Raw genomic sequence first — 72,089 nt, 5'->3', positions numbered from 1 at the left:
ACAAAACAGCAGTCCACAGAATGGGAAAAGATACTCACTAACCCCACATCTGACAGAGGGCTGATCTCCTAACTTTAAAAGGAACTCAAGAAGCTATTCTCTAAAATACCAAATAATCTAATTCAAAAGTGCAATACAGAACTAAATGAGAATTCTCAATAGAGATGTCTAAAATGGCTGAGAGCCACATAAGAAAGTGCTCAACATCCTTAGCCATCAGGGAAATGCTAATCAAATCAACTCTGAGATATCATCTTACTCCTGTAGAATGGCTGAAATCAAGAACACCAATGACAATTTAAACTGGAGAGGCTGTGGAGAAAGGGGCACACTCCTCCACTGCTCATGGGAGTGCTATACTCTGTACAGCCACTTTGGAAATCAGTAAGTAGATTCCTCAGGAAAATGGGAATCAGTCTACCACAAGATCCAACAATTCCACTCTTAGGCATATACGCAAAAGATGCACATTCATACAATAAAGACATCTGTTCAATTATGTTCATAGCAGCATTATTTGTATTAGCCAGAACCTGGAAGCAACCTAGATGCCCCTCAACTGAAGAGTAGATAGAGAATATGTAGTACATTTACACAGTGGAGGGCTACTCAATGAAAAAAACCTATGGAATACTGAAATTTGCAGGCAAATGGATAGCACTAGAAGAAACTATCCTGAGTGAGGTAACCCAGTCACAAAAAGACAAATATGGTATGTACTCACTCACATACGGATTTTAGACTTGAAGCAGGGGATTGCCAACCTACAATTGTCCTGCCAGAGAGTCTGGGAAACAGGGAGGACCCTAAAAGAGTTATGCATGGTCCTCAGGAGAAGGGGAATGGGACAGGATCTCCCCAGAGGATTGGGACCATGGGGGAGGGGAGAGAAAGCTGGGACAAGGAGAGAGGGAGAAGAGGAGTGTAGAGAAGGACATGGAGGTGCTGGAAGGTTGAGTTGGGGGAAGAATAGAGGAGAGCAGGATGAAAGATACCATATCAAAGGGAGTCATTATAGGTTTGAGGAGAGATCTGGAACTAGTGAGATTCACAGAGATCTACAAGGATGGCACCTACTGGCAATCTAAGCAATAGTGGAGAGACTGCCTTAAATGCTCTTCCCTGTGAATGAGACTGATGACTACCTTATATGCCATCTTAAAGCCTTCATCTAGTAGCTGATGGAAGCAGAGGCAGACACCCATGACTAAATACTGAACTGAACTCCTGTAACCTAGTTTCAGAGAGGGAGGAATGATGAGCAAAAGGGTTCAAGACCAGAATGGTGAAACCCACAGAATTTGCTGACCTGAACAAAGGGGAGCTCATGGTCCCCAAACTGATGGCTGAGAGGCTAACATGGGACTGATCCAGACCCTCTGAACATGGATTTCAGTGAGGTGGCCTCAGTAATGTATGGCACCTCATGTAGTAGATCAGTAGCTATCCCTGGCATTTTAATGGACTTTAGGGTGTCCATTCCATATGGAGGGATGCTTTCTCAGTCTGGACATGAGGGGTAGGATCTAGGCCCTGCCAAGAATGATATGACAGACTTTGTAGATTCCCCATGAAGGGTGTCACCCTCCTTGGGGAGCAGATGGGGGATGGTGTTTGGGGTTGAGGGTTGATGGGGGGTGGGGATGAGGGGAAGGAGAGGGTGCTGTGACTAGATTTATGTTGAGGTGTTTGATCCATTTGGACAGAAGTTTTGCTCATAGTGATAGATATGGATCTATCTGCAGTCTTCTACATGTCAGCATCTAGTTATGTCATAACCATTTGTTGAAGAAGCTTTCTTTTTTCCATTGTATAATTTTAGCTTCTTTGTCAAAAATCAGGTGTTCCTAAGTGTGTGGATTTTATCATGGTTTTTAATATGATTCCATTGGTCTATTGTCTGTTTTTGTAAATACCAATTTGTTTTCATTACGATAGCTATATAGTAGAGCCTGGAGTCAGGGATGGTGATGCCTCTGAAAGCCTGTACTCCACAAAATTGGAAAAGTGAAAGGAAATGAACTATTTTCTGGATAAATGTCACTTACCCAAATTAAATATAAAACAGATAAGCCATTTGAATAGATGTCTAACCCCTAAAGAAATAGAGGTAGCCATCAAAATTCTCCCCCATCCCCCTCAAAATCAACAACTCATGGCCAGATGGTTTCAGTAAAGAATTCTATCAGAAATTCAAAGAAGAGTTATAACTGCTAGTCCTCAAATTGTACCATACAATAGAGCAGATTTGTCATTGCCAAACTCTCTTTTTAAATATTTTTCTAATTTAAATTAGTAACAAGCTTGCTTCACATGTCAATCCCAGCTACCTCACCCTCCCCTCCTTCCCTGCCCCTGCCAACCCCCAATCCCTATCCAATCCCCACCCTGCTGCCTAGGGAGGGTAAGGGCCTCCATGGGGATCTTTAAAGTCTGTCATATCATCTGGGGCAGGACCTAGGCCCTCTCCCATGTGTTCATGCTGAGAGAGCATCCTTTGATGTGGAATAGTCTCACAAAACTTATTTGTATGTCATGGACAAATATCGATCTACTATCCAAGGCCCAATAGATTGTCGAGGTTTCCTCAATGACACCCTGCCCAACACTTCTTGGTTTCATGAAGTCCCATTCATTAATTGTTGATCTCAGTGTCTGTGTCTTTGGTGTTATGTTCAGGAAGTAGTTTCCTGTACTAATTCATTAAAGGGTACCTCCCACTTTCTCTACTAAAGAGGCTCAATATGACTGAATTTGTTTTGAGGTCTTCGATGCCATTTGGTCTTAAGTTTTGTGCATGGTGACAGACATGATTCTATCTGCAGTCTTCTAATTAGCACCATCCAGTTATGCCAGCACCATTTTTGAAGAATCTTTCTTTTTTCCATTGTGTACTTATAGCTTCTTTGTCAAAAATCAGGTGTTCTTATGTTTGTGCGTTAATATCAGGGTGTTCAGTTAGATTCCATTAGTCTACCTGTCTTTTTGTGCCAATATCAAACTGTTTTCAGGATTATAGCTCTATAATAGAGCTTGAAGTCAGGTATAGTGATGCCTCCAAATGTTCCTTTTTTGTACAGGGTTGTTTTTAGCTATTCAGGGTCTTTTGATTTTCCATATAAAGTTGTTAATTGTTCTTTTAAGGTCTGTGAAGAAATGTGATGGTATTTTGAGGGGATTGCATTGAATCTGTAGATTGATTTTCTCAAGATTGCCATTTTAACTATATTGATAGTACATATCCAAGAGCATGGGAGATCTTTCCATTTTCTGGCTTCTTCTTTAATGTCTTTCTTAAAAGACTCAAAGTTTTTGTGATACAAGGTCTTTCACTTGTTTGGTTAGCATTTCCCCAAGGTATTTCATGTTGTTCACAGAACAGGTGAGGCAAGCTTGGGTCTGTTTCCAGTCTACTTTCTGGTGCCCTGTGTGCAACCACCTGAGGCCTAGAGACTATGCACTGTGGTTCCCATCCCAACAGGAGCCAATCCCCCCAGAGACTGCCAGCATCCTATTCCCTTTCTCTGCCCATGGAAATAGGTAAGCCTGGGCCTATTTCCAGGCTGATATTTGGTGCCCTGTGAAGAACCACCTGAGAGCTAGAGACTGCACACTGCAGATCCCATCCCAAAGGTATCCAGCTTGCTCAGAGACTGCCAGTTTCCTAGTCCCTTTTTCCACCCACAGGACAGGCAAGGTAATCTCGGGAATGTTTCAGGCCAGGCTTCTGGTACCTTGCTGGGAAGCAGCTGAGGCCTGGGGACTGCACACTGCGAATCCCTTCTCGATGGGGTCCAGCCCACCATGAGGCTACCAAACTATTTACGAGGCTACAATTACCTTTATGCCCAAACCAAAGAAAGAAATAAGAAATAGAACTACAGACCAGTCTCCTTCATGAATATTGATGCAAAAATACTCAATAAAATTCTAGAAAATCAAATGCAAGAACACATCAGAGAAATCATCCACCAGGGACAAGTAGGCTTAATCCCAGGGATACAGGGATAGTTCAACATGTGAAAATCCATCCATGTAATCTACCATATAAACAAACTGAGAAACAAATATCACATGGTCATCTCACTACATGCTGAAAAAGCCTTTGTCAAAATCCAGCACCCTTCATGATAAAGGTACTGGAGAGAGCAGGGATAACGGGAGCATACCTAAACATAATAAAAGCAATATACAGCAATCCAATAGCCAACATCAAACTAAATGGAGAGAATCTCTAAAATCAGGAATGAGATAAGGCTGTCCCCTCTCTCCTTACCTCTTCAATATTGTACTTCAAATTATAGCTAGAGCAATAAGAAAACAAAAGGAGATCAAGGGGATACAAATTGGAAAAGAGGAAGTCAAACTCTCACTATTTGCAAATGATATGATAGTTTATGTAAGTGACCTGAAAACTCTACCAGGGAACTCCTACAGCTGATAAGCCCTTCCCATAAAGTGGCAAGACATAAGACAAACTGAAAAAATCAGTAGCCCTCCTATATGTAGAAGATAAATGGGCTGATCATGTTTTACAGTAGTTACAAACAACATAAAATACCTTGGATAACTCTAAGCAAATAAGTGAAAGACCTGTATGACAAGGACATTAAGTCCTTAATGAAAGAAATTAGATATAAGAAAATGGGATGATCTCCCATGCTCTTAGATAGGTAGGATCAACATAATAAAATGCATATCTTATCAAAAACAATCTACTGATTCAATGCAGCCACCATCAAAATGCTAGCATAATTCTTCACAGACCTTTAAAGAAAAATACTCAACTTCATATGCAAAATATAAAACCCAGGAGAGCCAAAACAATCTTTCACAATAAGAAGATTATTAAAAGTATTTGTTCTGTTAGTTTTGCATCCTAACTCAAGATTCCCCTCACTCTTCTCTTCTCTGTTACCCCCCACCTGCCCTCTTCTACCTCTCACCCCTTCCACTCTTTCTCTACTGTTTCTCTTTAGATGCAGGCAGGAATTGCATAGATATAACCCATCCATAGTATATCAAGCTGCATTGTGACAGGCATACCCTCCTTAACCAAGGTTGAATGAGACTATCTGGCAGGAGGAATGGGTCCCAAAATCAGGCAACAGAGTCAGACACAACCCCCACTCTCACTACTAGGATTCCCACATGAAGTCTTGTTCTTTCTCATATAGGCCCCATGGTTATAGGCCCAGTCTCTGTGAGCCTCATGAGTCCAGGTTAGTTGGTTCTCTGTGTTTTCTTGTGGTGCTCTTGACAGCAATGGGTCCTACAATCTTGGAAGATTTTTAATAACTCCACTTCTGATAGAGGTCTAATATCTAACAAGAAAATATAATAGCCTAAAAAAACTAGATCTCAACCAACAAAACAATCTGATTATACATTGATGTACAGATATGAAAAGAGAATTCCCAGTAGAGGAATCTATAATGATCAAGAAAAACTTGAACAAATGTTCAACATCCTTAGCCATCTGGGAAATAAAATATGATTTACCTTGAAAGTCCTCTTGTACCTGTCATAATAGCTAAGATCAATAGCACATGCAACATCTCAGGCTGGTGAGGATATAGAAAATGGGGAGCACTACTCCAATGCTAGTGGGACCTCAAACTTGTAAAGCAACTACAGAAATCAATATGGTGGTTCCTCAGAAAATTGGGAATCAATGCTTGTGAGTTCTCCTTGTTTGTGAGGGTGAGGGAGAGATAATGGGCTGAGCAGCCCTGCAGATACTAGAACCAGAACCAGGGTTATGAGTTGGTCCACCCCAACATCTACCCCATCTTTGATCTGTGTGAACATATTTAATTTTCATTCCTGTATATTCATATCTGAAGGATCTCCACAACTGAGGACAACAATAGAATATCTAAGAGGAGTCTCAGTAAGGGCCCAGCATTGATAGTGTAGCAGAAATCTGTGGTAATCTATAGTTTGTACCTTAACATATAAAGCTTGCTTGAAGATCAGAGGGTATACATAGAGGCCAGGCAGTGGAGGAACTACCTGTAGCCTCTCTGCAGTAAAATCCACAGGTGTTAGCTATCTTTGGATATTCCCCCATGCAGATGGCTAGATCTTTGACTTTTTTTCCCAGTGGGTTGTGTACTTTCCCTGGATCCCCTTCTCTAGCTATAGCCAAACTGTGTAGCTGCCTTGAAATCTGCTTGGGCTTCTACTGTTCTATGAAGCAGTAGTCAGATTCATACTTCACTAGCATATGAATTGCCATCATTAGCATATTTTTGAGACAATTGGGAAATCTTAAAGGGAGGAATTATTTAAAGAGAGAGGTTTTACCCACCTTAAATAGTGTAAAACATAATTATGATGGAAGGGGTTAGGTCTCTGTATGATTACACAATGCATTATTTAATATGGAACAATTAAATGAAGGAATAATCCACTTACCTGGGATTGACATAATGTTGGTTACAATTTTGACAACTCTTACTATTGATTTCATAATTCTTGGTTTATCTCTAAAAAATGGGTTATTGCGAGTGTTAAGATACAAATTTTAGAAAAAAATTAAAACAGATCATAGAGATATTCAGACAGACATAGACAGAGGAATTTAATTTTAGAGTTACATTCAGGTTAGAGAGGAACAACCTAACGTTTTGTAACAACCAACATTAATTTGTCCAGTAACCTTGTAGAAGTTGCCAAATGATAGATAGCCCCAAGGGTGCATAGGACCTGAATGGACTCCTGGAGAAATATTAGAATTAAAGATATTCAAGGAAGTAATATCAAGTAATACCAAGTTATATACCATGCATTCACCTGTTGTGAAGCAGATGTTAAACTTATGGCCAACTTGAAGTAGAATTAACCCTTTCAATTGTAGGAGCCCGAGGGGTTGAGAATGTCAGGAGAACACAGTCAATCAAGTAGGACTCATAAGCATCCCAGAGACCAAAGTGGCAATCACGGAGCCTGCATGGGTCTGAGCTAAGTTCTCTACATATATGTTATACTTATATAGTTATGATTTTGGTGTTTTGTGGCACGTGTAACAGTGGGAGTGAGGGATGTCTCTTACTTTCTCCCTGTTCTTGGGACTGCTTTCCTCCTATTGGATTGCCTCACCCAAGCTTGATATGAGGGTATGTGCATAGTGTTATTGTATCTTGCTATTCCATGTTCTGCTGATATCCCTGTGAGGCCTGCTCATTTTTGAAGGGAAACTGAAGAGAACTGTATCTGGGGAGAGGAGGAGGGTGCTGAGAGAATTGGAGTTGGGGAAACTGTGGTCGGGATGTATTGAAAACAAAAAAATAAATAAAAAATTAAAAAAGAAAAAAAGAAATAGAATTAACCCTCAAAACTGGAGAGACTAGTTTATGGCAGTCTTGGAGCCTTATGCTCAATTACAATGGAGGCTCTGATGGAAAGATGAAACTGAGATCACTGAACAATGAAGTAGGGCTGGAGGTATGGAAATCTCCCAACTCCCACTTCTTGGAGAAGGAGATTATTATAATATACAAAGGTAGTTTCTATATGATGATCATTTTAACTCTGCAGCAACTTTGGATGCTTGGGAAGGAATTTAAGAAGAAGGAAAAAAACTGAGTCATTTACTAAAGTTGTATAGGGCTCAAGAGAAACCTTTATTATTTCTTATAAAATTGACTTCAGCAGTAAATAGAATGATACAAAATTAAAAAGATAGACAAATAATAATTGAATTTCTGACTTTTGAAAGTGCTGATGTACAATGAAAAAAGTGTAATTAATCTATTAAACGCAAGATCAAACCTTTGGAGGAATGAATCCAAGATACAATCAATATCAAATCTCATAACCATGCTTATGCTTGGATATGAGAGGTGATTTCCAGATATTTGAAGAAAAATCAAGATGTGAAATGTTTCAATTGCAGTAGACAAAGTCACCTCAAAAGGGATTATGTACAGGATGTTCCTAGAAACAATTTTTTTTCTAAGCGTAGTCCATGCAGAGTGGCCTTACTTTCTGGATGGTGTAGAAAGTGTGGCAAAGGCAGACATTGAACTAATGAATGTAGATCAACAAGAGACAGTCAAGGCAACACTTTGCCATTTCAAAATGCCTTGAGAGGCCTCTCACAGGCCCCCTTGTCAACTCAGGTTCAGTCATTTCCTGTCATCATGGAGGAAATGCTTTCCTAGAGTAATTAAAGAAACTAATGCCTGTTGTAAGAAGTCATGCTGCTCTGGATGACAGAACAGTTTTAGAATATAATACCAAAATTTCAGAAGAAACTACAAATCAAAATTATGGAAGATTTGACTTGAATAAGAAATATCTCTGGATTAGAAGATGTGATAGTTCATCAAACAGCATGACCACTCAATCTAAATTAACATATAAAACAAATGCTTTTAATTTGTTCAGATATAACTTGTCAAAAGTGAAAAATTCCAGAAGTTACGTTTGGGGAGAACTTTTTGTCTCAGGTCTAACTAAGAAATCTGATGACCACTGAACAAATGAGATATCTGAAGAAAAAGGGTAAATTATCCAGAAAAAATTCTCAAGAAAAAGAGTAAATTGGCCTATTAGTATACCACATCTCCATCTGGATAAAAATTAATAACTCTTCCCAAATGTTTGTTTCTGCTATTCTATATAAACACATACTACAAATGGTCTTTTTATAATCCCACTCCAATTAAAAACTAAAGTTGGCTTAGGAATTGTAGTTTGGTTCTCTCCTTCTTTAAACCAAAGCATGCTTGCTAAAGTAAAATAGAACATTTCTGTCTCATGTCAGTAGAGCCACTGGATATAGAACAGAAGAAAAACAAAAATTAAGGTACTGTTGAATTGACACGATTCTCATAATCCTTTGGTTTTATTTTTATTTTTTAAAGCTATTGTAATGTATAAATATTATCTCAAATTTATAAGATATATATATATATATATATATTGTCATGATATTAATGGTCATATAAAGTATTAACTGATTCTATAAAAAGGTTTCATTTGGCATCCTGTACATAATTTTGGGTTTTAGTCTCTATGAAGTAACTAGGAATTAAGTTATTGTACTCTGGATGTACATAACACACATTGATACTTTAACCTCTTCAAGATCGGCTACATATGATATTTAAAATGTTAAATTTTCTGCAATGAACCATTTGTTGTACCAAGTCGTGAAGAACCCCAAAGGTCACGAGGGAGAGAGACCCACCAAACTGCAAAAGCAAGGTTTATTGTTCATCCAACAATGACAGGGACCTTGTCTAGCTGGCTAATGCAGCAGTCACCAGAGGAAGCAAAGTTCCCTGTCTAATGCTAGGTTTTAAAGACAAAAGCCACAGGATCACATCAGTAAGTACAGGTTGGTTTCTGATTAGTTAACATTTGGGAAAAATTAGGGGAATTTCTCAAAGTTATGTTTTTGTATGAAATACCTGTGTACCAATTATTCTTATTGGTCAGTGCTGAGAACGAACATTCTGTGGTTTCTATGGCTTCATATTGTTATTTGTAGGTGGCCTGTTGTACATAGATACCAATAATTTTCAGAACTATATCATGGACACTACAGAGGAGTTTTCGATCTCCCCAGGGGTTTCTTTTGTGGCCAAACGTGGCCCAGGAACCAAGTATCTAGGAGGCTAGGGGGTTCTGGAATTACTTTGTGCTCAGTTTTGGCTCTAGGCTCTGGGAGGCTAGGGGATCTGGAGATTCTTTGTCTTATGTTCTGAGTCAGAGGCCCTACATATATTTTCTGTAGCCTGTCATGGCTGCTAAAGCAGGGGGTTGAGTGTGAAAGTGAGGGTCTGGTCCCTTCACCATTACCATGACTAATGTCTCCAAAAGGAGGATGGGGCCCCACTACAACAAATCCACCAGTAGTGTAACTTCACTAAGGTAAAATACACCACCTGAAGATTGGCTGTGGACAATTTTGATGTGCTGTTTGAGATGATCCAGGCTCACAGATTACTGTAGCCAGGACTTGAGAAAAGCACCACACCTTTTCCTTATGCAGAGAATGGAAAACAAATGATATAGCTACCTCTCTCAGGACTAGACAATTAACCCAAATATTTCTTTCCAGAATCCTCCAAAGATGCTATCACCCCATGATGCACACATTCCCAAGAATTGTGGTGGGTAGTTGTTGGTTGTTCAATGTTTTACAGATATTTGTTTTCATTTAGTATAGCTAGTCAGAAATTGTTATATGCTATGGTGAGGAAAACAGCTTAACAATGGAGATTAGATTCAGAATTCTTGTTCTGAAAAAAATGGGGGATATTGATATGATAGGATATGAAAGTAAATTATTTCAAACTACTCTGAAAAGAAATCAGTAGGATACAGAAATAGAATAAAAGGTAGATTATTAAATCTACTTACAAACAAAAAACTACTAGATTTACATATTTTTCATTGATATGGGTTTTTGTGTATTGATACAAATTTAAGATTATTTTTGTTACAATATTCTTTATATCCATTTCTAATATTATTAAATTGTACCTATGCAATTCATTTAACAATATAATGTAAATTTTAGCCCTTGCAAATTACTATTGCCAACAATTTAGGATAATAAAGACATCCAGGTTAGTAGTTAGTCATATTGCAATCGAGTTTATAGTCATGTTAGGTATCTTTTCAAAGTCTAACATATATATTTTAGGTAGACAGGTAGTCATCAAACACTTCAGAGATCTTCAGAAAATGGCATTTAAGATGTTTTAATAATATAGGTACTTTTTAAAAATGACTATGAAACATATTTACTCCTGATATGCACCAATCTACTTCAGTGAAGATGACAGTCATCAAAGAAACTCCACATGAAGTTTACTTTGTGACAAAAGTAAGCCACAGGGCATGAAAGTACTCTTGTGTCAACTGCTGACAATAGTCTGTCCAAATTAGAGAAGGAAGACACAAAAGAAAGGGACTGCTGGACTTTGTCAAGACAAGGTAGGACAGCTTTGCAGAGTATGCTGCTTCATAGAAAAGTCTGTCAGATATGGTAGACTTATAGGTTTATTTATCAATAACTTAACTTTGTAGAATAACCTTGGGTGACTCTTTAGACAATCAGCTGTTTTTGTCATTTCTCACAGTTTTTTGAAGTTGCTTTGTTTGACTTCATGATTACTCAGTATTATTTCCATTTCTACTCTCTGAGGGTGTTGAAGACTAGATAATTATAGTTTTCATTGTTAACAGTTTTAGAAAAGAAATTTCCTAAGAATTGTAATGTGTGTAAGGTTGAAAGACATAAAAAGATAGTTTTGGTAATGGGAATTAGAATAGAAAGTAAGGTAGGTATAACCTTTTGGTCTCCACAAAATATGATAGATAATGGCAAATTTTTCTGAATTTGTCAAATGTTTATGGATTAGCTTTAGTGATGTATTTATTGCCTGTATATAATGTATATAGTTACTGTACTTATTGTATACATTTTTTCGTATATTAGAAGTGACTTTCTATTTGTTTTAGACAAACATAGTGTAATGTGATGATATTTCGTCTGTGCCCTAAAAAATAAAGCTTGCCTGAAGATCAGTGTCATGATAGCACTTCTCACCAGCCTGGTCCCAGTGCTGCATTATCCCTAAATAACCCACAGAGACTCTATTAGTTATTATAACTAATGCTGTTGGCCAATGACTAGGGCTTCTTATTGGCTATCTCTGTCTTAGTTTCTAACCCATTTCTATCAATCTGAGTATATCCATGTGGTCTTAGCTTACCAGAGAAAGGGTCTGGATTCCTAACTCCTTTCATTCTACATTTTGATTCCTGTCTGTCTATACTTCTGCCTTGTCTCCTAGTCCCACCTATCATCCTGCTTCATTGGATACAGTGCTTTATTCATCAGCCAATAAGAGAAACATATTTACAGAGTGACATCTCCCATCATTTCCTTTTTTCTGTCTAAATAAAAATAAAGGTCTTAACTTTAACATAGTCAAATTATATATAACAAAACAGTTATCAAGTAAGAATTATAGTTATAATATTTATACTATTAACATTTATTAAGATTTAAAGAAAATATTTCATCATCTATCCTATCTTTGAGTCTAAAGTCTCATATGTAACTTATCTTTAATCCTAACTAAGGAAAATCATAATCATAACTATCTGTCTTCAACTCCATCAAAGACCACAGGAGGATAATATTTACACTCTAGAATTTACAGAGAAAACCCGATACCTAGTCAGTCACCTGAAGTTCTTTTGCAATGTTCCATCTTTGGCCCACAGGCCATAATGTGTTTGGTAGACTCCCCAGTAAAGTAGGAAACTTTAAACAGTCTTCCTGTGTTGGCAGTTTATTAGTCACTTTTCTCTGTATCTTATAGGATGACTAGCAGACTCTTTCTATGAAACAAAACCCCTGTAGCAATGTCCATCTTGTGTCAGCAGTCACTTTCCCATGGGTCCTGCATGACCATTTTATACAGCATAAAGCTGAACAGTCCAGGCAAGAACATTTTCTTGCCCAAATGGCTAGTCTTACTATATTAGAAGGAAACCCCATAACGAGTTTCTATTCTTTTTTCTAAAATCCCCTTTTTAAAGATCTTGTCAGGGTTTTATGTGGAAGTTTATAAAACTACATTAAGGTGCCATTTTGTTTTGATAACTCTTCCTGCCAACTAGGGACCAATTTATAATAACAAAATGGCACCTTAAAGTGGTTTTATAAACTTCCACATAAAACCAAATAATACACAGAGACTCTATTAGCTATAATAGAGCTTCTTGTTGGCTATCTTTGTCTTAGTTTCTAACCCATTTCTATCAATCTGAGTATTTCCACATGGTCTTATCTTATCAGAGAAAGGGTGTGGACCTCTTACTCCTTTCATCTTATGTCTTGATTCCTCTCTGCCTATAACGCCCAAAATCTTCCTTGTCTCCTAGTCCCACCTATCATCCTGCTTCATTGGCCACAGTGCTTTATTCATCAAACAATAAGATAAATATATTTACAGAATGACATCTTTCATCAGATCAGAATATTGAACTAGCTACCAGTTAGATATGGAGGCCAGGAAGAGGTGGCATACACCTTTGATCTCAGCGCTTGTGATCTCATGCCTTTCATCCAAGTACTTGGGAGGCACACTCCTTTATGACAAGAACTAGGTAAGTGGAGATAGGAATATAAGGATGGTAGACACAGTAACTCTTGCCCATACACTCTTAGGACTTCTAGAGACAGGAGATAAGCCCTTTTCACTCTAAGGATTTTGTAGAGGTAAGAACTTTGGTGGCTCCTTTGTCTCTTTGTTATTCAAGCATTTATCCCTATATCTTACTCCAGCTTTTTATTATGAAAACCAATTAGATTTACCAGAGGCCTCAAACTAGAACAACTCTGCAATGAACACTTGGAAGTAAATATATATGCTTAAAGGTTTTACTTGCATGATTCACTGGGTTACACAGTGACTTCCATGGTGAGATATTTCCTTTAATTTTTCTTTTCTATTTTTGTTATGAATTTTATTATATTACGTGGTTGCAAGGGGAAAGGGCAGATTTGAAGAGATGGAGAAAGGAATGTGATCAAGATACATGATGTGAAAGACACAAAGAATGGATAAAGAGAGTTTTTTTAAAGGAAAACCACAAAGGAAAAAAGAAAATAATCACTTATACCACTTTTGGGGAAAATACCAAAAGGGCACTGCATCCTACCACAAAGATCCTTGCTCAGCTATGTTCATTATGGATTTATTCACAATAACTATTAACTGGAAATAATCTAAATGTCCCTCAACTTAAGAATGGATAAAAAATGCTGTATGTTTACACAAAGGAGTATTACTGGAGGTTATAAACGACATCATGGCATTTTCATGCAAATGGATGAAACTAGAAAAAAATTCTTAGTGAGGTAATTCAGATCCTGAAGGACACATATGCTATGTATTCACTTATATGTGGATATTAGCTGTTAAGTAAATGACAATCAAGATACAAATCGCAGACCCAAAGAGGTTAGGTAAAGAGGAGGCTCATAAAGACAAAGCATAGATATCCCTGGGAAGGGGAAATAGAACAGATCATAAAGGCATAAGGGTGGGAGGGGACAGGAGTGGAACTGATAGGTAGGGTGAGAAATGTAAGGTAAGAATGCAAAAATATGCAGCTGGAATTAGAGAAGTGGTATGGAAACCTAATGTTTTGGAAACTTGTTTGGCTTTATGAGGATTACCCTAGTGAAGATTCCTAGCAATGGACAATATTGAGTCTGAAGAACAAATTCACAAAACACCAATTTGAGGTCACCAGATCAGGCCTACACCTGAGCTGCATGCAGGACTCCATCCTCAGTCTTTCCTGCCTGAATCCCTGCCCGGCTAGCTCAGTTGGTAGAGCATGAGACTCTTAATCTCAGGGTAATGAGTTAATGCCCCACATCAGACACCAATTGTAAGATGAGAAATAAAGACCCAGAGACAGATATTGGGGTTCAAGCTTCGAAATAAGTATCAGAGAATCAAAGCATCCAAGCCAGTAGATCTTACCTCTCCCTACCTGAAATGGCAATCCTGTCTCCAGAAATCCTCAGAGGCAAAAGGCTTTCAGATCCTGACTCTCCCTTGTTATATTATTTTCTCTGCCCAGCCATATCACTCCTTCCTCAACCTCCCTAGTGCTGGGATTAAAGGCATGCGATCCCAGGTACTGAGATCACCTTTGTGTAAGCTGTTTCTTTTAGGACTGGATCAATTTTGTTTAGTCAGTGTGTCCTTGAATGAATATCTGTCTTCCTCTTAATGCTGAATTCTTGGATTAAAGGTGTGTACCTGGATTCTAGTGCTAAATAGTATGGCTACTTTGATATTTTGATCTCCAGTGGCTTTAATAAATCATAAACAATATATCACCATAATAGACACAAAGCATATCCATGAGAAGGGGAAATAGAACAGATTATACAGGTACACTAAGAGTTGGAGGGGACAGAAGTGGGACTGATAAGGTAGGGGGGAGGGATATAGTGTAACAGTGCAGAAATATGCAGCTGCAATTTGGGAGATAGTATGGAAACTTAATGCTTTGGAAACTTCCTGGATTCTATGAGGATTACCACAGTGAAGATTTGTAGTTATTGAGGATATGGAGTCTAAACTGGCCAGTTCATCAACTATGCAAGGCTTTCAGTGGTGTGACTATGATATAGTAGGTTTAATTGTTGGCTGAGGAAGTACCCTGGAATTCTTTAAAAAAATCAAGACTATTGGTAGGACAGAATGTAACCCTCTGAAAACTGACAGTGGGGCCTCATTGTCATGGACAAATTTCACTTAGCTTATTTAAACAGAGAGAGGTTAATATGGTACATACTAGGAGATTTTGCACCTATATTTTAGTGTCTTTCGAGTGATAAGGTAATCTTCTGTCTATGGAAAGAGAAACCTGAACTTCAATCCAGCCATGAAACCCTCCACTTATAATATGTCCGGCTTGCAGGAATTGCTGTGGCATTTGTGGCACAGAACATGTAAGAGAGACCTACAAATTTCTTATGTAACTTGTGGCCCACTCCACAAGCAAATGTTGGACATTACTTGAATGGCCAGAAGACTGGACAGACCAGAGACATAGGGTAGAACCAAACACAAGTGAGCCTATGAAAATCATTGAGATGACACCCAATGATATTCTGCTATACTCATAGATTTATGCCTTGTCAAGTCATCATCAGAAAGGCTTTCTCCAGCACCAGTTAGGCACAGATGCAGACATCCATAGCCACACATTATATGGAGAGACTCTAATTTGGAGGATTTCATTTGGTTCATCTCCTCAGAGATTAGGAAATCTGCAGAAGAGATGGGAAAAATACAGGAATTACTGAAGATGGAGGATATCAAGATAACATGGCCCACTGAACAAACTAAGCCAGTCACATAATGTCTCACAGAGACTGAAACACCAAGTACAGGGCCTGTATGGGTCTGTACCAGATATTCTGTATACATGTCAGGTTTTTTCTTGATGATTTTGTGGGATTCCTAACATTGGGAGCAGTTGTAACTTTGGCTTTTGCCTGCTCTTGAGCTACTTTTCCTCCTATTGATTTTCTTTGTCCATCCTCATTATGAGACTTCTCCTTGTCTTATTGTTTTGTCTTGTAAAGCTGTCATCTTTAGGAGCCCTGCACTTTTCTGAAAAGAAAACATAGGGGCATAAATCTGCAGGAGACTGGATGTTGTAGGGAACTAGGAGATGTAGAGGGAAGTAAGACTGTTGCTAGGATATATTGTATGAAGGATGAATATGTTTTGAATAAAAACAAATAAAAAGATACTGTATTTCCTATGAGTTTATTTTGTATGTGAATTGTTCATTCTTCCTTTTATTTTAGAATCCTTTATTTCTTGTATATATCTAATGTTTTCATTATTATATGCATGGAATGTTCATTTTATAGTTCTATTTGGCATTTTACATGCCTCTTGGATTTTATGGTGTATTAGTTATATTATAGTTTCAATTGCTCTGAAGATACACCATGACCATGGGATCTCTTGTAAAGGAAAATATTTAATTGAATGGATTAGATTTTCATTGGTTTACTACATTATAATGGTGGGACATGGTACTGGAGAAGGGCTGAGAGTGGAGAAGAGGCTACATCTTGATCTGCAGACAGCAGAAACTGAACTCAGGAACTAGGCATGGCTTGAGCATGAAAGCCCACCTCCATAATGATATACTTCCACTAACAAGGCCATTCCTACTCTAACACAGCCACACCTCCTAATGGTAACACTCTTTATGACCACTTCCATAATGATATACTTCTGCTAACAAGGCCATTCCTACTCTAACACAGCCACACCTCCTAATAGTAACACAGTAACACTCTTTATGACCTTATGGCAGTCAACTAAATTCTTACTAGCACAGATTGACATCACTTTCATTATCTTAAGGACATTTCCTTTTGTGATTTTGTTGATAATATTCTCTGTGTCTTTGACATAGGTCTCCTCTCTTTCCTCTATACCCATTAATTGTATGCTTGAAATTTTTGTTTTTACCCAGTGTTTCTACAAGCTCCTTTCTGGGTTTAAAATTTAATTTTGATTTGACATTTAATTTGATTGTGTGATACAATTATGCATTAATTCAAAATCAACACTTGGTATTTTCTCTTTGATTTGATCACACCTATTGATGAGGATTTTCTGTGAATTTCTTAATTCTATAATTTTTCATTTTGTTTTATTTCACTTTGACCTTTTCCCAGATATTATGTATCTTTATTAAATTCTGGTGGTGTTTTTTTAATTTTTAATTTTAATTTTAAATAGCTTGTTTTACATGTCAATCCCAGTTCCCTCTTCCTCCCCTCCTCCCACACCCCCCCACCATCACCCCCATCCTCCCACCCTATTGCCAATTCCTTCCACATAGGGGATATCTGGAGTCTGTCATTTCACTCAGGGTAGGGCCCAGGCACTCCCCTAAGAGTCCAGGCATAGAGAGCATCCCTCTTTGTGTTATGGATACAAGATGTCTATTAGTATTCGAGGGATAAACACTGATGCACTGCTCAGGATCCCATAGCTTGCCCAGGCCTCCTTGCTTTTTATCTTGAATTACTTTCATTATTTTTTCAATAAGTTTTGATTTCATTGTCTTCATTTTTTAATTTTTTGAGATTTTTGATTATGCTTATTTCTATCTTGACATTATTCTATTATGTTGCATAATCACCTTTCAAATACGTATCACCATTAGTGTTAATTTTCTATGGATACTTATTGTTTTGGTTGTCCTCATTTATGTTTTCATGATGGTACCTAGGAAATTAGATTTGGTAGTGAGGGTTTTCTTTGTATCAAAATCTTGTATATGTTGTGTTGAATTTGTGTTTGAAGCTGTTTCATGTTACTGCTAGTTAAACTTATTGAACAGGTGTCTGCTGCTTAAGAACCTGTGCTTGAGATATTATGTGTTTATGGTCTAAAGGAGTTTCATAAGGATGCCCTTTTATTTTCAAGCCTAGTGAGGTTTCTAAGTCAAAATGCAGACATTTGGTAAATTTGGCTTTCACTGTAATTGGTTTTATAAGTGTGGAATCTTATGGTGAAGTGGGCCATGAAGTGGTATCAAACAGTACATATGGGATGCATAGTTTTCGGGAAAATATGGTCATGTTTATATATGAATTTAAGAGTCTGTGCCTTTCCCTGAGCCGAAGTGGTCTTGTAGTTAAGACTATGAATATACTTGGTGTCTACCTAAAGAGAAAAGTGGGGAGCTATTGATTGTGTAGGACTGTTGGAGTTTATTTGGTAGGAGACATGAATCCCTGGTTAGGTATGGGTAAATATCACTCCAGCAGGGGTACATATGTTTAGTTATATGGGTTATGGCTCCCTATATGATGGGGATTTGACTGGCCAAACATATAGAGATAAGAACACAAGGAAGACTGAGTAGTCACTGTGAAAGATAAGAACAGAAGCTACTTGGGTTTGAACACAATAGTGTCATATAAACAAATTTGTCTCAATAAATAATGAAATATGTATTGTGGAAATTACATGAAGGAAATGGTTTTACATTGCTAAACTATTGTAGCTTGGAAGCTAAGTTATCATTTACTTTGCTTTGGTCATGTGATCCAGTTATATAACCTGAGGGAAAAGATCATCAGTATGATGACATATAATTGACAATGAGGGATATAATCGTGAAGAGGAAATCCAGGGCTAGTGGTATAAAATATGTTGTGTCTCTTTATTCTGTCTTCCTTTCCTCATAGTTCAACTAATAAATAAACTTTTAAATACTCAAATGTTTGGAAAGAAATGACAAATGATAATTGCAACCGAATTACACAGCATATGTTTTGATTTAATGCAATGAGAAAAAAGACATAACTTATGAGGACCCATTGATTTTCTTCAACAGCTATATTATAAATAGAATAATTTTTATAAAACTTAGTCAACATGTGCCCAATGTAGTCCAGTGGCAACAATGGCATAATATTAAGAAAAATATCTTCTTAGTAGAGAAATCCACAGTAATTCTTAAATTGATGATTGGTTCATGTTGATATGAGCTTAAGCATGGATGTGCTTGCTTTCTTTCACAACTTGAAAGTATAGACAGTGCTGGTTGGGAAGCCATGTGACAGGATCTTGATGCAACTTGTCTCATAACATCTGTGGCCAGGAAACAAAAATAGATTGTGCTGCTTGTCTCATGTTTTCTTTTTAATTCAACCAGTCCAGGAACAACACGAATGAAGTGCTGCCACCTCCACTATTTAATCCAATATAACTCACCAATGTAGACAGTGCCTGATATAAATTATCAGAGTTTTGTTATCATATTGACTCTAAATCACATCACAACCTTGGTTTTTGCAATAAAGTTCTATGTGGATTTGTAAACATATTCACTACTATTTTATTCACTGGTTTTCACTAGATCCTAAATCACAAATGTCTTACACACACACTGAAATTTTAGCTACGCTAGTAGCTACCAATCCTCTTTCCAGTTTGTTTGCAATACCTTCACTCAAGTCATAAATACAACTTTTCCAACATCTTCTGATAATCCATGAATTTATCTGCTATAATTATTTAATCAGGGACAGTCTAATTTCCCCTAAGTATTGAAAACTAAAAGATTTTAGTTATCATGATACATTTTTCTTTGGCAAGTCACTGTACTGTGAGTCATCTGTTCACCAGTTTTGCAAAGATAAACTCAACTTTATTATAACCATTTTACTGTGGTAGAGAGAAAACTGATTTCATCTACTCACATATATAAACTGAAGTATGACACATTAAATGAAAAATAGAGAATAGAAAAACAGAAACATTTTAAAGACAATCTAGTGCTTTCTGAAAAGACATGATGTTTCACAGGGATGGCTATACTTAGATCACTATGAACATGATTTTTAAAAAGTGAGGAGAGTTTATGTTCTAAACAAAAAGTGAGGAGCTTTTTGAGGATTTAAAATAAATTAGACGAAAGTTAGCTGAAAGTAAATGATTTGATTTTGGAGGTTTGTGTAAACTTTACCAATAAAATACACATTGTGGCCAGACAAGAAAAGGATCTTGTGATTTTTATGGAAGGGAATAGACTTGTGGAAGTCAGAAAAGAAGGTATCTGGATTAGTTATCTATACGTATTTGTCCATTGCAATATATCTAAAACAGTTACTTTACTGAGAATAATAACAGCCTGACTGACTGATGAAGTTTCAGAGTGTGTTGAACATGCAGTATCTCATGTCAGGCTTTATATTACATTAATTCTCCATTACATCCTGTGAATCTGTGTGTATGTCATTGTGTGTACACATTAAGTATGAGATTTATATAGTGATTCTACAGGTTATATTTTTAAACATGGTCTTACACTGAGTCTGTAGGTCATTCATTTGGCTAGAATACATAGTCATTGAGTTTAGGAAAACTTTCTGTCTATGTCTCCCCAGTATTAGACTAACTAATATGTGCCAGCATTCTTGGCTAGGAGGGCTTGAAAAAATATCCTCAAGTTTGTAAAGAAAATACTGAGTACATCATTTCCTAGGACCCCAAATTCTCATTTATTTTTAGCATTTAGTTGTTAAAAACAGATTAAATCTATATATGGTCACAGTTCAAGCATGAACAGATATCAGATGTTATAAAGACAGATCAAAGCTTATAGCAGGGTGCCTCAGAGCAAATTAACTTCTCTGTGGGAACCTAATAGAGTGACCATTAACAAATGTGACATTTAATAACTGAGCATTTACACCACTAGTGTAGAGTTTCATACATTAGATAGTATTGGGTCAACTGAAGGTTGAAAATTACTGCACTACCTTGCCTTATACAATTATTAATTGTAAAGATGGGCATAATTTCTAATTTTTTTCTTATTCAGGGCTGAAAAGATGGATCATCCATTCATGTGACTTGAATAGAAGCCTGGAAACCTGAGTTTAACTCTCTACAATATCTGTTAAGGCACAGCACAAAGAAAAATTTCTTTATGCTTCAGATGGCTGTTAACACAGAAACCCCAAATCAATCAAGGTACAAAGAATAAAGACTTCAGACTTACAGGTACTCAATAAGCCAGCTATATCATATCTCCCCCTCCTTAAGCTCAGTGATCATTGTAAAACACATGGGGGGATACTTTAAGAGCCATAGGTAATGTTTACAATAAAGCTGCTATCTTTTCACATCAGGAAACAGGTACATATGAACTCCCAGAGGTTGTGATATCCTGCGAAAGACATGTATAAGTTGATGGCATAAAAAATCCAGCATAGATGGGAATTAGGTACAAATAAGCCCCAAGATAAGGAATATTTTGTAATTGATAGCTAAATGGAGATGGAGAATATGCTTTCTTTAAGAGTGAAGCTCTGGTGGGCAAACTATGCTTACCTACCATGTCAATGATGAATAAACATCTAAGAGTGCACACAAGGCACCAAATTAACTGATCTGCTAAAAATGATGCCACAAACTTGGGTTCATAATGAAAATGGGCAGATCTGAATGGAGTTGTTAGAGAGGTGAATGTTATCAACATATAATGTAAAAAATTTTCAAATTGATAAAAATACTTTTACAAAGTAACAGGTACACCGAAGACTGTCTATATACTTTTGGTTTAGTGTGTCAGAGACCAGTAGAATACTGGAGCTCTTTGGTCATGCAGCCTAAGAACTTTAGTTCTGAGAGAGATTATGTGTCAAATGAAGAACTCATTCAACATTGACTTCTATCCTCCAGAGATAAGTGCATCTATGCAAACTGAAAAAAGCACATGCACATTTTTGGGAGTGAAATATTAATATATTCTCTTAAAATTCAGATATTCATTCAACACTATTGTCCCACAATAGCTGAAATAACTTACCTTTAATTGCAATTTAATTAATTTTTAGTCTTATCTGGAAGTACAATCTTTTCTCCAGGTAATCTCCAATTTTTCTTTACTCATGTGCTTTTAATAGATTGCCTCTTTTCTTCTTTCACTTGGTGAATTTTCTTGCCACCTACTGATGGACTTCCAGATTCACCCACACAAAATATCTTGGTATTTATGAAATTCCATCTTTCCTTGTATTATTTGAATCTGCTTAATCTTGGTGCCAGGTTGATTGTAAAAGCATTATAGAGGCAACTGCCAGGATCCAGCTGAAGATATTTTCTAGCCTATTCTGAAGGCTATTAGTCTGAGAACTTCCAGTTCCCTAATTGCTATAGCCTAAAATAGTTTTAAGCAACATGGGAAAAAAGTTAATTGGCATTTTAAGTTAATAGATCTGGCTAGGATGCCTTTGGGAAGACATGAAAGTGGTTGAAAAAGTAGAATAGCCTTCTAGATTATATAAGGATTCAAACCAATTCTATCTTCCTTCTGGGAACTTCCTTATTTCAGTGTATCAGTGAATTATCAGGAGATAAAAAATCACTCATAGTTGAGCACTTCTTCCTTCTCTTCTCTTCTGTCATTTTTGCGTTTGTTGATTATGACCCCTGAAGTGGCAAGGAGGACAATGCCAGTCTTTCTGTGACTGACACTCCTATGGCTGACCAGATTTGGGCTTTATCAGTAATAGGTGGTCTTCATTTGCTTTCCTGAGAAATTTGTCATCAGTTTGTATCTGTCAATTTTCTTTTTGAGGTCAATTCAGCATACGTGATTGAATAGATTTGGTTCAAGAATGAAATTAAGTTTGACTATTGCGGAACAAGAATGTCTCTAACTGGAAGGAATATTTAATTGGGTCACACATTAGTTATGTTAGTTTGGTGGTACCTGATCTATCTTGGAATTCATAAAAATGGAGAGTCTGTCACTATAAAGGGACAACTTTTGTGTTATGGTTGTATCTCTATAGTAGTAACAATGATGATTGTCATTCTTTTCATTACTTCTGATTTAACCAAGGATACTTCTAAAATATTGGTATAGATTTGAACCTGATAGCCTTTCAAAAGAAGAAACTTGTCTCCCTGTATAATAGAATTTGCCCATTTTCTTGCTCCAAAACCATAGAAGAAACCGCAGCATACACATTGATGTAAGCCACTCATTCACTGGATTATCTAATATTACAGGAAAGAATTAGAAGATCCTTCACTGCTAGGCTTTCAGAATCTTATAACAAGACACTGAATATTAAGACACATTATAAATCCCTTACGAAATTATGTTACACCAGGCCATTGTTCTTTAATTCAATGTAAGGTGACATCATTAAAGGTTCTGCCTTTGGGTGCCTTCAAGCCTCATTCAATGCTTGAACTTTGTGTAGCTAGCTGCTTCTCTGAATGTCAGCTTGCAGGTTTGTTAAAGTTCCCCTTACTCTGTCTAACTTTCACCTATGACCTATGAACTTCTCTTACACCACTCATGCTCTCTATGAAAATATTCAGTTTCCATCTTAAAGCAACTTTGCAATTTCATAAGGGGAACATGAAGAGGAATAATTAAACTTTACACTCTTTCCTTCACAGAGAACTTTGCTATTTATAGTGTCAAGTAGAGACTTTGGTCCCATTAAGATAGATGATCTGTTCTCTAAGTCAGATCTCTCCCAGATACACTCTAATCTATGGAAGTTTAATCAAGATCCTTCAGTCTCATTTGGAATTAAATCTGGATACATATTACACACACACACACACACACACACATACATATATATATATATGTATATATGTCAGATGTACACATTTGTACAAATTTTAGGTTTCCAGCCAATCTGCATCTGGACTCTGAATTCTACACCCGTAACTCTCATTTACCCTGTTCAGGGTCAGTTGTAGATCTTGAGAAGGAACCTTGCTGTTCATATTGGGATTCAGCAAAGAAAAGGATGGAGGAAGACCTACTAGGACTATTTGATGAACTGTTCTGGAAGAAAAGAGCAACTGTGCCATCAGAGATATTGAGTAGAACAACTTGTGGGAAATATCAGAAGGATCATGCTGTCTTTCAATCTTAACAAACAAAGAGAATATGCAACTGTACCATTCTTGACAGGTGATTGGAAAGTCCATAGCGTCATTGTCGTCCATTACTGACCTAACCTTTCCTGACTTTAGACAGGGGTTTCAGACAATTATCTAGGGACTCCAGATTCATTTTCCACATTTTTAGTTACAATGTTCAAGGTCTTTAGTAAAACATGAGACATTGAGAGTCAAGAAAGAAATACTGAAGGATAAAAAAGTACACATAATGTTCCCATTATGGCTATAAATTATGTGTTCTCTGCACAGTTCATGAAATCCTATAACTGGAAAGTACCTAATTCAGTCAAAAGGAAACTCTCATATTGTCAAAATGAGTGATCCTTTCCTCCTATCAACAAGCTTGGTGAATGTATAAGATTTTCTGGAGAAAGGTATAGAGTTAAATTGAGAATCTATTTGAAGGAAGAATGTCTCAGTTTCTTTTGAAAATAGGATAAATTGATACAAGGAAATCATACTCAGTTCAAATTTGGAATAGGACAAAAATATCTGATTTGATTCCTAGAATATAGAAAGACAAAGAAGGTACAAATTTCTTCCTATGAAGACTGTTTGAACACTAGAAAATTTAGGCTGCAATATTCTTTATATTTATGGCTGAGATTTGAGTAACCATAAATATGAAAGGAATAAAAGTTGCATTTCTTACCAACATGCGAATCAGTTTTTTTCTTTGTGAGCTGCCTGTTCTGGTTCAAATTTCTGCTCTGTAATTCATTCCGCCCATAAATAATCATGGAGGTTCTCAAACAACTTAAATTTTTGTTACACAATAAATAAATGACCCAGAGACTGATACTGTGGTTCAAGAAAAGCAAAGCATCTGATCACTAGCTCTCATTCTACCTCACAATATAAGGCATTCCTGGATCCACCAAACTTCAGACTATAACTTCCCCTCACAATGGCTGGATAATTATGAGATTTAAACGTCTTCCTAACCTGAATGTGGCTAGAGAATGAATACCTGATAATGACTACTGAAGACACTGCTCCTATCTTTTATACCTCTCTAGGTAATCCCAGATGCTAAGCTCATCTTTGTGTGAGCTGTTTCACGGTTTCATGTTGGGAATGGATCCATTTTTGCAGACCTGGGTGGCCTTGGACCCACAGAGATCCATCTACCTCTTAATGCTCAATCCTATGATTAAAGGTGCTTACCACTATCTCCTAGCTTCTGGCTTCTGGAATTAAAAGTGTGTACCATCACTGCCTGATCTCTGTTGCTTGAAACTTATTTTGCTTTCTGAATCCTCAGGCAAGCTTTAGTAGGTCATAAAAATTATGCCACTAGATACTTAGCTCCTGCTTATACTGTATAGTAAATATTTACCTTTTTGTCCATTTGTATCTGGTTTCATCAAGTTATTGATTCTCTTTCTTAGTGGGATTTTTGGAAAGTAGGATGTAATTAAGTATACTACCTGCTTCTCCTACTACTTTTCCCATATCTGTCACAAACACACTCATCTCCAGGTCTTCGTATTTTTAATAACCCACTATGTTTATTTAATGGTGCTAATAGGTGCTTTGATGTTTGACCATTTAGGGGATCATTGACTACTGCCAGTCTTAAAATTAAGAATATTTTAATTAAATATCTTATCACATATGATCTTCATTTGTATCATTCCAAGTTGTAGGAAACAACTATGGCCCTATATCATAATAAAAGTTTCATTCATTTAATATCCACAAACCTTGATCCCATAATTATTTATTAGGGAACACAATCATAACACATAATTTCTACTGAAAATGTGACATTAGAAGTTAATTTGTAAATACAGTTCTACCACTCTTGAACATATAACCAAAGGTTACTTCTTTCTACTACAAGGACACCAGTTCAACTCTGTTCATTGCTGTTCTATTTTTAGTAGCTAAAAGTTGGAAACAACCTAGATTCCCCTCAACAGAAAAATGAATAAATAAAATGTGGTTCATTTGCAAAACAAGAAGTTAATTTGTAAAATATAGAACCATTTCCCTATTAAGATGCTCTTCAAATGCAAGCATAAAAATGAAATAAAAATTGAAAGCATTACTGGTGTAGAAATGACTAATAACCAAATTTCATTTGTGAGAACTAAGATCTAGATCAAGTTTGAGAATTCTAATATGTAGTTTTTTTCATTTGTTAATGAGATTATATTACGTATTTTGACCAAAATTTGAACACTAAAAACTTTAAGTGTTGCCTTGTGGACAAGTTTGGTCTAAGAAACAAGTCAGGAAAATTTAATGAGCATTTTGAATTTTAAAATGCACATTTCGAGACTTCTGAAAAGAATTTCTCTCAGGTCTTAACAAAATAATGAAGCACTTTGGGGCAAAGATGCAAAGAAGCAGCCCTGCACTGGAGGCCAATATACAGAAGACCTCCACGGCCACCATTGCCTTCCCCTTGGTGCTGTGGTAGACAGGAAGGAAGGTCACCCAGACACTACAGAATACCAGCATGCTGAATGTCAGATATTTGGCTTCATTGAATGTGTCAGGCAGATTCCTGGCCAAGAATGCAACAGTGAAACTTCCCATGGCAATAGAGCCTAAGTATCCCAAGACACAATAGAAGGCAATAATTGAACCTTTGTTACAGATCATCAAAATATGACCTTTTTCAACATGTACATCAGCATCAACAAATGGAGGATACGTGCCCAGCCAGATTCCACAAATAGTCAGTTGAATCATGGTGCAAATTGGAATGATGAAGTTAGGTGCCCTTGACAAAAGCAACCACCTCAACCTTCTACTTGGATTAGTAACTTTGAAGGCCAGTACTACTGTAACTGTCTTGGCCAAGACAGTAGAAGCAGCCACAGTAAATACAGTTGCAAATATGGTCTGCTGCATGATGCATGTGGCCATAACAGGATGACCAATGAAGAGCAAGGAACACAGAAAACAAAAGATAAGGGCCATGAGTAGAACATAGCTGAGAGTTCTGTTATTCGCCTTGACAGTGGGTGTGTCTTTGTGCTTCAGAAACACACAAAGTATAAGAACTGTCAGAGCAAAGAAGCACAGAGCCAAGCAGGCAAGAGACATCCCCAAAGGGTCTTCATAACCCAGGAATGCCATAACCTTTTTGAGGCAGTGTGTTCTTCCTGGGTCGGCATATTGATCATCAGGACACTTTATGCACTGATCCATGTCTGGTACAAGAAGCAAATTGAAACCAGATTTAATATTTCTTGATTGTTAACAAGATACATTATATGAATTCATCAGAAATTCTTTGTCAAATTGGCCTTATCTTTTGAGGTAGATAGAAATTTAAATTTGGTTTTTGTTTCAGAATTAGTAGAAACTTCAAAATTTATTATCTGTATTTTTAATTATGTGAATATCTTGCTTATATTAATCTTCAATATTCATGATGTTTGTAGTAAATTGCCAGAAAATAATAGTCTATGACAGAATATTTATGCTTGTAAAATAAAGTACACTAGTAAGAGGAATTCATGGAAGGACATATTTATTCTTAACTATTCTGTAAATTCTGAAATTCACAAAATTATAAACAATTTCTTCCATATATTTTTTCACCTTTCAGCCTCAAAGCTAAAACCACATCCTAATGTCCTCATGTAACTTCTTGTATATGCAAAAACTGGTAAGCTCATATATTTCATAAGGGACTGCATAAATAGTATCCAGAAAAACAGAAACTGCATGAACCACTTATGAACTAAAGTCTCCATATGTTAAAAGTATCACCTTTACTATTAGGTTTTGGTGTATGAATTCTAGTTAGAAACTGTACCTACCAGTTTTATTATTTTTTATAATATTTGATTGCCAATGCTCCCAAGAAAATGTTTAATAACCTTTACAATATACAATAACTTAATTATATTCATGTGCATTGGTTTATTTGATAAATAATTCATAGTATTGAAATAAAAAGACTTGCAGATGGCAGCCAAAATTCAAAATCAGAGTCTTCCTCAAAATATAAAGCCAAGATGATTTAAACTAAATAATAAATTATATCCAAGTCTCCATTCTGCTCTAAAGATCAGGTACTTCTAATTCACTCCCAGAGGGAGAACTTTCTCACCGTGAATTAGAATAAAGCAGAAAAGACTAAATAATACTTATTACTAATGACTAATTGACTTATTTACTGATTTACTTAAAACACTGCTTCTACTGCATATTTGTCCAGTACAACTGCACTGAATACCTGAAACAGAATGACCTGGAGAAACAGCTGAAACAATGAGCCCTTATCCTTAACATCCTGTAGAGTGTCCCATAACTCTACTTGCTCACTCCACTTTGTAAATTTAGAGTATAAAATAAGAAGTAACCTGGACTGGAGATCAAAGCCTTTCACAAGATATCCTGTCCAACAGTAATATCTCCTGTCTTCTATTATCATTGTGCTTAGTCCAGAACAGCATCTTCTGTAAGTGCCTTCACATGGACTTTGAAAATGCTGAATGATACTCCTCTTCAATGCCTCTGAGAGTACCACGAGTAAATAAATGTTTCTCTTTTTATGTTTCTTAGATAGGTTTGTAAGTACATTAAATTTTTTCTAACTTGTAAAATAATACTAAACTTAGTCTTAATTTTTTTTCGTTTTTTTTGAAACAGGGTTTCTCTGTATTGCTTTAGAGGTTGTTCTGAAAGTCGATCAGGCTCACCTCGAACTCATAGAGATCTGCCTGCCTCTGCCTCCAGAGTGCTGGGATTAAAGGCATGTGCCACCGACACCCAGCTTAATATTTTTTTAAAAAGAAAAATATCTATTGCAAAAATAATATGAAATAGATGTTTTTCCATCTTATAAGGATATAGACATGACAAAATACAGAATTGATGAATTAGTTTGCTCCTATCCATATTGTATAACTTATAACATGATATCTTCAATCTGTCTTAGTTGTGGATACACAGCAGAACAAAATTAAAAACAGTGATATTGCTTATTCTATTCAGGGATACACATTCCTCAGGGATATACATTACGTTTTAGTTATTCATGAAAATTCATAGTTATCTAAGCAGTTATATCTAAACTTTTGGGCACAAATATTCAAACATTTTTATTTTTCTAATAAGTTTATAATTATGATTTGTTAAAAATGTTTAGTTTCAACATTAAAAATACAAATGGCAACAATCAAACTTAAATTTTTTGGTGCACTATCACTGCTTTCAATTACTTAAAATTCAATATATTAAAAACATAATTTTCTGTAATGCATTTTGTATATAATAGGCCATACAGATTTTTCCCCTTTATTTACTTGACACGTTACAAAATATGTTGAACATTTCAATGTATTTTTTGTCTCTGAACTGTATATGTATCTCCACTTTTCTCATATTTAAACTATACTTAATAAAATATGTTGACCTGAAAATTAAATAAAATCATAAGTTTGTATCATAATTAAAATAGAAATTACATAATTCAATAATCTGATGCCCTACCAAAAACATCTCTTTCAGAAGTTGCACAGGGTCCTTGTCACAACAAAGATATTCCCTACTATACAACGTTAAAATTTTATGTTCATATTTGTTCTCAAAATTTCTATAAATTTTTGATTTAGAATCCTATCATGGCTTGCAAACTTACATGTGGCCTAGAGTATATATGAAAATGCAACCTACCAAGGGACAGCATGATCTATCATAGATCACACTATAAAACACATGCTACTCAAACAGTGTTCAGCATTCTGAACATCTACAACATGTCACAAACTTGCACTGCACTGGATAAATCAGAATATGCATCTCACATATGTTAGGGAGGAAGAGAAGTAGATGTATTGCATAATGCTGTATTACATAGTACTGAATTCCAGGTTGCAGGATAAATGCTACAGTGATGATTCATATTCTAAAGCAGTTTCCAAAATGAACTATTATGGGCAATGTTTGAGAATAATGGGTCAATATGTAGTACAGGTTACAGGAGTGTGCCATTTCAAGGGGCAGACTTATTAATTCATGTAATTACATGATAAGTTTTAATATCAATTACCATAGACCTCACTGAGAACTATGTTAATATGAGTGAGAATAATCTAAACTTTTGGTGAATTATGTACTTACCTGTCATGTTGGAAATTTCATTCTCTGGGCAGGCTGTACAATCAAAACAGCAGACAGCCTTTCCTTGCTGAGGGGATTTTCTGAATCCTGGAATGCAAGGCATACTGCACATTGAGGTTGGAGTCTGAGGAAAATCACAAATAGATTACAAAGAAAATTTTTACTATTTGGTTATAGTCATAGTGACTTAGAAAATGACACTATTGTAAAACATCCTTTTCCACACACGCATCAAACTAAGAAGGAACACTTCATTTGATTTTTTGGTTATATAATATAATAGAAGTTTATCGATTTACACAATGTGAAAATTATGCATATATGTATGTATTTATGCATATATTTTACATCAATCCCTCTCTCTCTGTCTCTCTCTGTCTCTCTGTCTCTCTCTGCCTCTCTCTGTCTCTCTCTCTCTATCTTACACACACACACACACACACACACACACACACATAGTATGCTACTGAAAAGAATTCTGAAAGCAAGTCTAGGAATATGGGAAATCATTTAGTGAATAAATTTTTAAAATGCTGTATTCTTTGATGATGGTCAAGTCAATCTTGAGATTTTGGGGGACCTATACTGCATGCAGACTTATAAAAATAAGTCCAGTGCACCTGTCTAATATCGGTGTTCCACTTTATCATCTCTTCAGACATACTCAGTTGTCGACCATGTGGTAAATATTGGGAAAACGTGCCTATTTTCACCTTAAGACCGAGTTTTGGCAAAAAGTCCATAGTGTGGTGAATGTCATACTCTGTATTCAACTTTTCTTTCTGATTCAGGTTCACTTGGTCTCCAGCAGGATTTGTGAACTGAATGTTTTTCAGGAAAGGGACCATCTGAAACATTTATTATTTTAGTTTCAACTATGCCTACAGATTTGGAAAGAAAATGTGAAGTTTAGAGTGCCTTAAATTTTCATTCATCTGTCCTAAAAATGTGAGTTGATTACAATCCCTCTGATAGTAAAAGGAAAAAAAATCATCATAGATTTATTGTCATACATAAATAACATGATTATTACATTAATAGTTTATTTACATATATTTAAAATAGCATTATAATTTGGAAATACCAATTTCTTAGTGAAGTTAATTCTCTAAGATATGAACAACTTATATCTGGTGCCCTGTGCAGAACCACCTGAGACCTGGGTAGTGCACACTGCGAATTCCATTCCTACAAGTTCCAGCCTGCCAATATACTCTCAGTGTCCTAGTACCTTTCTCTACCCACTGGATAGGTGAGGTAAGCATGGGCCTGTTTCCAGCCCACCTTCTGGTGCCCTGCATGGAGCCAGCTGCCTACTGCAGATCCCATCGTGACAGGATCCAACCCACCCTGAGACTCCCAAGGCACCAGTACTAGGACCACCTCCATTCATGGGAAGTGGAGAGCCACCAGAGTATTGAACCTGCCTACACCCACCAGAAGGGAACCTCAATCCCATATCCACCAGGACAGAATGAGACTCCTTCTGAACCCACTGGAATAAGGGATGGGAAGGATACAATATAAAAATACACTCAGCAACAGAAAAACCTGTATGCCACTGCCAGAGTCTAGAGACTCTACACCAGTAAGACCTGAGCATCCCAATACAGTTGATATAGAAGAGAATGACCTTAAAAACAACTTCATGAAAATGATAGAGGTCCTCAAAGATAATATGAGAAAATCCCTTATAGAAGGAAAAAAAATCAAGAAATGGAGGAAAAGACAAAGCAAAAATTGCAAAAAATAGTTCAAACAGTGCAAGAGTTGACAGTTGAAATAGAGAGAATAAGAAAACACAGTCTAAGGGTATGCTAAAAATAGAAAAGTTGGACATACAGTCAGTTATGCAAGCATAACCAAAGCATAAAAGAGATGGAAGAGAGAATCTCAGGCATTGAAGATACACTAGGAGAAATAGATTCATCGACTAAAGAAAATCATAAGTCCAACAAATCCCTAACTCAAAATATCCAGGAAATATTGGACACCACAAAAAGACCAAACCTAAGAATAATAATTATAAAAGAAGGTGAAAAACCCCACTTCAACGAGGCAGAAAGCATATTTAACAAAATCATAGAAGAAAACATTCCCAACTTAAAGAAAGACATGCTAATGAATGTACAAGAAGCTTACAGAACACCAAATAGAGTGGACCACAAATATGTCCCCTTGCCACATAATAATCAAGACTCCAAACATACAGAATAAAGAAAGTATATTAAGAGCATCTAAGGAAAAATTAAAGTAACATATAGAGGAAAATTTTCAGAATTACACCTGACTTCTCCATGGAAACTCTGAAAGCCAGAAGGTCCTAGGTAGATATTCTATCAACACTAAGAGGCCATGGATGCCATCCCAGACTGATATAACCAGCAAAGCTTTCAATCACTATAGATGGAGAAAACAAGATACTCTAAAAAATCAGATTTAAACAATACATATATACTAATCCAGCCCAATAGAAAGTTCTCTAAGGGAAATTCCAACCTAACAAAGTTAGCTACAACCAGAAAAACATAGGCAATAGATAATCCCACTTTACTAACAGCCAAAAGAAAAAAGGGGTGGAATTCCACATACAATTCCACAAGCACCACCAACTCCAAAACAAAATGGGCAATCAGTGGTAGTTAATATACCACAATATTAATGTTTTAACTCTCCCACAAAAAGATAGAATGGATTTGAAGACAGAACACATTCTTCTGCTGCATAAAATAAGCATACCCCATCTTCAAAACAGATGTTATCTCAGAGTTAAGGGTTGGGGAAAGATTTTGTAATCTAATGGACCCAAGTAACAAGCAGGGGTACCAATCCTAATGTTTAACAAATTAGATTTTAAACTAAAATCAATCAAAAGAAGTGAAGGAGAACATTTCATACTCATCACAGGAGAAATCCACCAAGATGAAGTCTCAATTCTGAATAGCTATGCCCCCAATACAAAGGCATCCATGTCTGTAAAAGAAATATTACTAAAACTCAAATCACACATAAAAAACCTAGAGTTGGAGACTTCAACATCTCAGTCTCACCACTAGATAGGACTACCAGACAGAAACTTAACAAAGACATAAAGGGACTAATAGAAATTATGACGCAATTGGGGTTAACAGACATCTATAGAACATTCCATTCTAACACAAAAGAATACAACTTCTTCCCAGTGCCACATTAAATCTTCTCAAAATTCGACCATGTATTTGGTAACATAGTAAACATCAACAGGCACACAAAATTTGGAATAACCCCATATGTTTTATTAGACCACCAGGTTTTAAAGTTAGAATTCAGCAGCAAGACAAATTGCAGAAACCCTACAAACTAATGGAAATTGAATAATGCACAATTGCACCATTCCTGGGTCAAGGAAGAAAGAAAAAAGTAAATTTAAGACTTCCTAGAATTCAATGAGAATGAAGACACAACATACCCAAACTTATGGAACAGTTTGAAAGTAGTGCTAAAAGGAAAGTTCATAGCACCAAGTGTCCACATGAAGAAACTGGAGATTAGTCACAATAGAGAATTAACGGCACAATTGAAAGTTGTAGAACAAAATGAAGCAAACTTACCCCAGAGGTGTAGATGCCAGGAAATAATCAAATTGAAGACTGAAATCAATAAAGTAGAAACTAGGAAAACAATACAGAGAATCAGTGTAACAAATAATTGGTTCTTTGAGAAAATCAACAAGAAAGACAAACCTTTATCCAATCTTACCAAACAACAGAGCATGAACATGCAAATTAACCAAATCTGAAATGAAAAGGAAGATATAAAAATGGACACTGAGGAAATCAAGAGAATCATCAGGTCATACTTTGAAAACCTGTGGTTCACAAAATTGGAAAAATAAAGGAAATAGACAATTTCCTGGTTAGATATCACTTACCAAAATTAAATCAAGAGCAGATAAGCAACTTAAATAGACCTATACTCCAGAATGAAATAGGAGCAATTATCAAAAGTCTCCCAGACAAAAAAACCCAAGCCCAGATGGCCCCAGTGCAAAATTCTATCAGAAGTTCAAAGAACAACTAATACAAATTCTCCTCAAAGTATTCCTTGAAACAAAAGCAGAAGGGTAATTGCCAATCTCATTTTATGAAGCTTCTAATAAACTTGATACCCAATCTACATAAAGACACAGCAAAGAAAGAGAACTTCAGACTAATGTCCATCATGAACATTGATGCAAAAATCCTCAATAAAATACTGACTGACAAATTACATCCAAGATGTCACCAGAAAAATCATCCACCTTTGTCATGTAGGCTTCATCTCAGTGATACAGGGCTGGTTCAACACATGAAAATCCATCAATGTAATCCACTATATAAACAAGTTGAGAAACAATAATCACATGATCATCTCACTAGGTGCTGTATAAGTCTTGGACAAAATCTAACATCCCTTCATGATAAAGGTCCTGGAGATATCAGGGATAACAGGAACATATGTAAACATAATAAAAGCTATATACAGCAAACCAATAGTCAATACCTCTTCAATATTGTATTTGAAGTTCTAGCTGCAGCAATAAGACAATTAGAGGAGATCAAGGGGATACAATTTGGAAAGGATGAAGTCAAACTTTCACTATTTGCAGATGATATGAGAGTTTACATAAGTGGGCTAAAAAGTACCAGGGGACTCCTACAACTGGTAAACACCTTCAACAAAGTGGCAAGATACAAGATCAACTAAAAAATCTGTAGCCCTACTATATACAGACAATAAAAGGGCTGAGACAGAAATCATAGAAATGTCACCCTTTACAATTACCACAAACAACATAAAATACCTTGGGGGTAATGTTCACCAACAAGTGAAAGACATATGTGTATCTCCAGAACTTTGGAACTTTTTTTAGAAGAAAGTTTATGTTTTTTAAAGTTTCAACCAAAAGTTTTTAAAAATTTAAACTTTCTTCACATGTCAATCCCAGCTACCTCTCCCTCCCCTCCTCCCTTGGCTCCCCAACAGACACCCCAGTCCCCACCCAATTCCCACTTCATTCCCCAGGGAGGGTGAGGCCCTACATAGGGGATCACCAGAGTCTGTCATATCATTCATGGCATGGCCTAGTCCCTCCCCCAAGGGTCCAGGCTGAGAGAGAGCATCATATTAACCCCCACACCTACGAACACTTGGTTTTTGACAAAGAAGCTAACATTATATATTGTAAAAAAGAAAACAATTTCAACAAATTGTGCTGACCAAATGGGATGCTGACATGTAGAAGACTGCAGATAGATCCATGTCTATTGTCATGCACAAAACTTAAGTCTAAATGGATCAAACCTCAGCATAAATATAGCCACACTGAACCTCTTAGAAGAGAAGATTGGAGGTAGCATTGAATAAATTGGTACAGGAGACTGTTTCCTTTACACAGTATCAGTAGCACAGACACTGAGATTGATAAATAAAAATGGGCCACCCTGAAACTGAGAAGCTTCTGTAAGACAAAGGAAACAGGCAGCAAGACAAAAAGGAAGCCCACAAAATGGGAAAAGGTATTCACCCACCCTACATCTGACAGATGGATAATTTCCAAAATTTCCAAAGAACTCAAGAAGCAAGTCTGAAAACACTAAAAGATCCAGTTAAAAAGTGGGGTACAGAACTAAATAGAGAATTATCAATGGAGGCATCTAAAATGCCTGACAGACATATTACTCAACATCCTTAGGCCTCAGGGAAATGCAATTCAGCAACTCTGAGATATCATCTTACTCTTTTCAGAATGGCTACATGAAAAACACTAATGACAGTATATGCTGGAGAGGATGTGGAGAAAGGGGAACACTCCTCCACTGCTGGTGCGAGTGACAACTTGTACAACAACTTTGGAAATCAGTATAGAGATTCCTCAGGAAATTGTGAACCAGTCTTCCACAAGATCCAGCAATTCCACTTTTAGTCATCTACCCAAAAGATGCATACTTACCAAACAAGGATGTCTCTTCCTTTATGATAATAGTAGCATTATTTGTAATAGCCAGAACCTGGAAGCAATCTAGATGTTCCTCAACTGAAGTGTGGATAGAGAAAATGTGGTACCTTTACCCAATGGAGTACTATTCAGCAGAAAAAATCAATGGAATCTTGAAACATGCAGAAAAATGGATGGCACTAGAAGAAACCATTCTGAGTGAGGTAACACAGTCACAAAAAGACAAACATGTTATATACTCACTCATGTATAGTTTTAGAAACAGAGCATGGGAGTGCCAGCCTACTATCCCACTTCCAGAGATTCTGGGAAACAAGGAGGTCTCTAAGAGAGATGGGCCTGGTATCCTAGAGAAGGGGAATGGGAAAAGATCTCCTGAGTGGATTAGGAGCATGGGGTGAGGGGGAAGGAAGCTGGGAGAAGGGGGGAAGAAGCAGAGGAGAGAGAAGGTCATGAGGGAGCAGGAAGTTTTAGTTGGGGGAAGAATAGAGGATACCAGAATGAGAGATACTATAATAGAGGGATTCATTACAGGTTTGAGAAGAGATCTGGTACTACTGACATTTTCCAAGATCTACAAGGATGACACCCCCTGTCAAACTGAGCAATGGTTGAGAAGCTACCTCAAATGCCCTTCCCAGATAATGAGATTGACTACTACTTTATATGCCATCTTAGAGCATTTATTCAGTGGCTGATGAAACCAGAGGCAGACATCTACATATAAACACTGAACTGAACTCCTGGAAACGAGTTGCAAGGAGGCAGGATTGATGAGGAAAGGGGTCAAGACTGGACTGTTGAAACCCACATAACCTGCTGACCTGAACAAGGGGGAGATTATGGATCCCATACTGATATCTGAGAGCCCAGCATGGGACTGATCCAGACCCCCTAATTTTGGGTGTCAGTGAAGAGGCCTTGGCAATTTATGTGATCTTGGGTAGTAGATCAGTATTTATCCGTGGCATACGAATGGACTTTGGGAGCCCATTTCACATGGAGGGATGCTCTCTCAGCTTTCACATGAGGGAGGGCCTAGGCCCTGCAGTGGATGATATGACAGACTTTGGGGATCCCCCTTGGAGGGCCTTACCTTCCCTGGGAAGTGGAGTGGGGATTGGGTCTGGGGCTGGTGGGGAATGCTGGAGGAGTATAGGCTGAGGTAGTTGGGATTGACATGTGAATCAAGCTTATTTGTAATTTAAATAAAAAGATAAAAAGTAATAGAAAAAACACAATGTACAAACATACAAAAACAACTGAATGATATTCCTATAAATGTTATGGGCCATTATCTACCCTATTTCCTCTATAATGTTAATCAGCTAGATATTAAAGTCATCAATGGACTAAAAATACGGTTGAATTAATGCTGTTATTTGGGACCTCTTCACATGATTGGTAACCCATTTTCATCCCTTAAAAGATCAGTCAGCCTCTTGTTACCAATAAGAATATCACAAGTAAGCATTAAATTTTGTTTCAAATATTAAAAGTATGAGAAGCATATGTGGTGGAAATATTATAGAAATTATATCAGCTTAGATTATGAGTCCATTTTATTGTTGATTAGTCTAAAATTTAATTAACAATAAAGTTACATGACATATAGTGAAAGAGTATGGAAATTTATGTATTGGAAAGAAAAGAGTTTAGAGTACTTGGCTAGAACCTTCAGTGTTCATTAAGAAAATTATAACTACAACACTACGTGACATTCAATTGAATATATATTACCTGCCAATTGTCAAATTCCAGTCCTTTTCCATAATTACTTTGCCAGGTATCTACTTGTTGCAGAAGCATCTGATGGAGTGCATGGGCCACAGCATACACAGCATTATGCAGGTCATAACTAGTACCACTCAAAGAAATTTCAAAATGGTGATCGAATAACCAGTTTAATATTGTTTTGGTTGAACAATTCTTCAGATTTTTACAATTGAATGATGACAAAGAACAATTAAAATACATCCACCATAATCTAGCAAGAGATATATCATTACTGTAGTTGGTAGGGTGTACTGTCTGGATGAATGTTTTAAAACCAGGTAATTCAGAATAGTGATGTGTAAAAGTGAGAGTCCCATAGAAGGAGTTAAGGAGGAAATTTCCATTATGTATGATCATATCCCACTGTGCAGTAGTGACCCAAATTCTCTGAATGTTCACTAAATTCCATAGTCTAAAGTTCACTTGTAGACAAGAGTCTTTATCTCCATAAATGATAACAACTTTTGCTGATGACATCATGATCTGGTTATAATATGTAATCTGCATTTTTCAGGAATTTCATTTCATTATTTATAATGATACTCAAAAAGGCTAAACACACACTGTTCCTTTGCATCTCTTTTCTCAATTCCAAGAGAAACTGAAGTCCTAGGTCATCATCTGAAATGATTGCTCCCACCCAGTTCCAGCTGAAATGGACAACCAAAGACACCATGGCCAAGGCCAGAGATGTGTCCTTACGAGCAATCTGGTGCAGATATGGAAATTGTTCTCGGTTGCTTAGGAGAGGATGAAAAGGCCCATAGTAAAGCTGAAGGCCATAGAACATAAGAAATAACTTAAAGGAGGTAGATTAAATAATGTTCAGTCTAAACCTAGGTACATTAAACAAAACCTGTGAGTGTAGGAAGTATGAACTATCTGTTTCATTATTAAAATCATATCTAATGTTTTTGTATATTAGAAAGTGCAGAAAAACTAATTGTGCTAGTAAATCACTTCAAATTTATGCAGTTATTCAGGTCTGTTTATGCTAAAGTAGTGGTATGTGCCTCTAAAATGTCTCAATATTTATGCTTTGAATTCTCTGCATTAAAATAGACATAAAACATTTCTTCCTTTTAATGTGAATTATTATTTGAAAAAAGTAGAATGAATGTTGCCAATGTTTTGTAAATTTAGCTTCCCCATATTTACCTCTGGTATTTTGGAGATGTATAGGAGTGGCCCAAGTATGGCAGATGGCAACCACATTGGTCCTGTAAGTACAAATAAATATCTTCTCTGATTTATGCAGTTGTAGTTAGGAATAAATTCACCTCTTTTTGAGATTAAACTGTTTATTCTCCAGGCATCTAGTAGGTGACATTCAACTTTGACCAGCAATGAAATGTTTGGTAGAATATGTTGGTTTTGGTTAATTTCTTTGAGGGCAAAATAAAGAGACAAAATCAAGTGGATATTCTTAGTTGTCAACCTGGAAACAGAGCCAAGAGACAATGAGATATTAGATTCCAAGTCTGATAATATTGAATAATACTAATATTGTTTATGCATTTAATTCTTGTTTTCTTTACCCATTGCTATGGTTACACAAGTTCATTTAATATGGTATATGAGAATATGAGATATGTGGAGTTAAGTATTTTAGAAAGGGTTAAGGATAGGTATATCTCTCTTCTGTAATTTTGAACTTTCATACAGTTTCATTCCTTTGCAAGTATGTTAAGAAGCATGTCACCAAAGAAAGTTAATCTGCTTATTATTTTGTTATTCTAATAAACAACATTCATGAAAAAATAAAGGGGTATAATCTGTTACCTAGATTATGATGGTTTATTACAGAGAAGCAGCCCTGGCCAAGGACATTATTTATTAGCACAATGAATGGGTAGCCAAATTTATATGTCTATGTCACCAGCTCTGAGAAAGCTTGTAGAGTAAGAAGCAATACAAATAGAATAATTGATTTTATTCTTTCTCTCTACTTTATGCACATTTGTCCTCTTTCTTTTACATTTGATGCTGTCTAATCTTTGATGGTAAGTTATTGATAATAACAGCAATTTTTTGTTATGAGGAATGAGCCCTTTTCTATTCCCATGGGCACTAAGATTACTAACTATGCACTTAATTCTTATGTATTCATCTGGACATCATGGGCTTGACCCTGATTCCTGTTTCTTCATTCTGGTTCATAAAGAGTTGCTTCTTCTTCAATCACTTAATATTAATTCCCATGTATTTATTCAACATATTTTAATGCAACACAAATTCTTTGATATTGTCTAGTTCAGTCTGATAATCCCGTCTAAATAATCTGTATCATTTTACTGTTTTTCTTAGTATGTTTCAGCTTTCTCCTCCTCTCATGTAATATTTTATTGCTTTTTGGCCATATTATACATTAAAATACATTAGTTCACTTTGTTGCTGTGTATTTAGTATCAAATAGACAAAAATATAAATATGTTCTATAATTTTGTTCTTGTCATGTTTCAATAACATGATTTTCCAGTGTGCTATACTTTTATTTCCTCAACATTTCTGTCTTATTAAGAAATAACCAGACACCCACTGCTTTCTAGTGCCTTGCCGTTCTGTACTAGATTTTACTGATGTATGTTGTATCCACGTTTAAGTTGACTACTCCAATTAAACCAGTGATGATACTTTTCTGTGATGTCAATAACTCAATTTATGTAGACCTGTGTCTTCCAAGTAAAGCTGTGAATTTGTGTTTGTTCTTCAGTTTTTATGAAATGTTATTATTCATTCATTTTTAATTTAATGGTTCCTATTTCAAATCTTTGAATATTTTTAGTGGCTTACATAATTTTAAAATCTTTTTTGGGTGACATGATCAATATTTCCATATTTCTTCATTTGTTCAGTGATCCAATGGGTTTTCATTTTAATTTATGGAGTAGATGGAGTTTACTTCCTTTTAAATGCATCATATTGTCTTCTGCTCCAAAGAAGAAAAAGGACACAACATTTTCTAATTTTAAGGTACTGTTAATTAAGCCTTAAATTTAGTGGCCATCATTTGTTATGAAAACACTTTAATTTTAGGATATCTACTAGTCATAACTAATAGAATAATTGCAATTTCTTTTTATCTTGCATTCACCTTTCTGTACATATTCCTTGCTTTATTCAAAGTCACAAATTTCCTGTGCTCTGGAAATCCAATATGAATAAATATCAGAAAGTCGATGCAAATCTCCTTTCATCCACAATGAGATAACTAAAAACGAATCAATAATAGAAATGCTGGAAGGGGAAGACCCAGTTTTCTTTAAGCCTGTGGCCCATGGTGGGTCAAAAATTGCCCAGTTGGATGTACAATATACAAAAGAATATTAGGAGCACAAATTAGACTTGATGGGTCAAAAAAAGATATTCAGGAGGAAAGCAAATGTCACCAAAACACAATTAGGCAAAACTCTTAAAGAACTAATAAAAACACCCCTAAGGAAATAAGCTGCAAACATAACTAATGTACATAGCTTCACATTTTCAGAATGTTTACTTGAATGGAATATAATACGCTTCTTTCACTGATAACACTATACATCTAGGTGGGAGAGAGTCATAGCTAAAAACATTGATATCATGTATTAAAATAAATGAGAAAATATCAGGAAAGTTTGGGATTTCACAATTGCATTAGAAGGTACACATTGAGTAATTTAAACACCCTATAAAATATACCACACATAGATAGCACTAAACTGAAACTCTATTAATCAGTGCACAAGCATTTCTGTAATCCTTGAGGCAAGCCTATAGGAATTATTAAAACATAGAAAAATAAAATGGCTATAATAATCTTCCCTTTTCAACATATAAAGAAACCACACTTTCTAGTGAATAACTGAAGGCACAAGGGGAAGCCTTTTCTCAGTCACAGAAATAATGATTAATTTAGTCATCAGAGGAGCTGTCATATACAATTTCTAATCTGTTACAGCACACACTAAGTGAGCCTAATTCAATTCAGATGTGTAGTGACCTGGGCAGAACCTAGATAAAGCAACAATCCCGAGGGATCTCTCTTGTGAAAACCTGTGGATGCAGAATATTGGTCCAGTATATTGAATGAATTCCTCAGCTCACGACTAAAACAAATTTATATTGTATGTTTTCTTCACATACTATGATTAACCACAAAGCAAATTTATGATATTCTACCTGGTCTGTGAAGAACAAGCAATGACTAGGGTTACCTCATGTCTACTTCTCCAGGTGCACTGTGATTGCACAGGATGTTTAGTGGAAAGAATCCAATACAATATGATATTTTGTTCTCCAAATTTTTCACATTATTACTGACATTCCCTTGCCATAATCAAACATGTTTATCATAAACAATAACTAAGGAACATCTTTTTCAGTGCTCAAGTAAAATGACATTTACCTAACTGGTAAATTGCATTTGAAAAGGAAAATATAAATAAAACAGAGAATGTTAAATTATGATTCCTGTAGTGGTACACTCTTAAATATACTGAATAAACACAGTAATTCTACAAATACAACGAATGGGAAACACCTATTAATGTAAATGTGAAAGAAATATGATTCTCTGACAAAGTTTTAAAATATTATAAAAGATATTAAGTGTTAAGTACTTAGGCAGAATATGTCTTCATAATAACAAATAATTTACCTATAAGATAACCATTTGAAATGATAGATATACATAGGTATATATAGTTTAACTAAATCATGCATAATACAGTTATATTTTAGAAAATCATATTTTATTCTGTTTAATATAAAATTAATCCTACTCAATTTGATAAAAGAACATCTAAACAATATGTGCTCCAGTACTTTATTCTATATATCAAACTCGTCAACTTTTATGTCATGGGATTAATCATAGTAGAAATATAATAAGAAAATAATTATAGACCTGTGTGTTAAAGTGTATGAACTGAAACATTTTACAGTTTTATAAACATTATTCTATGATATTTTATATGACAGATGTATACTTCATAAAGGATTAGATACAATAATCCCATTTTTGAATTAATGATATTTATCAGTATCACGCTGTTATTTTTGTACATCTGTGGTATTTATGCCCACATAATCCATTTTTTTGATATAACTTACTTCAGAAATAATAACAAAAGAGATAATATCTCTGGTGTATGTTGAACAATCAACTTGTGAAATCTAAATACCAGTAAATAGAAGAATTGCAAATGCTCTTAACTCAACTTCCATGAGGACAGCTTATCTGTAACTTCTAGAAAACTAGAGCTCTGTGGGCATATAGCAAACTATTGGGATGAAGATTTTCTCATTGAAACTCTACTAAATCTCCCTTCAGAAATTTCTCATATTTGTCTGATATTTGAACTTCTGAATTACCTATTTCATTTTCCATTGCAATGTGAGAATTTTTTCTCAGTTTAATTAGTATGTGACATCACTTAGTATCATTCTTCATTCTCTCCCATTTCTGTGTCCCATTTTAGTGCAATTTTTATTATTTCATTCATTATTGAAAATTTCTCTCATTTACTTTACAGTGGCATCCATCCATTCACATCTGCTATGTATTTGTTTGTCTTCATTTATATGCTACTGGTAAATGAAAAACAAAAGGCCCCAGGTCACCAAAACAAACTTGAACATTAAATGAACATCCGGGGGCATTACCGTCTCTGACTTCAAGCTCTATTATATAGTCCTAAAAACAACTTGGTATTGGCATGAAAATAAACATATAAACCAGTGGAATCAAATTGAACATCCTGATATTAACCCACACACCTATGAACACCTGGTTTTTGACAAACAAACTAAATATATACAGTGGAAAAAAGAAAGCATCTTCAACAAATAGTGCTGGCATAACTGGATGCCGGCATGTAGAAGACTGCAGATAGATCCATGTCTATCACGATGCACAAAACTTAAGTCTAAATGGATCAAAGACCTCAACGTAAATCCAGCCACACTGAACCTGTTAGAAGAAAAAGTGGAAGGTACCCTTGAACAAACTGGTACAGGAGGCTGCTTCCTGAACATAACACCAGTAGTGCAGACACTGAGATCAACAATTAATAAATGGGACCTCCTGAAACTGAGAAGCTTTTGTAAGGCAAAGGACACAGTCAACAAGATAAAACAGCAGCCCACAGGATGCCAACCTACAGATTGGGAAACGTTATTCACTAACCTCACATCTGACAGAGGGCTGATCTCCAAAATTTACAAAGAACACAAGAAACAAGTCTCCAAAACACCGAAGGACCCAATTAAAAAGTGGGGGATTGAACTAAATGGAGAATTCTCAATAGAGAAATCTAAAATGACTGAGAGACACATATGAAAGTGCTCAACATACTTAACAATCAGGAAAATGCAAATCAAAACAGCTCTGAGATATCTTAGTCCTGTCAGAATAGCTAAAATGAAAAACACCAACTGCAGAGGAGAGGATGTGGAGAAAGGGGAACACTGTTCCACTGCTGGTGGGAGTACAAGCTTTTACAGCCACTTTGGCAATCAGTATGGTGATTCATCAGGAAAATTGGCAATCCCACTCTTATGCATATACCCAAAAGATGCACATTCATACAACAAGGACATCTGTTCAATCATGTTCATAGCAGCATTATTTGTAATAACGAGAACTTGGAAGCAACCTAGATTTTCCTCAACTGAAGAAGGGATGGAGAATTGTAGTACATTCACGCAATGAAGTACTGATCAGTCAAAAAACAAATAAAAACATTGGAATCTTGAAATTCGCAGGCAAATGAATGCAACTAGAAGAAACCATCCTGAGCAAAGTAACCCTGTCACAAAGAGACAAAATGAAATGTATTCAAGGGATTTTAGACATAGAGCAAAGGAGTGCCAGCCTACCATCCTCACCACCAGAGAAGCTAGGAAACAAGGGGCACCCTAAGTAAGATAGACATATGTGTCCCCCCAGAGAAGGGGAAAGGGACAAGATCTCCTGAGCTATTTGGGAGCATTGGGAGAGGGAAGAGGGAGTTAGAAGAAACAGATGGGGAGAAGAAGACTGGAGAAGAGGATAGGAGAGAGCCAGATGATTGAGTCAGGGGAAGAATAGAGGAGAGCAAGAAAAAGTTACCATAATAGAGGGAGCCATTATAGGTTTAAAGAGAAATCTGGCACTAGGGAAAAGTTCAGATATCTACAAGGTTGATCCAAACTAACAATCCAAGCAACAGTTGAGAGGCTACCTTAAATTCCCTTCTCCAATAATGAGATTGATGACTATCTTATAGGCCATCTTAGAGCCTTCATCCAGTAGATGACTGAAGAAGAAGCAATTACACACAGCTAAATAATGAGCTGAACTCTGGAATTCAGTTGCAGAGAGGGAGGAGTAATGATCAAATGGGTCAAAACCAGGCTAGAGAAACCCACAGAAACAGCTGACCTGAACAAGGGGGTCCTCATGGACACCAGACTGATAGCTGGGAAACCAGTATAGGATTGTTCCAGACCGCCTGAATGAGGATGTCAGTTTTGAGGTCTGGTTAATCTGTGGGGCCTCTGGTAGTGGATCAGTATTCATCCCTAATATATGAGTGGACTATGGTCACCCAATCCACATAAAGGAATACTCTCTCAGCCTAGACACATGAGGGAGGATCTAGGCCTTCTTCTGTATGATATGACAGACATTGAAGATCCCCCAAGGAAGGCTTCACCCTTCCTGGGGAGCAGAAAGTGAATGGGATAGGGGATTTTGGGGGGCAGGGGAGGAGTGTAGGGAGAGGGAACTGGGATTGATGTGTACAAGAAGCTTGTTTCTAATTTTAAAAAAGGGAAATATTTGCTTCAATAATAAAACGTAATGGTGTTATTCCTTACAGATGCCCTATCTTGAATGGATTTAATTATCAGATATTTAGATTGTTATTTGTGACAATTTGGATAGGATACACTGGAAACATTGCTCTGCCGCAAAAATTAAATCTCAATCCTAATATACTTTATTAATAAATAAAAATTATGATCAAACATAGAAACTAGAGTGTTCTGTGCAAACATTCCCACAATATGTAGACACAGTTTTTATAGTTATGAAAAGAGGAAAAGAGAAGTAATTGTAGAATTAGTGCCAGAGATTAAAGAGTCAATACACAAAATTATCAAATAAATAGTAGGAAATGTTTGTATATTTGTGATAGTAGTAGTACCTTTTCAAATGCTTGCAGGTGCTACAGGCAACAGCTTTCATTCTAGCATACACTAAGTGAAATATGTCATTGCATGCAGTGACAGACACTCTTCTAAAAAGTGTACAAGCATCCTTTTGGAATTGTATACATGGCTGCTACATACATTTACAACATAGTACTTTAAAAATACTTGACAATTTAAATAAAACGAACATGTGGCTATGTATGTGTTCAATTGAAACAAAATTTAACAGGAAGCATTATATTCTTATAGTGAATGAACCATCTTTTTCTGTACACGATTTCAGTGATACTAGTCCAACAGCATAATGGATATGAAATGACAAAACAAACTATAAAAATGCAGTATTATCTTAAGAAACATAATCATGAAGCATGGTAGAAATATTAAAGATTTCTTTTTGTAGGAATTTAACATTCTATTCTGATGAAAGAAACAGTAGCAAACTACAGAAAGAAAATTTTAGTCAATGTCTAGGAAATGAACTCATGATAGTGCTTTCGATTACGTTTATCAGGAATATCACTTGCCACCATGCAATGGGAACTGCCACTATTTAGGGTATCCCCACAGAATAAAGATATGTGTGTATGTGTGTGTGTGTGTGTGTGTGTTTCTGAAAAGTGTATCTGATAATATGAATCTGATACACTTAAACTGTGAGAATGGGAGAAAAAAACAAGAGTGAAACAAAATACATTTTAGATATGTCCTAGTCAGTGAGGGAGGGCAAAACAGAGAGAAGGCATGCAGTATTAGGGTCTACCTATGTATATCTCTACTATTTATTACTTACATTGATTATCAATTAAGAACAAATAAATGGAAATTTACTTACCGCTTATCTAGATTCCCACTGAAGTATTCATTCTTTACATTACCAAGATTTGTATAAATAGAAAAAAACAATCAATATCTTTATCCCCTTCCCAAGTTTTATTGGTTTTTAATCTCCAAAAGCACCTGGGTTCAACTGAATTGCTGGAAAGAAAGAAGAGCTTCAGGATCAAGAAGACAACCATCAAAGAGAGCATCTTTATCATGACACCAAGATGAAAGGTTAGATAAAAGTGTAGCAAGCAAGTTACACAGAACACCAGTAGTCAAATATGTCTGTCCACATATATGTTTCTCTTTTTATTACTGTAGTTCACTAATGAGTGCACTTATGTTACCCAATATTTTTCCTCTCAACTTGTTCTCTGGAGAAATCTTAAGCATTACCAAGCCTCAGGCTCTGCATCTGAGTTCTCATGTCCAGGTGCAAGCAACACTTGGTAATTTTGCTTAAGGGTCATTCTTCCTTCCATATTATTTATGATTCTGAACATATCAGTTAACCTGAAGGCCGCAGGAAAATTCCTCCTGAATAAATTATGTAATAAGCATAGTTTACAAAACAACTTCTCTGATCACAATTTGAAATACTTGTAGCAGATTGCATCAGACATCTGAAACAAGTTTAAGATGGAAACCTCAGAAACAGCTAACGATAGAGTATACTATAGACATTCAGGTATCATATCCATGCTATCTGTGATATGAAATTTATCACAATATATTTGGTGTTCAGATATCCACAAAACATGCATTCTATCTTTGTCTCTCTCTCCCATCACACACACACACATACACATACACACACACACACACACTCACACATATACACACACAGGTATTGACTTTGCCTGTTACTGAACAAAAATTTCCAGTTACATTATAGGGAACCAATCATCATCCTCAAATAAGAAACATTCACCAGTATCTCAAAGTCAAGGGAGAATCTAAAACTTTTATTATAGTTCTGTTAATTATCTGGGCCTAAGTTTCCATGGGGTATTATGTTGAGATCAGACATTTATACATCTACAATATGGATTTCACTCATTATTTGTTCTCTTATATGAATAGAGTGGTACCTGCAATTGACTCCCTAGTTTTTGAGTAAGTTTTATCAGTCCATAAAAGGACACACCTGAATTTATTTTTTTATTTGGGTTGTGTATTGTTCCTGGTTTTATATTTTTCCTCTTATTGAAAATAGCTTCTTTTCTGAAACAACCTGTATTTGTTTAAGAATTCCCCTTTTGTTACTCCTCCATTTCCATATACACTTTCCCTCCAATTCTGTTCCACCCTCTGTCTTTTGAAAACAAATAAGCTTCTAAGAGATGATTAATACAATATAACAAATGTAAAAATTAACCCATTGGAATTGAGAAAACCAAACAACAGAAAGAAAAGACTCCAAAAGAAGGCACAATATTCAGAAAACTACTTTTTCCTCCTACTTAAGAATTCCATAAAAAAGCTAACCTGGAACACACAGTGTATATGCAAAGGACCTGTAGGTTAAAGCAATATCAAAAATATATTTACATGAGCATGATTGACAACAAAAAGGGAAAGCTCTAATATGACAGTGATTGACAAGGAATTTCCAAAGATACTCTTGGTTGTATTTTGTGTTGGCCATCTACATTTAGGCATGCAGCCTACCATTAAGAATATTTTTTCTTTTAGTTTCCCAGGGAGTCTTCCTTGGAAATAAGCAAAATTTTCATTTAAAAGTGGTTATTGATGGTACATTGCTTCTTGTAGTGATATCTTGCTTGTACAAATAAAACCTGTCTGAAGGTCATAGAATGGATATTGTCACTATCTAACCATAGAGGTCTGGAGATCTGTACAGACAGACAGAAAGTAAGATAGCTGGGCATAAACAGAATACAAACAGGCAGAAACAGGAACTCATTCTCTTGTCTGCTGAGAATCTAAGGGGGTAAGGTATTGTCATGGCTTTCTCCCTTTCTCTGATCTCTCAGCATTTTCCTCTATATCTGACTTTGGGATTTCATTGCTTAAACCAATTGAGAACTCCTTTTATAGCTTCTATGTTAGGGATAGGAATGTGTTTCCACTTCTTTTAGCTTTTGTTCCTCATCTGGTACTAAAGGTGCTGTTCATGTCGTCTCAGTCTCTGTAAGTTCATATGGGTATTTATTATGTTGATTTAGATGGTCTTGATTTCTTGATTTCCTCAGTCTTCTGTGGTTCTTACATACTTTTTGCCTATTTTACTGAGTTCTCTGAGTCCTGAGGAAGAGTATTTTGTATTCCATTTACAACCCAATATTTGAATGTGTCTCACTCTCTGCATAATGTCTGTGTGACTCTCTGTATTTATTCTTATCTGTTGCAAGAGGAAGCTTCTCTAACAATTGCTGAGCAAGGCACTGATCCCAAGTATATTTTCAGGATTCATTTTATAGATACTTCCTCCTCCCTCTCAAAGGACAGTATTATTAAGTTTGTCCTAGGTACTTGGAGTATCTCGTCTCTGGTTCTTGATCACCTAAGTGGTATTACATATGGGTCCAGTCTTGTGATGTTGGTTGGTTACTCCCACAAACATTGCCATCATTGTGTTAGTATAATTTGCAGGCAGGACAACATTATGAATCAAGGGGATTTGAGGTTTTATTGGTGTTAACATTTCTCTTTAGGTAGCATGCAAAGTACCTTCCTGAACTTAAGACATCAGCATGTAGATGTGAATGCTCTATGTGGGCAACAGCTCTACTTATCCATCCTCAATGAGTTCTGTAGATGTTAATATTAACTACAGGGTTTTGTTATCAATTTGTGGAGAGAAACATATAGCCTTTGCAACATCTTGGGTTGTTTGGGGATTCCTATGCAACTGTTTGGCCAACAATTCAATTAGATGCAACTCAATTCCAGGACTGGAAGTGTCGTTTGGTGACAAGAATGGCCACTTGGGGGTCTATCTCTCTTAGTATTTGGTGACTTCATTTAGATGACCTTCCTATATGCATATAGTTTAGGAATCTTTCACTGTGCTAACGTTCCACACTGCACTGCAAATGGCCCTTAATTTTAGCTACCTCTTCTTGTGTTCCATACCTCATTCCACTCCCTACTTCCCCACTCTGCTTGATCCTCCAATTTCACACTCTGCCATCCATCCATCACTATTTATTTCCCCTTTCCAGAAAATGGTGTCTCTTTCCCCTAATACCTTATTATATATGTAAAGTATGTGGTTCTATGAATTAAAGTTTCTTATTGTGCTAGAGAGATAGCTAAATTTTCTACATATAGATCTGCAGGCAGCAGGAAAAAAGATACAGTCCCTGGCTTGAAGTTCTGATACTTCAAATCCCACACCTAGTGACATACTTCCTCCAAAAAGATCACATCTGCTGAAACAAAATGGCACAGCTAATTATGTCAAACTCTTTTGAACTTAAGGATCCATTTTCATTCAAGCCACCATATTTCACTCCCTGGTCTCCATAGCTTGTAGCCATATTAGAATCTGGTTAAACTCCAAAATCCCCATACTATGTAACAATCTGAACACTGTTTAAATGTCCTAAGTCCAAGTTTTTTTCAGAGATTCAATGCAATCTATTATAGTAACCTTGGGATTAAAGGCATGCACCACCATTGCTTGGCTTGTTTTTTCTTTTAATTAGTTCATATGGTGGATTGCCTTGACAGATTTTCCTATGTGGAAACATCCCTGCAGCTCTGGAAAGAAGCCTGCTTAATCATGGTGAATGATCTTTTTGATACACTCTTGGATTTGATATGGAAGTATTTTATTGTTTTTGCATCTATGTTCACAAGAGAACTCTTGTACTCTTTCTTTGCTGAATCTTTGTGTGCTTTGTATATCAGTGTGACTGTGATCTCATAAAATGAATTTAGCAATATTTCTTTGTTTCTATTTTGTTTAATAATTTGAGGAATACTGCTAGTAGCTCTTCCTTGAAAGTCTGGAAGAAGTGTACACTAAACTGTCTGACTTTATGCTTTTTTCAGTTGGAGCCTTTTAATGATTGCCTCTATTTTTTGGGGGGGTTATAGGTCTATTTATCTATCTTTGGTAAGCAGTATCTAACAAAATTTCCTTTACATTTACCAATTTTATGGAGTGCAGGTTATGAAAGTATAACTATGTTTTTCTCTATATTTCCTCAGTGTCTGTTGATATATCTGATTACACTGGTTTATAAGGTTTTCATGTCCTCTATCCTCTTTGGATCTTAAACTCTTTGTTCCCCTCTTCTGCAAAGTTCCCTGAACCCAGATGTGATAGATATAATAGAAACATGCAATTTAGGTTCAGACGACTTTCTCTCTCTGCATAATGTCTGGCTGTGAGTCTTTATTTCTTCCATGTACTACATGAGGAAGCTTGTCTGATTATGCTGAGCAAGTCACTGATATAGCAGTACAACATAATGACATTATGAGTCATTTCATTAATATTTTTAGAACATTAGTATTTTATTTTACCCAAGGTTAATAGGCTATCTACTCTTGAGTTCATGGTCACCCATTCTATGTTTGGTATGGGTCCATCAATGGAATGATACCAGCCAAACAGGTATTGGTTGGTTACTGCCACAAGTTTATTGTTGCTATTGCTCTAGCACATGTGACAGGCAGGACAAAACTGTAAGTTAAAGGATTTGAGGCTATGTTGGTGTTTACTTTTCTCTCTTGGTAGCTTGCCCAGTATCTTTCTGTACTAAAACATTAGCATATAGGGATAAAGGCTTATATGCACCAATTGCATTACTACATATTCAAAGAGTTGTGTATATGCTATCTTTGCTGTCAGCATGTGGAGAGCAACTTGTAGTCTTGTCAAGAGCTTTTTTTGAGTTTTCTTTTTGTTCCCATGCTACCTCTATGGCCAACAACTCAATTACTGTAGCCAATTCCCAGATTGGAATCAGTGTTTGTTAACAAGAGATGTCTAGTTCATGCTCTGTCTTTTCAAATCTTGGTGACTGTATTTATATCTGGATTTATATATGGGTCTTTGATGGGGAATTTTCTTCTGTGTATATGTTTGTCTTATTGATTGATGAATAAAACTCTGACTGGTCAGACAGGATGATAGGTAGGACTAGTAGGCAAGGAGAATTCTGAGAAGTGTAGGCAGAGAGGTGTCATCATGTGATCCTAGGAAGTGATGGGCAGAAACTCACACTAGCTAACCGTAGAGAGCTGGAGGCCTGTATAGACAGGCAGGAAGTGACACAGATGGTCAGTCATATGATATAAGCAGAGATAAACAGGAAATTGTGCTCTCCTCTTCTGTGTGGAGATGCTGCACCAGCTGTCATCATATAGCAGGCAAAGGAGTTACAGGTCTAGTAAGCTAAGACCACATGGAAATACATGGATTAGTAATTATGGGTTAATAATTAAATTAGAGCTAGCCAATAAGAGGCCCTAGATATTGGCTGACAGTTCCATAATTAATATAATGTTTGTGTGTTCATTTGGGACTTATATAGCTCTGGGACCAGGCTGGTGGCAAGAATAGTCATGTAACAGGTTTTCAGTTAGATTCCATTAATCAATGTCTGTTTTGGATGCTAGTTTTTATTATTATACATTTGTAGTATAACCTGACATCTGGGTTAGTTATACCTTCTTCAGTTCTTTTATCATTCAGCTATCCTGAGGGTTTATTTGTGTGTGTGTGTGTGTGTGTGTTTCCACACAAAGCTGAAGATGGTCCTTTCAAAATATGTGAAAAATTGTGTTAGAATCTTGAGAGGAATTTCTTTGAATCTATATATAACTTTTGCTAGGATGGCCAATTTTACTATGCAAATCTCATGTCTCCATTAAAATGGGGGACCTTTCCATCTTCTGGTATCTTCTTCAATTTCTTTCTTGAAAGACTTGCAGTGTATTACCTGCAAATCTTTCACTTGCTTGGATTGAGTTACTTTGGAGTATTTTATACTATTTGAGGCTATTGTGAAAGGTATTGTTTCCCAGATTTCTTTTTGTTTTGTTTGTTAGTTTGCATTTTTTTCAATATATCCTGACTACAGTTTGTCCTCCCTCCACATCTCCCAGTCCTCCTCCAACCTTCACTCTGTCTCTAGTGAAATTCTCTTGCATTTTCTTTCAGAAAAGACAGGCCTCCCAGGAATAACCACCAAACTACAAAGTACAGTAAGACTAGGTAACAATCCTCATATCAAGGTTGGGGAGACAATCCAATAGGAAGAAAAGAATCTCAAGAAAAGATTAAAGAGTTAGAGACACCCCCACTCTAACTGTTCAGAGTCCCACAAACACACCAAGATAATAACCATACTTATATAAAGACAAATTAGCATATATCTTTTCAGACTCTATGATTGCTGCTTCATCTCTCAGTCCCTACAGGCTCCACTTTCTTGAAGTCTGTAAGCTGTGGTTTCCTTCTATCCTAAATCCTTTTGGCTCCTCCATTTCTTCCTTTCTCTCTTCCCCAGGAGCTCCCAAGCTCAAAGGTAAGGGACCTGCTGAATATATCCAATTTAGGCTTTCTTCTAATGTTGGAAGCTCTCAAAAGCTATAGGCAGACACTTTGTTTTATGATGATTGGGCTAGGCACCTATCTATGAGTACATAAAAATATCATTAGGAATCATTTTATTGGTTATTTTCTATAGTAAGTCTATGGGCAATTCAGCCTCCAGTTACTGGTCATCCAGGCAGTGTCACTCATGCACTCCCTGTCATGGTGCAGTCTTCAGATTTGCCCCATTTTCGTTGGCAAGTCCAAAAGTTCTGTGCCTCCATTGCCATAGTACATTTTGAAGGATGGATAGGTTATAGTTTGAAGCTTTTGTGGCTGGGTTGTTCTCCCAGACTCAACTCTGGAAGCCTTGTTTTGTTTAAGAAAATCTTCTTTCTCAGGTTGTTTGCCTTTTATATATAAGAGTACTACAAGTTTCCATGAGTTAATTTTGAATCCATCTACTTTGCTGAAAGTGTTTATCATCTGTACTACTTAGCAGGTGAAATTTTAGGGTCACTTTTTTATGCTATCATTTCATATGCTAATGAAGACATTTTGATTTCTTCCTTTTCAGTTGTGTCCCTGTGACCTCATTCAGCTGTCATATTTCTTTAGCTAAGACTTGAAGTACTATATTCAATAGATATGTAGGGAATATATGACCTTGATGGTTTCATTAGAATTGTTTTGGGTTTTACTCCATTTAAAGTACAAACTTCCTTTATTTTGTTTATGTATGTCCCTTGAGTTAAAGAAGACTTTAAAATAAGCAATGCAAAAGGAACATCTTCAGCATGACTTTTGAGGTTGTCGACCATGGAATGGATGAGATCAGTCTAATTGTTGTGGTGCTGAAAGACTGAGTGATAACTTCCATTTACCCCCTTGATGCAAAGACTGAACAACCTGAAACATTTTGAGGGAAATGAATTCCTGATGGACTAACTCATTCAAGTTTTTAGGAATACTTTGCTATTTCCTGAAATCATCATAAATAGCAGGGGTTAGAGGACCATTAATTGGAGGGAGAGGTGTTATTTTAAAAAACTAGGAAAAAGGAATTCTGTGCATGCCCAGTTCACTGGGTCAGAAGGAGTATGTTCACAGAGTAGTTAATGAAAGGTTAATCCAGCAGCAATCTCAAGACTGGTATGGAATGTTGCTTTAGTGGTTTTTCTCAGGTTTTCATTGGAACAATATCTCTATAAAGTATGAAGTGTTGATTTATCTAAGCAATATGGACCAGAATGCAAAGAGAATTTGTAAAGTGAGAGAGCAACACAAAACTCATAGTAAGCATTTAAAGCAGAGACTGAGGTTGTTCTCGGTTACTTGAAAACAAATGTGGCAAAAATTGCATCAAGTTAGAGTTCTTAATGAAAAAAATGATGAAAAACAAAAACTGAGTGCTAAGGAGGTTCAGTAAGGATATAAATTCTCAGGAGCAATTCCTGTAAGATATTTGTGATGTTTTCAGGACTACAGCTCTATAATAGAACTTGAAGTCAGTCATAGTGATGCCTCTGATGTTGCTTTGTTGAGTATGGTTGTCTTGGTTATCCTGGGTCTTTTGTTTTGCCATATAAAATTGAGAATTGTAGGTAGACCAGTGGAATTGAATTGCACACTCTGAGATTAATCCACAAACCTATGGAAAGCTGATTTTTGACAAAGAAGCTAAAATTATACAATGGAAAAAAGATAGCATCTTCAACAAATGGTGATGGCATAATTGGATATTGGCATGTAGAAGACTGAAGATGGATCCATGTCTATCACCATGCACAAAACTTAAGTCCAAGTGGATTAAAGACCTCAATATAATCCAGCCACATTGAACTTGTTAGAAGAGAAAGTGGGAGGTACTCTTGAACGAATTGGTACATAAGACGGCTTGCTGAACATAACACCAGTAGCACAAACACTGAGATCAACAATTAATAAATGGGAACTCCTGAAACTGAGTAGCTTCTGTAAGGCAAAGGACAAAAATGCAACCCACAGATTAGGAAAAGATATTCACTAACCCCATATCAAACAGAGGGCTGATCTCCAAAATTTACAAAGAACTCAAGAAGCTATTTTCCAAAGCACCAAAATACCCAATTAAAAAGTGGGGGACTGAACTAAATAGAGAATTCTCTATATAGGAGAATGAAATGGATGAGAGACACTTGAGAAAGTGCTCAACATCCTTATTCATCAAGGAAATGCAAGTCAAAAGAACTTTGAGATACTATCTCACTCCTGTTAGAATGGCTAAAATCAAAAACACTTATGACCATTTATGCTGGAAAGGATATGGAGAAAGGGGAATACTCCTCCACTACTGGTGGGAGTGCCAACTGGTACACCCACTTTGGAAATCAGTATGTGATAGGGAAGTCCTGTGTATATGCCAATAGAGGAGCAAGATAGGTGGTAGTAGGAGCCGAGGAGGATTCTGGGTAGGAGAAACACAGGGAGTCAAGATGTAACCCCCATAGAGGTACGAAGCCCAGACCCGCTGGGTGGTGGTGGCATATGCCTTTAATCCCAGCACTCGGGAGGCAGAGGCAGGCAGATCTCTGTGAGTTCGAGTCCAGGCTGGACCGACAGCCTCCAAAACAATACAGAGAAACCCTGTCTTGTAAAACCAAAAAGAAAAAAAGAAAAAAAGAAGCCCAGACCCTTTACTCTGGTAAGAGAAATACTTAGATTGGCAGTTACGGGAAAATACTTAAGTCAGAGATAGCCTGTAAGAAACAAGCAAGGCCAAAAGCTTCATAATTAATACAGCATCTTGTGTGTTATTTGGGGACTACAACTTGGCAGAGTCCAGGCGACTGGTGGGGAAATACCAAAGCGGCTGGCAAGGAAAAGGCTCCACTCTAAAAGTATGGAGCTTCTTCTGTAAATGGGAATCAGCCTACCAAATGACACAGCAGTTCCACTCTTATGCATATATCCAAATATGCTCATTCATACAACAAGGATGTCTGTTCCACTATGTTCATAGCAGCATTATTTGTAATAGCCAGAACCAGGAAGCAACCTAGTTGCCCCTCAGCTGAAGAGTAGATAGAGAAAATGTGGTACATTTACACAATGGAGTTCTATTCAGTGGAAAAAAGTCAAGGGAATCTTGAAATTTGCAGGCAAATGAACAGCACTAGAAGAAACCATCCTGAGTGAGGTAACCCACTCACAAAAAGGCAAACATGGTATGTTCACTCATATATGGATTTTAGATATGGAGCTAAGGCATACCTTCCCACAACTCCACTGACAGAGAGTCTGGGGATCAGGAAAGAACCTAAGAGAGATTATGCATGGTACCCCAGAGAAGAGGAATGAGGCAAGATCTCCTGAGCAAATTGGATATGTATTGCTTGAATCTAGTTTTGTCATGGTATATCTTGTTTTTTCCATCTATTGTGATTGAGAGCTTTGCCGGGTATAGTAGTCTGGACTGGGATCCATGGTCCCTTAGTGTTGGTAGAATATCTATCCAGGACCTTCTGGCTTTCAGAGTTCCCATGGAGAAGTCAGGTGTAATTCTGATACGTTTGTCTTTATATGTTACTTGGCCTTTTTCCTTAGCTGCTCTTAATATTCTTTATTTATTCTGTATATTTGGGGTCTTGATTATTATGTGGCGAGGGGAGTTTTCTTTGTGATCCATTCTATTTGGTGTTCTGTAAGCTTCTTGTACCTTCATTGGTATGTCTTTCTTAAGTTTGGGAAAGTTTTCTTCTATGATTTTGTTGAATATATTTTCTGCCCCTTTGACGTGGTTTTCTTCACCTTCTTCTATACCTATTATTCTTAGGTGTCATCTTTTCGAGGTGTCCCATATGTCCTGGATGTTTTGTGGTAGGGATTTGTTGGACTTAAGATTTTCTTTGATTGGTAAATCCATTTCTCTTATCTTCAACACCTGAAATTCTCTCTCCCATCTCTTTTTCTGTTGGTAATGCTTGTGTCTGTAGTAACACACCGTTTGCCCAGCTTTTCCAGGCTTTCTTCAAATTTTTTTTGTCTCTATTTCAGTTTTCAACCCTTGCACTCTTTGAATTGTTTCTTGCAATTTTCGGTTTATGTTTTCTTCCATTTTTTGCATTTTATGAATTTTTTGGGTTTTTTCTTCTATTTCTTGAATTTTTTATTTTCTTTTATTTCCATTTATTGCATTTTTTGGTTTTCTTTTTCTTCCATATCTTGCATTTTTTTGGTTTGTTTTTTCTTCCATTTCTTTGAAGGATTTTCCTATATCCTCCTTTATAGCCTCTATCATTTTCATGAAGTTGTTTTTAAGGTCATTCTCTTCTGCTTCATTTGCATTGGAATGTTGGAGTGTTGCTGGTTTGGAGTCTCTATAAGCTGGCAGTGTCATATTTGTTTCTCTGTTGCTGAGTGTATTTTTGTTTTGTGTGTTTTCCATTTCTTCTTCTAGTGGGTGCAGTAAGAGCCCCTTATTGGTCTGGTGGTTTGGGGACCAGAGTTCCCTTTTGGTGAGTACAAACAAGTCCAATACTCTGGTAGTTCTTCTATTCCTTGTGCTAGTTCTGTTCCCGTGGGTGGAGAAGAAGCCCAGCAATCTGGGGTGTGCAGTCTCCCGCCTAGTCCCCTGGTCTCGTTTTTGGAAGAGAAGACCTGGGATATGGGATTCTTGGATCCAGCCGGGATGGGAAGCTCTGTGACAGTCTCCAGGCAATCCCCAGACACTGTAATGCAGGCCTGGATGCAGAGCATATTTTATTGATCCTGCCACCACACCTGCTGGTCCCCTGATCTCTTTGGTGGAAGAGAAGACCTGGTATCTGGGGCGCTTGGCTCCCTCCAGGATGGGAAGTTCTGTGGCAGTCTCCAGGCAATCCCCAGGCACTGGAATGCTAGCATGTATGTAGGGCTTGTTTTACATGGTCCCGACGCCATACCTGCTGGTCCCCTGGTCTCATTGGTGGAAGAGTCTCAGCTGCCATCTCTTAATGTTGGTAGAAAATCTATGCAGGACCTTCTGACTTTCAGTGTTTACATAGAGAAGTCAGGTGCAATTTTGATAGGTTTGTCTTTATATATTACTTAAACTTTTATCCTTAGCTGCTCTTAATATTCTTTCTTTATTCTGCATATTTTGGGTTTTGATTATTATGTTGTGAGGGGGCTTTTTTGTGGTACACTTTCTTTGGTGTTCTGTAAGCTTCCTGTTCTTTCATTGGTATGAGTTTTTTAAGATGGGAAAGTTTTCTTCTATGATTTTGTTGAATATGCTTTCTGCCCATTTGAAGTGGGTTTCTTCACCTTCTTCTATAACTATTATTTTTAGGTGTGTACTTTTTTAGGTGTCCTATATTTCCTGGATATGTTGTGTTAGGGATTTCTTGGACTTGCAATTTTCTTTGGCTGATGAATCTATTTCTCCTAGTGTCTTTTGAATGCCTGAGATTCTGTCTTCCATTTCTTGTATTCTGTTGGTTATGCTTACATCTGTAGTTCCTGACCATTTTCTCAGCTTTTGGCCAAATATATAACAAATTAGACTTAGGACTAAAATTAATCAAAATAGATGAAGAAGGACATTTTGTATTCATCACAGGAAAAATAATCCATTAGAATGATGTCTCAATTCTGAACATCTATGCCCCAAATACAAAGGCTCTGGATTTCATGAAACAAACATTACTAAAACTCAAATAACTTATTAAACCCCACATACTTTTAGTGGGAGACCTCACCACGCCATTCTCACCACTGGACAAGACCACCAGACAGAAAATTAACAAAGAAACAAAGAAACTCACAGAAGTTATGAAACTATTGGATTTGACAGACATTTATAGAGCATTCCATTCAAAAACCAAAGAATATACCTTCTTCTCAGTACCACATGGAACCTTTTCTAAAATCCACTACTTAGCAAAATAGCAACCTGCAACAGATACAAATAATTGTAATAGCCCCATGTATATTATTGGACTACCATGGCTTAAAATTAGAATTCAACAACAACACAAATTGAAAAAACCCTACAAACTCATGGAAATTGAACAATGATCATTTGCATCACTCCTGGGTAAAGAAGAAATAAAGAAAGAAATCAAAGACTTCCTAGAATTCAATGAAAATGAAGGCAATACATACCAAAATCTATGTGACACTGTAAAAGCAGTTCTAAGACAAAAGCTCATAGAACTAAGTGCCCACATGAAGAAACTGGAGAATACTCCAATAGAGAATTAGCAGCCCAACTGAAAGCTTTAGAACAAAATGATGCACATTTACCCCAGAAAAGTAGATGCCAGGAAATAATAAAATTGAGGGCTGAAGTCAATAAAGTAGAAACAAAGATAACAATATAAAGAAGCAATGAAATGTAGAGTTGGGAATTTGAGAAAATCAATAAGATAGACGAACATTTACTCAAACTTCTAGACATTTAATTCAGTGTCCACTGGATTTATGGCAAAGGTAGAGTCCATCCAGGAGGAACTATCCAAAGTAGCATGGTCAATTCAATCTGTGTCTGACAACAATGACCATCTAGCAGACTGACTATGTTTTCTGGAAGGCAAGATTGATGCCTTTAGAGCCTTTAGGGATGATGGTATGAAAAGCTTGGAATCATGCTTAACTGAACAGTCCAAGGAGAGTATTAAATTGGAATAATTTTTAATGCAGGAAATCCAAGACCTCAGAGATGACATGGTCACAAAATTTCAATATTTAGAAGATCCACTGTCTGAAACATCAGACGCTGAGTCACTGGATGCTAGGTTATCAGGAAATGAAAGAAGAATAGCTACTAGATGTCCAAGAGACCTTCCTAAGATGGCCTTTCCAGTAACTATGACAGAAAGGTCAGTATCATGGAAAAACCAAGCTGGTTACACTATAAATAAATGAGAACCTATACCCATGAAAGAACTGAAGGAAATTAAACAAGCTATGGTGGCGTATGAGGTCCACAGCCCTTATGTTAAAGAGTTATTAAGCACCTGGACAGCAAGCAATAAAATTACTCCCTCACATTGGAATGATTTAATATCAGTGTTGCTGGTTTCCCAAACACAGTGTAAAGCTTTGTGGAGACAGGAAGCCAAGACTCTCGAACTTCAAGGTTTGAAGGATAGCTTTGAATCTTCACAAAGTAAGATTATTGTGGAGGGAGAATTTTCTGACCTATAAGTCCAAACTGGCTATGATGAGTATACATTTCATTTATATAAAACAGCAGCACTGAATGCTTTGAATAAGATTCGTCGACCAGGAGAAAAAAATTGAATCATATTCAAAAGTGGTAAAAGGTCCAAGAAAAGATTCTCTGAATTCTAACAAAGATTATCCAGAGCAATAGACTTACAGATACCTGATCCAAATATTAGGTGACTTCTTACAGAATCTTTGACCTATGAGAATGCAAACCCACAACACAAACAGATACTGTGGCCATTAAATATCAGATAAGCACCATTGGAGGAATGGGTTTTGTATACAACTAATATTAAGTTATGACAATCCAGAGACAGGAACCTGGATAGGAGAGGCCATTTCTAAAGGATTTAAGAGGTATCAAGATGAAAAATGGCCTAACCATGAGGAGATACAGACTTGGGTTGGGGAAGCAATCTCCAGAAGTTTCAAAAGACACCAAAACCCTAGATGTTTTAATTGTAGTAGACTAGGACATTTGAGTAGGAACTATAGACAAAGTATTCCTAGAAATAATTCTTCTACCAGAATTATTTTAAACAGAAGGCCTCAACCTTCTGGTCCCTTCAAGAGTTGCGGCAAAGGCAAACATTGGACCAAGGAATGCTGGTTGACCACAGACAGAAAAGGTAAGCCTATGCATCCAGGAAATGGGATCAGGGGCCTCCCTAATGAGGCCCCCAGATCAAAGGTGATTAGGTCTTTCCCAGTGACAGTGGAGGACAGCCTCTCTTAGGACAATTAACAAATCCACAGCCTATTGTAAAGACTAATGGCACTGTGGATAACATATCAGTTATTCAGGAGGAGCTAGTTGATATTGGAGGAAACAAAAAATGTTTATACTGGCAAACTTCTGTACAAAATCGCAGATCCAAATTACCTGTAATATTAAATAATAACGTATTTTACAGGGTCCTTGACAGTGGAAGACATGTAACAATAATAACTCAGAAAAACTGGCCTGTAGGTTGGCCCTAAAAGGAAGTAAATGTTCAGTTTCTAGGAACTCATGTGAAGCAAAGTGCCATATGGATATAATGTATTGGACCAGAAAGGCAGAGAGGAAGTTTGAGGCCATATGTCGCAGATATTGCTATGAATCTCTGGGGTCGTTATTTATTTCAGCAATGGAATACCCAAATTAACATTCCTCCTGTATCAGATATAAATCATAGACAAGACCTTCATCTTTAATCCCAGAAGAGTAGGTACCAGGAAATAATAAAATTGAGGGCTGGAGTCAATAAAGTAGAAAGAAAGAAAACAATACAAAGGGTCAATGAAATGAAGAGTTGGTAATCTGATAAAATCAACAAGATAGACAAACCTTTACTCAACCTAACCAAAAGGTAGAGAGAGAACACACTAATTAACAAAATCAGAAATGAAAATGGGGCATAATAACAGACACTAGGAAAATACAGAGAATCATCAGGTGATACTTTGAAAACCTTTACTTGACACAACTGGAGAATTTAAAGGAAATGGATGATTTTCTGGACAGATACCACTTACCAAAATTAAATCAAGAACAGATAAACAATATAAATAGACTTATAGCCTTAAAGAAATAGAAGCAGCCCTCAAAAATCTTCCAACAAAACAAATGTCCAGATCCAGGTGGTTTCAGGGAAGAGTTCTACCAGAAATTAAAAGAAGAGCTAACACCAAATTGTTCAACACAATAGAAGCAGAAGGATCATTGCCAAACTCTTTTGCTAAGGCTACAATTACCTCAGTATGGAAACCACACAAAGAAACAAGTAAGATAAAGAACTACAGACCAATCTCCCTAATGAACATTGATGCAAAAATACTCAATAAAATACTGGAAAATAGGATCCAAGAACACATCAGAAAATTCATCGACCATGATCACGTAGGCTTCATTCCAGCCATGCAGGGATGGTTCAACATCGGAAAATCCGTCAATGTAATCTTCCATATGAACAATCTGAAAAAGAAAAACCACATGATCATTTCACTACATGCTGAAAAAGCTTTTGCCATAATCCACCACTACTTCATGATAAAAGTCGTGGAGAGATCAGGGATTGCAAGAACATACCTAAATATGGTAATAAACAGTCAACCAACAGCCAACATCAAACTAAATGGAGGGAAAATCAAGGCAATTCCTCTAACATCAGGAAAAAGACAAGGTTGTCCACTCTCTTCATATCTCTTCAATATTGCACTTGAAGTTCTTGTTAAAACAATAAGACAACAAAAGGAGATCAAGGGGATACAAATTGGAAATGAACAAGTCAAACTTTCACTATTTGCAGACAACATGATAGTCTATGTAAGTGGTTTTAAAGAATTCCATAAGGGACATCCTATAGGTGATAAAAACCCTCAGCATAGTGTAAGGATACATGATGTACTTAAAAAGCCTGTAGCTCTAATATATATAGACAATAAATATGATAAGAAAGAAATCAGTGAGACATCACACTTTACAATAGCCAAAAACAACATAGACTACCTTGGCGTAATGCTAACCAAACAAGTGAAGGATCTGTATAGCAAGAACTTTGAGTCTTAAAAAAGAAATTAAAGAAGATACCAGAAAATGGAAAGATCTCCCATGTTCTTGGATAGGTAGGATCAACATAGTAAAAATGTCAGTCTTCGAAGATGCAATCTCCAGATTGAATGCAGTCCTTATCAAAATCACAGCACAGTTCTTCACAGACATTGATAGGACAATTCTCAACTTTATATGGAAAAACAAAAGATCTAGGATAGCCAAATCAACCCTCTACAATAAAGGAACTTCAGGAGTCATCACCATCCCTGACTTCAAGCTCTTCTATAAAATTATAGTAATGAAAACAGCTTTGTATTGACACAAAAATAGACACATAGACCAATGGAATTGAATTGAAGGCCCCGATATTAACCCATACACCTATGAACATCTGATCTTTGATGAAGAAGCTAAAACTATGTAATGGAAAGAAGAAAGCATCTTCAATAAATGGTGGTGGCATATCTGGATGCTGGCATGTAGAAGACTACAGATAAAACCATATCTATCATCATGAGCAAAACTTATATCCCAATGGATTGAAGACCTCAATATAAATCTAGTCACACTGAACATCTTAGAAGAGAAAGTGGGAATTACCCTTGAACAAATTGGTACAGAAGAAGGTTTCCTGAACATAACACCAGTAGCACAGAAACAGATATCAACAATTAATAACTGGGACCTCCTGAAACTTGAAACTGAGAAACTTCTGTAAGGCAAAGGACATACTCAACAAGACAAAGAGTAGCCTTCAGAATCAGAAAAGATATTTATTAACCCCACATTTAACAGAGAGCTAATCTCCAAAATTTACAAAGAACACAAGAAGCAAGTCTCCCAAACATCAAAGGATCCAATTAAAAAGTGGGGTATAGAACTAAATAGGGAATTCTCAATAGAGGAGTCGAAAATGGCTGAGAGACACTTGATTAATTGCTGAACATTCTTAGGCACTAAGGAAATGCAAATCAAAACAACTGTGAGATACTATCTCACACCTGTCAGAATGGCTAAAATCAAATCACTAATGACAATTTATGCTGAAGAAGATGTGGAGAAATTGGAACAATCGTCCATTGCTGATGGTAGTGCCAACTTGTATAGTCACTCTGGAGATCAGTATGGAGATTTCTCAGGAAAATGGAAATCAGTCTATCACAAGATCCAGCAATTCCACTCTTAGGCATATACCCCAAAGATGGACATTCATACAATAAGTGCATCTGTTCACCTATGTCCATAGCAGCATTATTTGTAATAGTCAGAATCTTGAAGCAATGGAGATTGGCCCTCAACTGAATAGTGTATATAGAAAATGTGGTACATCTGCTATGGAGTACTACTCAGAGGAAAAAAACAATGGAATCTTGAAATTTGCAGGGAAATGGATGGCATTAGAAGAAATTATCCTGAGTTAGGTTACTCTGTCATAAAAAGACAAACATGGTATCTACTCACTCATATATGGAATTTAGACCTGGAGCAGGGGATTGTCAGTCTACATCCCCACCACCAGAATGTCTGAGAGACAGGGAGGACCCTAAGAGAGACATGCATGCTACCTGGAGAAGAGGAATAGGATGGGATCTCCCGAGGGGAATGGAAGTATAGGAGGTAGGGGGGTAGAGGGAGTTTGGAGGAAGAAACAGGGAGAAGAGGAGGCAAGAGGAGGTCATGGTGGCGCAAGAAGTTTGAGTCAGGGGAAGAATACAGGAGGGCAGTATGAGAGCATATTAGAGGGATTCATTTTAGGGTTGAGGATAGATCTGGCATCTATGAGATTTTCAAAGATCTACAAGTATGACACCAACTGGCTACAAGGCAAGGCTCCCTTAAATGCCCTCCCCTGATAATGATATTGATAACTCCCTTATATGTCAACCTAGAGCCTTTATCCAGTGGCTGATTGAAGTAGACCAAGATACCCATAGCTAAACCCTGAACTGAACTACTGAAATCCAGTTGCAGAGAGGGTAGAGTAATGAGCAAAGGAGTCAAGATCCAGCTGGTAAAATCCACAGAGGCATCTGGCCTGAACAAGAGGGAGCTCATAGACCCCCACCTGGTGACTGGCAGGCCAGCATGAGTCTGATTCAGAACCCCTGAATGTGGGTGTCATTGAGGAGGCTTCTGCAATCTATGGGGCCTTGGATAGTTGATCAGTATTTATCCCTGGCATATGGTTGGACTTTAGGAGCCCATTCCACATGGCTGGATACTGTCTCAGCCTGGACACATGGAGGAGGGCCTAGGCCCTGCCAAGGATGATATGACAGATTTTGAGGATCCCCCATGGATGACCTCACCCTCTCTGGGAAGAGGAGGGGGGATGTGGTGGGTGATTGGTTTCCCCTGTCCATTCTTTGCCAATTTGCTCATTGCTCCTCTCTCTACGTCACTGGGTTCCATGGGATCAGTTCAGTGTTTAGCTGTGGGTGTTTGCCTCTTCTTCCATCAGTCACTGGATGAAGGTTCTAGGATGGCATATAAGGTAGTCCCCAAGTTCATTATCAGAAATGGGCATTTGAGGTAGTCTCTCCACTATTGCTTAGCTTGCCAGTTGGTGTCATCCTTGTAGATCACTAGAGGTCTCACTGGTGCCAGATCTCTCATCAAACCCATAACTATTACGGTATTTTTCATACTGTTCTGTCCTATTCTTCCACAACTTAACCTTCCTTTACCCCCATGACCTACTCTCTCCTCCTCTTCTTCCCTCTCTTCTTCCCAGCTCCCATTTCTTCCCACCCCACCCCCACAATGCTCCCAATCTTTTCAGGAGATCTTGCCTCATTCCTCTTCTCTGGGGTACCATACATATCTCTCTTAGGTTCTTTCCTGTTTCCCAGACTCTCTTTCAGTGGAACTGCAGACTGGCACTCCCCTGATCCATGTCTAAAATCTATATATGAGTGAGTACATACACTCACTCACAATGGTTGCTTCTAGTGCCATCCATTTGCCTGCAAATTTCAAGATCCCACCGTTTTTTTCTGCTGAGTAGTACTCCAGTGTGTAAATGTATCACATTTTCTCTATTTACTCTTCAGTTGAGGGATATCTAGGTTGCTTCCAGGTTCTGGCTATTAAAAATAATGATGCTATGAATATAGTAGAACAAACTTCCTTGTTGTATAAATGTGCTTTTTTATTATATACCTAAGAGTGGAATTACTGGGTCTTGTAGTAGATTGATTCTTGTTTTTCTGAGGAATCTACATACTGGTTGTATGAGTTGGCACTCCCACCAGCAGTGGAGGAGTGTTTCCCTTTGTCCACATCCTCTCCAGCATAAACTGTCATTGGAGTTTTTGATTTTTGCCATTCTGACAGTAGTACGATGGTGTCTCACAGTTGTTTTGATTTGTATTTCTCTGACTACTAGGCATGTTGAGAACTATCTTAATTGTCTCATCAGTCATTTTAAACTCATTTTTGAGCATTCTAAATTTAGTTCTGTACCCCACTTTTTAATGACATCCTTTGGTGTTTTGGAGACTTGCTTCTTGAGCTATTTGTAAATTTTGGAGATCACCCCTTTGTCAGATGTGGGGTTAGTAATTATATTTTCCCATTCTGTGGCTGCCTTTTTGTCTTGCTGACTGTGTCCTTTGCCTTACAGAAACTTCTCAGTTTCAGGAGGTCCCATTGTTGATGTCAGTGTCTGTGCTACTGGTGTTACGTTCAAGAAGCAGGTCTCTTGCACCAATTCATTCAAGGGCATCTCCCACTTTCTCTTCTATCAGGTTCACTGTGGCTAGAGTTTTGTTGAGTTCTTTGGTCCATATTTACTTACATTTTGTACACGGCAGTAGACATGGATCTACCCGCAGTCTGCTATATGTCAGCCTCCAGTTATGTCAGCACTTATTGTTGATGATTCTTTTTTCCATTGTATAATTTTAGTTTCTATGTCAAAGATCAGGTATTCATTTGTGTATGGGTTAATATCGAGGTGTTCAATTCGATTCCATTGGTCTACATGTCTATTTTGGTGCCAATACCAAGCTGGTTTCTGTACTATAGCTCTATAATAGGGCTTGAAGTCAGGGATCATGATGCCTCCAGATGTTGCTTTGTTGAACAGGGTTGTTTTGGATATCTTTGGTCTTTTGTTTTTCCATATAAAGTTGAGAATTGTTCTTTAAAATTCTGTGAAGAATTCTGGCTTTTGTCATCTTCCAATAGAAAATGGTCAAATTACCTTGGGCTGTACTCTTGAATAAAACACTATTAGTGACTTTTCACAATACTCAAATATTGATCAAAGTTCTTGTGATACAGTTCTTTCACTTGTTTTGTTAGCATTACCACAAGGTATTTTATGTTGTTTGTGGCCATTGTAAAGAGTGATGGTTCTGTGATTTCTTTCTCAGTCCTTTTATTGTCTATATATAGTAAGGCTACTGATTTTCTTGAGTTGATTCTGTCACTTGAGTTGATTCTGTCACTTTGCTGAAGGTATTTATCAGCTGTAGGAGTTCCCTGGTAGAGTTTTTCAGTTCACTTTTGTAAACTATCATATTATCTGCAAATAGTGAAAGTTTGACCTCTTCCTTTCCAATTTGTATCCTCTTAATCTCCTTTTGTTGTCATATGCCTCTGGCTAGAACTTCATTTACAATATTGAAGAAGTATGGAGAGAGTGGACAGCCTTGTCTTGTTCATGATTTTAGAGGAATTGCATTGAATTTATCTGTCAACATCTAGTGAGTTGGGTAACTGGGTAAGTTCTCATGAAATCAGGACACAGGGGATGCCGATTATAAGCAACTACATGACAATTCTAACATTAAAGCATGGTGGCCTGATAAGTGTTTTTGTAACTGTTGAGGTTTGCTATGTGCCCAAGTATGTGGTACTTTTGGGAAGGTTCCATGTGAGGCTGAGAAGAAGGTATTCTTTTGTTGTTGGATGGCATGTTCTATAGATGTCTGTTAAACCCAATTGGGTCATAACTTCTAATAGTTTCTTTGTTTCTTTGATAAGTTCCTTTCTTGTAGTTCTGTCTAGTGGTGAGAATGGAGTGTTGAAGTCTCCCAGTATGTGTGTGTGAGGTCTTATGTGTGGCTATAGTTTTAGTAACTCCTCTTTTATGAACATGGATTCCTTTGTATTTGGGGCATAGATGTTAAGAATTGAGACTTCCTCCTTGTTGATTTCTCCTGTGCTGAGTATGAAATGACCTCCTTCATCTCTTTTGGTTGATTTCAGTATAAAGTTTAATTTGTTACATGTTAGGATTACTGCCTCATTTGTTTTTTTTTTGGGGGTCCATTTGATTGGAAACTCTTTTACCAACCCTTAACTCTGTGGTAATATCTTTCTTTGAAGCTGAGGTGTGTTTCTTGTATGCACCAGAAGGATGGATTGTGTCTTTGCATTAATTCTGTTAGCCTGTATCTTTTTATGAATCAGTTAAGACCATTAATATTGAAGGATATTAATGACCATTGACTGCACATTCTTGCTTGTTTTGGAATGGTTGTTGTTGGTAGAATTGTATGTCAATTTCCACCCCTATTTTCTTTTGGCTGTTGGTAATGTGGGGTTATCTACTACCTGTTTTTCTGGTTTAAGTTAACTTCCTTGGGTTGTAGGTTTTCTTTTAGAACTTTTTACAGGGCTGTGTTAGTGGATATGTATTGTTTAAATCTGGTTTTGTCATGGAATATCTTGTTTTCTACATCTATAGTGATTGATAGCTTTGCTGGGTATAGTAGTCTGGGCTGGCATCCTTGGTCTCTTAGTGTTCGCAGAACATCTATCCAGGACCTTCTTACTTTCATAGTTTCCATGGAGAAATTAGGTGTAACTCTGATAAGTTTGCCTTTATATGTTAATGACTTTTTCCTTAGCTGCTCTTAATATTCTTTCTGTATTCTATATGTTTGGGGTCTTGATTATTATGTGTTGAGGGGATTTTTTTCATGGTCCACTCTATTTGCTGTTCTGTAAGCTTCTTGTACCTTCATTGGTATGTCTTTCTTTAAGTTGGGAAAGTTTTTTTCTATGATTTTTTAAATCATTTTTATTTTAATTTTAAATAGCTTGTTTTACATGTCAATCCCAGTTCCCTCTCCCTCCCCTCTTCCCGCACTCCCCTTCCCCCCCCCTCGCTCCCACCCTATTGCCAAATCCTTCCACATAGGGGATATCTAGAGTCTGTCATTTTACTCTTGGTAGGGTCAAGGCACTCCCCTAAGAGTCCTGCCCCATTATTCTTAGGTTTGGTCTTTTCATAGTGTCCCATATTTCCTGGATAAATTTTGTGGGGGATTTGCTGGACTTAAGATTTTCTTTGGTCGATATATTTATTTTTTTCTGGTGTATCTTCAACCACTGAGATTCTCTCTTCCATCTCTTGTATTGTCTTGGTTATGCTTGCTTTTCTATTTCCAGCATTCCTTCAGACTGTGTTTTTTTTTTAATTGTGTATTTCAGCTTTCAACCTTTGCAACGTTTGTATTGTTTTTTGCAATTTTTGTTTTGTCTTTTCCTCCATTTATTGCATTTTTTATTTTTTTATCATTTTTTATTTTAATTTTAAATAGCTTGTTTTACATGTCAATCCCTCTCCCTCCCCTCCTCCCGCACCCCCTTCCCACCCACCCTCCCACCCTATTACCAAATCCTTCCACATAGGAGATATCTAGAGTCTGTCATTTTACTCTGGGTAGGGTCCAGGCACTCCCCCTAAGAGTCCAGGCTGAGAGAGCATCACTCTTTGTGCTATAGGCACACGAAGACTGTTTGTATACCAGGGATAGACACTTATCCACAGCTCAGGGCCCCATAGGTTGCCCAGGCCTTCTCGCTGACACTCACATTTTGGGGGTCCAGATCAGTCCCATGCTGGCCTCCCCACTGTCGGTCTGGGGTCCAAGAGCTCTCCCCTGTTCAGATCAGCTGTCTCTGCTGGTTTTGCCAGCCCATTCTTTGCCAATTTGCTCATCACTCCTCTCTGTCTGTCACTGGGTTCCTTGGGTTCAGTTCAGTGATTAATTGTGTGTTTGCCTCTGCTTCCATCAGTCACAGGATGAAGGCTCCCGGATGGTTATAGACATCGAGTTCATTATCAGGAATGGGCATTCGAGGTGGTCTCTCCACTATTGCTTAGTTTGCCAATTGGTGTTATCCCTTTAGATCACTCGAGGTTACTCTGGGGCCTGATCTGTATTCGATCCTATGATTCCCTCTTCTCCCTATTCTACCCTCACCCCCTCACCTTCCTGTTCCCCCATGACCAACTCTCTTCCTCTTCACCCCCTCTCTTCTTCCCAGGTCCCACTCCCCCCACCCCTCACCGTGTTCCCCATTAAAAATTTTATGTTCTTATGTTATTCGTGAAGTGTTATAGTTAAGTCCAATAAACTTGTATAATATCTGTAGCCCACTCTATCATTTCATCAGATTCATGCAATTGCCTAGGATGTGGCAATTATTGGGTAAACTTACCTATTTTCATGTTAAGTACGTTTATTTGTAGAAAATTCCCATTGTAGAAAATATCATAATCTCTATCCAAGTTGGCTTTCTCTTTAATGTTCACTATGTCTCCAGCAGGATTTACAAATTGGACATTCATCAGGGAAGAGACTACCTAAAATAAATTTATTAATTCATTTTGAATTATGCCTAGATATCAAGACAGGAAATATGAGGTGTAGATTTCTTCTGATTTTCTATTGTCTCCAAAATGTAACTTTATTAGGAATGTTAAACTTAATACAAGGAGATAAAAGTTCATGTAGCAGTAAAATATCATTAAGGTTGAGAAAAACCAGTTTGTCATTAGTGCTATTCCCTAACATACACAATGCTTATAAAGATAGTTCCTTTTCTCCACCCCTTTCTATCATCAATGTTATATTAAGCAGCTTAATTGAGGTCCTTAATATATGGAAGAATGACTTGATTTCAATTAGGAACTATTTGTTACATTGATAAAAAGCAGTGTCTTCACTTAAATGACTAGTCACTTCATGCTGTTAAACCATTTTGTGAGAAATACGAAAATAACATAATGCATGAAATTAAATTAACAAGGACTTCCTAAAAACTTCAAAAGTTTTATTTTCAGCTATAAAATATTTATATATGGCAGTCATACTCTGGATAATATTATTAGGTTAAACTATCAAATATTGACTGTCTTTGTAAGGGTTTGTCTTGCACTGAAGAGACACCATGAACAAGGTAGCTCTTTTTTTGCTTTTTATTTTTTTATTATTTTAATTTTAAACAGCTTGTTTTACATGTAAATCCCAGTTCCCTCTCCCTCCCCTCCTCCCACACTTCCCCACCATCCCCCCCCAGCCTCCCACCCTATTGCCATTTACTTCTACATAGTGGATATCTAGAGTAAGTCATTTCACTCAGGGCAGGGTACAGGCACTCACCTAAGAGTCAGGGCTGAGAGAGCATGCCTGTTTGTGTTATGGACACACGATGTCTGTTTGTGTGCCAGGGATAAACACTGATCCACTGTCCAGGGCCCCATAGGTTGCCCAGGCCTCCTCACTGACTCTCACATTCAGGGGGTCTGGATCAGTCCCATGCTGGCCTCCCAGGTGTCAGTCTGGGGCCCAAAAGCTCTTCCCTGTTCAGATCAGGTGTCTTTGGTGGTTTTGCCAGCCCATTCTTTGACAATTTGCTCACCGTTCCACTTTCTCTGTCACTGGGTTCCATGGGTTCAGTTCAGTGTTTAACTGTGGGTGTTTGCCTCTGCTTCCATAAGTCACTGGATGAAGGCTCCCGGATGGTTATGGACATCAAGTTCATTATCAGGAATGGGCATTCGAGGTGGTCTCTCCACTATTGCTTAGCTTGCCAATTGGTGACATCCCTTTAGATCACTAGAGGTCACACTGATGCCTGATCTGTCTTCTAACCTATGATTCACTCTTTCCCCTAGTCTACCCCCCATTCAACCTTCCTGTTCCCCCA

General features: G+C 36.9%; 2 pseudogenes; both read right to left on the bottom strand.

Annotated features, from left to right (window-relative positions):
- Positions 1-26,294: 26,294 nt before the first annotated feature.
- Positions 26,295-47,105, bottom strand: LOC101825442 (annotated as a pseudogene).
- Positions 47,106-70,500: 23,395 nt separating this feature from the next.
- LOC121134148 overlaps positions 70,501-72,089 on the bottom strand; it is a 24,506-nt pseudogene continuing 22,917 nt past the window's right edge.

This window comes from Mesocricetus auratus, unplaced genomic scaffold (genome assembly GCF_017639785.1).
Source record: "Mesocricetus auratus isolate SY011 unplaced genomic scaffold, BCM_Maur_2.0 Super-Scaffold_4256, whole genome shotgun sequence".
In the NCBI taxonomy this organism is placed as follows: domain Eukaryota; kingdom Metazoa; phylum Chordata; class Mammalia; order Rodentia; family Cricetidae; genus Mesocricetus; species Mesocricetus auratus.
Note: the sequence above shows the minus strand (reverse complement) of the source record. Positions and strands in the feature narration are given on the sequence as shown.